This window comes from Theobroma cacao, chromosome 1 (assembly GCF_000208745.1).
Source record: "Theobroma cacao cultivar B97-61/B2 chromosome 1, Criollo_cocoa_genome_V2, whole genome shotgun sequence".
Lineage (NCBI taxonomy): Eukaryota > Viridiplantae > Streptophyta > Magnoliopsida > Malvales > Malvaceae > Theobroma > Theobroma cacao.
In genome coordinates, this window is record NC_030850.1 from 10,595,152 (window position 1) to 10,659,910 (window position 64,759).

General features: G+C 33.6%; 6 protein-coding genes across 11 annotated transcripts; 3 read left to right on the plus strand and 3 right to left on the minus strand.

Annotated features, from left to right (window-relative positions):
* LOC18612232 (putative methyltransferase NSUN6) lies at positions 8,562-22,506 on the minus strand. Of its 4 annotated transcripts, none has more exons than XM_007048911.2 (13): positions 22,331-22,506; positions 22,109-22,236; positions 21,247-21,598; positions 20,816-20,963; positions 19,071-19,208; positions 18,888-18,950; positions 17,492-17,613; positions 14,177-14,414; positions 11,954-12,165; positions 10,955-11,055; positions 10,114-10,195; positions 9,760-9,821; positions 8,562-8,980 (listed from the first exon to the last, which is right to left on the minus strand). In XM_007048911.2, exons 1-13 carry the CDS (start codon positions 22,406-22,408, stop codon positions 8,866-8,868), a joined length of 1,839 nt encoding a protein of 612 aa, XP_007048973.2. In that variant the 5' UTR covers positions 22,409-22,506; the 3' UTR covers positions 8,562-8,865. The 4 variants fall into 4 exon arrangements, with proteins under 4 accessions (XP_007048973.2, XP_017983330.1, XP_017983334.1 ...); XM_018127841.1 differs by having other exon boundaries at positions 11,954-12,113; positions 14,173-14,414; XM_018127845.1 differs by lacking the exons at positions 8,562-8,980; positions 9,760-9,821; positions 10,114-10,195 and adding an exon at positions 11,277-11,305 and having other exon boundaries at positions 10,966-11,055.
* Positions 22,928-27,327, plus strand: LOC18612233 (persulfide dioxygenase ETHE1 homolog, mitochondrial). Of its 3 annotated transcripts, XM_018127848.1 has the most exons (9): positions 22,930-23,342; positions 23,456-23,584; positions 23,688-23,795; positions 25,212-25,340; positions 25,507-25,548; positions 25,641-25,700; positions 25,781-25,834; positions 26,873-26,897; positions 26,986-27,327. In XM_018127848.1, exons 1-9 carry the CDS (start codon positions 23,055-23,057, stop codon positions 27,090-27,092), a joined length of 942 nt encoding a protein of 313 aa, XP_017983337.1. In that variant the 5' UTR covers positions 22,930-23,054; the 3' UTR covers positions 27,093-27,327. The 3 variants fall into 3 exon arrangements, with proteins under 3 accessions (XP_007048976.1, XP_007048978.1, XP_017983337.1); XM_007048914.2 differs by lacking the exon at positions 26,873-26,897 and having other exon boundaries at positions 22,928-23,342; positions 26,929-27,327; XM_007048916.2 differs by lacking the exon at positions 23,688-23,795 and having other exon boundaries at positions 22,929-23,342.
* On the plus strand, positions 36,728-39,553 carry LOC18612234 (aspartyl protease family protein 2). The gene is made up of 2 exons (XM_018128805.1): positions 36,728-37,026; positions 37,569-39,553. The coding sequence occupies exons 1-2, from the start codon at positions 36,965-36,967 to the stop codon at positions 39,298-39,300; spliced, it is 1,794 nt and encodes a 597-aa protein (XP_017984294.1). The 5' UTR covers positions 36,728-36,964; the 3' UTR covers positions 39,301-39,553.
* LOC18612235 (60S ribosomal protein L18a) lies at positions 42,143-44,429 on the plus strand. The gene is made up of 4 exons (XM_007048921.2): positions 42,143-42,256; positions 42,377-42,492; positions 42,571-42,634; positions 43,882-44,429. The coding sequence occupies exons 1-4, from the start codon at positions 42,242-42,244 to the stop codon at positions 44,221-44,223; spliced, it is 537 nt and encodes a 178-aa protein (XP_007048983.1). The 5' UTR covers positions 42,143-42,241; the 3' UTR covers positions 44,224-44,429.
* On the minus strand, positions 45,710-48,111 carry LOC18612236 (plant-specific TFIIB-related protein PTF2). Its single transcript, XM_007048922.2, has one exon. The coding sequence runs from the start codon at positions 47,505-47,507 to the stop codon at positions 45,930-45,932; it is 1,578 nt and encodes a 525-aa protein (XP_007048984.2). The 5' UTR covers positions 47,508-48,111; the 3' UTR covers positions 45,710-45,929.
* Positions 48,193-59,872, minus strand: LOC18612237 (protein VACUOLELESS1). The gene is made up of 15 exons (XM_007048924.2): positions 58,909-59,872; positions 57,796-58,089; positions 57,272-57,411; positions 55,615-55,720; positions 55,439-55,531; positions 53,699-53,788; positions 53,503-53,616; positions 53,321-53,428; positions 52,988-53,061; positions 52,445-52,499; positions 51,327-51,508; positions 50,268-50,397; positions 49,998-50,100; positions 48,786-48,883; positions 48,193-48,605 (listed from the first exon to the last, which is right to left on the minus strand). The coding sequence occupies exons 1-15, from the start codon at positions 59,689-59,691 to the stop codon at positions 48,441-48,443; spliced, it is 2,535 nt and encodes an 844-aa protein (XP_007048986.2). The 5' UTR covers positions 59,692-59,872; the 3' UTR covers positions 48,193-48,440.

The window sequence follows — 64,759 nt, forward strand, 5'->3', positions numbered from 1 at the left end:
TTACATTTTCAAATAAAATAGGTACAAAGTGATTGCTAAAACTATTGATACGGATTTAGTTGTAAATGAATTTAAAAGTATGAAAACATGTCGAGCACAGCTTACGATTAATTTTTTCTTCTTAATTTATGTCTATTTATATTGATAAATTTGAAAATTTATATTTAAATTGTTAATAAAATTTTATATCATAATTTAATTTATTTAAAAAATAATTAATTTTTTACACCGAATTAAATCATTGACTCGATCCATGACCTTGTATGAATGCTCTTTAGCCACCTATCATACAAAATCCTAAATCCACAACTGGATATATATAACGGTGCACCATAAAATTAAAAAACACATTTTAAAGAATTTAATTATTAGAAATAAGTCATTATATGTTTAGTTTTGTGCCATGCATATTAAAGGTAGATCTCGGGGCTAAGTCAAGGTGGGTAAGTACAACTGTTGCCTCTCAATTTTTAAATTTTTTTATTATTATATATAAAACTTGATAAACATAATATTATTATTTTTATAATTATCATTTAATCTCTTTTCATATAAATTTCTGAATTCGTCATTGCTTAGATTAAGCTAATTATGTATTAATTAAATTATTATGTCTCACACACCAATTTTTTTTGGGGTTTGTAATTGACATGACATGAATCACATTATTTTTGTTGCAAAAAGTTATAAAGTTAGGTTTATTTATCTTTCCATATCATCCGCCTTAGCCGAATTGTTAGATTGTATTTAATTTGCACCTAAGTCAGCAGATCAATTTATTCCGAACTTGCATATTTGTACGGGTACTATTAAACTATTGGGCCAAGGTTATTTATATCTATTTTTTTTCCTTTCATAAATTTCATTATCTCCTTTTCAATATATAAATTTTAATTCGGTTAAGATATTGAATTATCTCAAACAATTTAAGATATAGTTCGTCAAGAAAATCTTATGTAGAAACTCTTATATTATATACATGCTCTAGCTAAAAGTTTTGATGGAATGTCTCCTTTAACCTCCTTGTTCAAGTTTTGGTTTTGCTAATTTGATTTCAATTTAATTTCAACCTCTGAGATTGCCTCTTAATTTTGATTTTCAAGCACAATAGACTTGGGGTATATGTAGAAATGTTAAAATCAAGTGCTTGTAAACTTATAATTGTAATATAAAAATCAATTAATATATCAGTGAATCAGTCATCCATACCCTTGAATTTTGAATATAGGGCATAAGAATAATAGATTTTCTTCACCCTCTTTTATACGGCAACGACTAGGGTAAAGCCGATCTTATTGTTACTGTAAAATTCACCTCTTTTTACATATATACTTATTATATTCCTTTCGAGGGTGTCATACTCTTTTTTTTATTAAAAAAAATACAGTGATTGTAGCCTAAACATTTATCCAAACCTTGAGTTAAAAATCAGGATAAATATATAGAAAAGAAAAGTGTCAGCATCTCAATTTTTGTCGGTTCACATGGGCAAGGCCAAAAAGCGAGGTACCAGAAGCTTCACTTTATTGCCTTTATAGGTAATAGATGTGGTCCATTCCTTGTATCATCAATCGTGAACCAACAAAGGATGCCGTCTCACACTAGCTAAAGTATCTAATCCATTTCCAAAAGCCAAAAACCATAAAGTGAGGCATCTCTTCATATCGTTCAATCACAACCGTCCAACTACAAAATGAACATGAAAATTTCGTACGTAAAACCCCCTTCATATCACATTCCAACGGTTCAGATTGACTCTTGATCCAGAAAAAAATCAGTCCCTAATCTTCTTTTTTCGAATTTTTATAAAGTAAATCCTTACCTGAACTTTCATGGCCCCTACACGTGTTTTGTACTATTTTAGGCAATTTTAGGTATATGTAATTGTCAATTATGATGGTGACATGTGTCCAGTTATATATCCATTTAAAATTGGAGAAAAAATTAAATTTTGCTACTTCAAAAGCCTATCTATCATCCTTTCTTCACCCCATTATTTAAGTCCCAACGCTTTTGCATGCCCATCCACCTCACCAACACTTTTTTTTCTTCTTTATCGAAATCTATTTCTCCTTATCATCAAAATGGGCTCAGCTTCATCTGAAATATTGGAAGTTACTGACATGGAAGAAGTAGAAGTTACAGAAGCTGATGCCGCACTTCTCAGGGAACTACTAGAGGATGAGTCAGAGGGCGAGGAGTTGGGAAACGATAGGGTAAAGCAGGTAGTTCATGCCCTAGAAATGGAGTTGAATGGTAATTCAGATGACGATAAATTACAGCATGATAGTTTGGAACCAACTGATGAAGAAATCAAAGGGGAGTACTGTTGGGCTGAGATGATGGCACCTAATTCGCCGCCCGTCGATGAAACAATGGCATGGTACGTAGATGAAATGATTGGGAGGGCCGAGTTTGATTTTAACATTGACTTTTCACAGTTGTACAGCAGAGCTTTCTTCGAGGAGGAGACAGCTTATGGTTGTTTATGGCAGCATTAGCACAAAATCTGAAATGCCTTTTCTATATGTATACTATAAACTAATTAATTAATAGTTTTAGGAATGCCCAAAGTTGTCAACTTTCCAAGTTTTTTTCATTAATGGACGTGTGTAGTGCTTTGGTACATTTGGATAAATAAATTCAAAAGGAAAAAGGAGAATTTTTAAGTTTCAGCTTAATTTCCTCCTCTAAACAATATTAAATTGTTACCGGCAAACAAAGGTAGCTTTTGGACATCAAATGGACACAAGATTATTGGCCATTGAATTCTGATTAGTCAATATCACCATTTTATTATGGTCAATATCATTATTTTTTTTCTATATTATGATTTAATATTAAATTTTGGAACTATATTGCAATCATATTGAAACTTTTTTAAAAGGATTTATATTTGATGCACTAACAATGTATCACGAATTTCACATCAAATGAAGTGGGTCTTAGATATATAGATATGAGTCTTCTACCAACTATCGAATATGTCTTTTGGGTTGAGAATATAAATTCGCAATTTATAGGCTTATTTAAGCTTTATTTTCAAAGTTTAAGGTCGCACGAGGCTGGGCTTAAGTTTCAACCCATGACATTTGGTATCATAGCAGACTTGGATCTTCATTGATGTGGACTCCCATGAGAGATACAAGGATCGAGGTAAACCCCGAACTAATGTAAAAGTCCCTCTTCCCAATGCAATGTCCCTGTTGCACAATTAGATAGAGTAGAATATCACGAATCCCACATCAGTAAGAGATAGGGTGGGTCTTGAGTATATAAACATGGATCTTCCACCATTTATCAAATATGTATTTTGGTTGGGAATGTGAGTCCGTGATTTATAAGCTTACTTAAGCTCTCTTTAAATCCATCGTCAACCAATCTCTTCTTCTTCTCCCGTTATAATTTCAAAACTCTAAATTCTTAATTTTGATTATAAACATGGGTTTTTCACCACTTATCAGACGTATCCTTGTTAACTAATCTTTTCATCTTCTCTCGTTATAATTTCAAAACTCTAAATTCTTAATTTTGATTATAATTTCAAAACTCTAAAATCTTGATTTTGATTATAAACATGGGTTTTTCACCACTTATCAAACATGTCTTTCTCAACCAATCTCTTCTTCTTCTCCCGTTATAATTTCAAAACTCTAAATTTTTAATTTTGATAATAAACATGGGTTTTTCACTACTTATCAGACATGTCTTTTGGTTGAAAACATGAGCCCATGATTTATAAGCTTACTTAAGCTCTCTCCAACTCCATCTCAACCAATCTCTTCTTATTCTCATATTTTCTTCTCCCGTTGTAATTTTAAAACTCTAAATTCTTAATTTTGATTCTTAAAGATAATATTTATTTCAATCTTCTTCTTAGTTTACCATTTTCTATATATTGTGATTGTTTATTTATCACTTTTATTTGATTAACAAAAGAGACTTTTCAAACACCTTCGAAACTCACATGGTGAAGACATCATTCTAAAGTTTTAACGTGATAATCCTATGGGGCTCATGATGTAAACAAGAAAATGGATTAATTTTGATTCTTAAAAATAATATTTATTTCAATATTCTTCTTAGTTTACCATTTTCTCTGTAGATTGTTTATTTATCACTTTTATTTGATTAACAAAAGAGAGTTTTCAAACACCTTTAAAACTCACATGGTGAAGAAGTCATTCTGTAGTTTCAACATGATAATCTTGTAGGACTCACGTTGTAAACAAGAAAAACGGATTTTTGTTTACAAATTTTTGTTTAAGGCTATTGTTTGGGTTCATCTGTTCATAGATCTAAAAGGAGGTTGTTGTGAGACCTTGACCCCTATAAGCCCATAACTAGGTGTAGACTCGATAACCCAAGCTAGGGGTAATTTCGTCATTTCCTTAGTGAGCCCCTAGAAGTATGCTTTCAAATAATATTAAGGCCTAAGTAGGCTTAAGGCATAAATGAATAATGAAAATAAGGGTAAATGACGAAGAAAATAAAAATAATGATGATTTTCAAGGTAGGGGTAAAATCGTCATTTTTTATCTCGAGTCAAAATTTTTAAGTTTTCGTGAACTCGAGTATTTCTAGACTATTATGGACCTTTTCCTCGAGTCAAAAGAGTAACAAGATAGCACAAAGGATTAGAGGAGAACAAGCTAACTTGTTAAGGGCATTTTCGTAATTTAAATGGAGTTGGATAAGCTTGAACTATAAATATCATCTTCCAGCAGCTTCTTCTCACATTTTCAGCAGCTTCTTCTTCTTCTTCTTTCTTCCCTCTCACGTTTCTTCATCTTCCATGGGAGTTCTCTTCAAGCTTCCATAACTTTCTCAAGCTAGCTCCATTTTTCATGCTTTTATGTACCCTTTCATAGAACCTTTGTGCTCTTTCACTCTCTCACTTTAAAACCCTTGAAAAGTCTTACTTCCATATTCTCTCTCACTAGCTAGGTGTTTTAGAGAGAGAAAGAGGGAGTTTGTATAATAGTTTGAAAATTATTGGAAAAAATTTCAAATTTACAAAGCTACCAAGGTGAGTAGTAAATTAAAATTTATTTTTTTAGTCGTTGATAATGTCTAGTAATTTGATTTGTGAGTATTATTGTTAAGATTGTTTAATCATTTTTAGTGTGACTAGAGTAGTGTAAATAATAGCCATTTAATGGTAGTTGGAAGCTAGTAGGAATGATTAGTAGAACTCAATTTAGAAAATAGCTTTGGAATAGTATTAATGCCAAGTTGGGTTGATGGTGATGATGCTAATGTGATGATAGGTTCCAACGAAGCCCCACCACCCCATTTGGACCATTAGAAGAAGTTAGAGTTGAGTAAAGATTTAACGAATACCGTTGAGTGAACTTACATTTCAAAATTTCTTTAGGAAATGTAAATGTATTTGGGGTGAAACATTTGAATGATTTTTATCCAACTTTTCTTTAAAATGTACCTGGGGAACAAGCCTTTGGTGAAATGTTTTTATCTTGTGAAAATGTGCCATATAAATGGTTCATGTGTTATCACAATATGTTAATATGTATAATATCCATTGGATGTTCCTTTTTGTGTAATGATGATGACCCAACTATGTGCGTGTGGGAGTGCACATGAGCTGATGATGACCCAGCTATGTGTGAGTGGGGAGTGCACATGGGCTGTGATGGTGGGGTGGTATGCATGATGATGTATATTTATATATATAAATATGTGTGTTATAGAAAGTTCATGAGTATGGTATAAGTTGTAATACATGTGAATCTTGCATGTTAAACCTTGGAAATTTCTAAATATGTTCAAGTTGATTTTGTCCTTGTAGCTAAATGGCCTTTTCTTGAGAGAATGAAAATTTGTTGTTGGTGTCCTGTTTCTCATTGCAGCGAAAAACTCTTAGGTTGGAGGGTTACATTGGCTTGATTCTCGCTGCAGCGAGAAAGTTGCTGACGCTCTTCTCTGTAGCGAGATTTATTCTCGCTATAGTGAGAAACTTTCTGTTTTACCGCCTGAATATCGCTGCAACGAGAATTCACTTTCTGTCCAACATGCTATCTTGTTGGTTGCTGCCCTATTTTCCATTTCATTAACACCACAGTTGATCATGGACTTCCAACGTTAAGGGATTTATTTAATTAAGTTTGAAAGGAACGATTTTAGAAAGAAACCCTCGTCCAACTGATAATTTGAGCCCAAATTTAGTTGTAATGGAAAGGCATTCTCGCTGCAGTGTAGCTGCAGCTAGAATGCCTTTTTGCTGCAGCGAGGACCCGTCGTTTCATTTGACTTGTTTGAATATTACTAAAGCTTTCAATCTTCAAATTCTTTGTTATGTATGGATCTTTCATCATCAAGGGATTAACTCATTAACGGTTTAATGAGGGGTTTTAGTAAGAACCAAACTAAATTGTATTATTTTTTAAATAAGTGCATCATGATTTCTTTAAATGTTCCTTATCGTTGGTTTGTTTCCTTCCTTTGTTCACTCACTGGGTTTATACTCACCGTTTTCAACTTCATGTTTTCAGATCAAGAGGCAGCCGGTAACTAGGTCGAGGTGTCCTTGTAGATTCGTTCCTTGGTAGGTATCTCGGTATTCAATAGTTGAACTTTCGTCGAGTCTCTCCGCTGGAACTCGAGTATCCCTTTTTGTTGTGTATAGACAAACCCGATATAAATTATTAAGATATATGTTTTAGACAATGTATGTATATTTAATCGAAAATGCCACTACAAGATGGCAATGGTTAGCATTATTTTGAATTGAAATTATGAAATGTGACTTTAAAAACTTATGATGGAATGATAAACAGGTTATATAAATAGGCTTGTTTAGGTTTAGTGGGCTACGTCCATTGGGCCCATGCGTCGATCGTGCCCCGAAATTTGGGTTGTGACAGTTGTGCTCAATAGACTTTTGTTTCATCCTGTTTAATCTCCAACGAACTTGGAATAAGTGGACTTGTTGGGTATTGAAGAAAGCCTGCTCTAGATTTTTGTGTGCTACACGTAGCTATGAATTATTTTTCTTTTTGGCTGATTTTTACTTTCCACCTTTTCCAATTGCTTTATTTATTTCATTCAACTAGCAAGTCAATCATTGCTAAACAAATCAAAGAATTTAGGGTAAAATACTTGACACTTCTCAAAGTTTTAACCAAAATTCCACATAAGTCCATTAGTATGAAAAATGGATAGTTTGTCTCAAAAATTATTTAACGTTAGACACATAAGTCCAGCCGTTAAGGTTCCGTTCATATTTTTATTAATTTGTTGATGTGTTAATATTTTTCGAACAATTTTATCCTTCATTAATTTTAAAAATGACATAATATATAAATTATAATTTTTATTTTTAAAATTTTTTTCCTATTAAAAAAATTTTCTCCCTTATTTTTTTTTTTCAAACAACCGCTTAGCGACGCTCCCATCACTAGCCAACCACCTTTCGACCGAATCTGGTCATGCATGACCAAATCCGACTAGATCTTTGGCCTGGGGAGCGCCGTCAAGTGCTCCCTTGGTCAGGAAAGCCAAGTGCTCCCCAAGCCAATCTGGTACTCCTTTGGGACATCTATCGGATCTTCGATCGTGGAATGGTTAGTCAGTGTCCATCGACAACTTGAGAGAAAGGGAAAAAGAGAAAAAAAAAAATATTTTAAATATTTTATATTTAGATATTAACGCCATTTAAATGTTTGGGGCAAAGACCAGCGTATGATTAAAAGTTAAAAATGTGAGTATTTTACTCAAGATTTTACCTCATTATCTAATACCATTTTTTGAAAGTAATTTCAAACAAAAGACTGAAATAAATATTAAAAATTAAATTAAGAAGAAGAGTAATATAAATATTATTTTGAAAAATCAAAATTAAGAATTTAGGATTTTACTTTTCAAAAAAACCTTAAGATTTTGAATATTGTTGTTTAGGGCAGAAGAGGAAAAGATTAACTAAGAGAGAGTTAGAAAAAATTGTTTTTTTTTAATGTTTTAAAAAATAGTAGTATTTATTTTTAAGTTCTTTAAAATTTTGAATTTATTTTTTAATAAAGTGGTATGATTTTATATCTTGACAGTATATAAAAATTATACACTGTCAATACATCAAATATAAACTTTTTTTAAAAATATTTTATATATGCCATTTGAAAAAATTTTAAGAAAAGCAAGAATTATAATGTGACACTACGGATATTGCCACGTAGGAAAACAGTTTTATGTATTCAAAAGTTCATAATTTCTTGTTACTTTTATCATTTGCCTTGTACTTTTGGAAGCTAAATAGTTAAAAAGATATAAGGATAAAAAAAACAAATATAATATTTTTGAAAGATTATGAATAAAATGCGTAATTTCTTAATACAATTAAATAAGTAAATTATATTACTATGTATTTATGTAAGCGGGATGTGTTATTGTGCGTCATTAATCTAAGCCGATAATAACTTAAAATTAAAGCCTCAAATTGCACCATTAATTTAATTGCAAACAATGGAGAAAATTGCTTTATATGAGAGATGTCCAAGGACAGGACAAGTTGCTAGTCAAGCTAAGAGTTGAAACACGATGCCACATTGTCAATAAACCTCTTTCCTTGTGCTTGAGTCAAAACAGGAAATTCCCTGGATTTTGATAGTTTGCTTCATGAAAAATAAATTCATCCCATCATTTCTACACAGCAAACAGAACTGATACAATAATTTGAACCACATATCTAATTTGGTAAACAGAGTGCTCGGACCATGCTTTTCTTCATCTCTCGACAGCAAATTGCTCTCTGCACAGAAGAATACTACAACACCAATAAAATAAAAGCCACAGAACACTATAATTCGTTCAATGGTCTTACACCTAAGCTCCAAGTTGCAAACTGGCAAGTCAGGTTTCTTTGGGGCCTACAACAAACTTGGCTATGAAGAACCCTATTGTATCAAGTGGAGACGAGGGATCAAACCTCTGAACCAACTCCTCCTCTCCAGGTCTTAGCCACTCTCTGTTAACGTCAGCACCACCAAAGTAATTGTTGATTAGGAAAAAGGACAATCAACAAAAAAACAAAAAGGATGATACAACAAAAGATTCCTCATTATGCTTGTGAAACAAGCAGGAAATAGAATATCAAGTATACCCTCCTAAATCCTATTCTAGATTCAGTGACAATAAAAGGGTTGGTAGATGAATTTCTACACCCAATCACAACCAGATGCCACATTCCTGACCATCTTTGATACATTCCTGATCTTCATTTCTAGCCTACAATATTCATGCTTAATCCAAAATTAGACCACAAGATACATGAGCTGCCTATTTCTCTCTTATGCAGGAAATAAATGGAAAATCACAAGGATAGATTTAGAAACTCAAGCACCAACCAGGAAACAGACCATTCAAGGGACCATCAGCAAAGACAATGAAGACAGGCACCCGAGCATTTAACTCATTGGTTGGTGCATGATCTCTCTCTCAAAAAGAATAGGGTTCAAATCCTCCACCTCCAAAATATATATATATAAAAAGACAATGAAGACAGATAAAATGCTGCAAGTCTAAAATCAAATTCAGCAACAGCATCTTCCATAAACAAAATTAAATGACTGTTTATCAGAAGAAACTTTAACAAGAAATTCAGACACTTCGCAGAAGCACTCTGATCAATGATCCAATGTTTCCACAAGGCAGCCACTTATAATGGACTTTATATATGGACAAATATATCAGTTCAATTGTTGGAGAGGGGTACAAAATGGCAAGCAATTGGATTGAAATACTTACTCAATATATCCATCTGGAAATTGGCAACTACCAACAAGACCAGGTCCTCCAATTCTTGGGTGCTGGAAAGTATAATAAGAAAGCTAAATTAAAACCTTTAATCAAACAGATTATTACCAATTTCATTAGCAACTGGCACTCCCACATAAAAAAATAAAATAAAACCATGATTTATACCAAATTTTTTATAATATGATTGTTGTAATGCAATTGTAAATCTTTTAAACACAATTCAAATGTAACTCAAGCATCTCTGGAGTTTTCCCAGCTAATGATAAATCAATGTAAAAGTAAAACATAAAATTAATGTGCATGTGTTTGTACGTTTGTAAGGTTAAACTTATAGCATCTAACCTGTGGTGCTAAAGAGAGGAACTTATACGTATCCAACGCATATCTGACCAATGCTTCATTCTCACCAGGATTAATTGTACATCTAACAATATGTGAAAGAATCAAGGTAGGAAAACATGAAAAGATTAGCTTAACCATTGTCATTACTTACACAATAAACAAAAAATAAACAAAATATAATGGCACTTTGATTTGACAATTCTAATTATATCATTTACATCCTAGATCACAGTGATCAAAAGGCATAAAGCACATAAAGGCACTAGGATTTCGGAAGGCAGTCATTATCATAATTAACTAAAGTCAACATTAAACCCTATTACTTAATTTCTTTAGCTTGCATCCGCAACAAAAATATTTAAATGGATAATACTAAACCTTCTTAAGTCTCGTAAAAACACATGTATCACTCTTTTCTCTTTCAGACTGAATAGTTCAATTTTTTAAAGAAATGAAGAAATAAAATTCAAAGTGACTTACCTAAGGCATGCATTCCACATTTGCACGCATATACAAAAAAGAAGAGCACATCAGGCACAAAAGGTACAAATCTCAATAAAAGCACCTAAACTTAGCAGTTATGTACTCAACTTGACCATCCATATCCTAGATAATATTCAGGAACCAGTAAAAGCAGATTACCTCAAAAATTTAAACTTACTACAAATATTGTCAGCATTCTGCAAAATGTTCTAATGCATGTACACACACACACACACACACAAAACCCAATCAGAAATGTATTATGTGGCACACCAGGCATGAGTACCAACTATGAGAAGAATACAGATTAATAATCTATACAAATGAGTATAAAATTGAGAAAAGAAAGCAAACTAACGTTGAGTACACAAGGACCCCACCAGGGCGTACTAACTGAACAGCCTGATCAAACATTCTCCTTTGATATTTCCCATGATTTCTTAACGTCTCTATCGTTTCCTGTATACAAAAAAAAACACACACAAAACGATTTAGGAAAAGTTTTTCTTTTCTTTCTATAAAATTAAAATAAATTAAACAGACTATTTTAATTAAACAGACAAAGTAGAAAACTTAAAACATGCAAAATCATTGAACTTGCTCTTTAACTTTCTCTCATGGATTACACTTCATTGCATTATCTGCTACCATCATCTCCCTTTTTAACTTGCATATCTCACCTTGAGGGTTGCTTGTATGTTTATTTATCCTAAATCACCCCCAAAAAATAAATTAATAAAAATACAAACAGGGGCAACATGTAGCAACAACAAATCAGAAGCCAAAAATCTTTGTATAAGGATGAAACAAGTGCCATAGACTTAATTTATCAAACTGAAGAAACTAATGTTTACTAGTTATTTTCTGCAGGAAAATAATTTTGGAGTAAAGTTCATCTGTATGAATATCTTGGGTTAAAACTAGGCAATATGAATATAATAGCAATCTGCTTTAAAGGTTAAAAGATAAATTGAAAGATGCAAAATATTTAAATGGCATGCTCCATAACTTGAAAACAGAAGAAATGGAAGAAAGTTCCTACGCCTAAGAACAAACTAACTCCAACATGCCAATCCTAACATAGTTCACATTAATCAATCCCCTAGAAGGGAAACAACTGTATCCATATATAACTTGTATGTTTCATGTTGTGTGTGTGTTTTGCAACAGCTGTCTTGTCAATGGTCCAGGCCACCTAAAACAAGGATAAATCATTTCTTCAGTTCAGAAAGGACATAGATTTCATCACTCTCTACAGATATTATGCATACAAATAGACAAAATTTACAAGCAGCAATATAACCAGGAACAAGAACAAAGTGTCCATTTGTGACCAGCATTAACAAAATTGTCCTACCTCTCCAGCAAAAAGTCTAGGTCTCAAACCAAGAGCCGAACAAGGAGCATCAAGAAGAACCCGATCAAAGCTGTTAGGAAGGAAGCCTTTTGAATTCTCAACCCTACCACCTAGGCTTTGATTTCTCCCAGGACCATTCCTCATTCTTCGCATGTTCTTCCTGATGTCAGCTTTGCTAATGTAAGTTCTCTCATTCGCTTTTTCATTGCTAACTAAAATATTGAGAATGAGAGACAAATATGTAACTCTAGGCATTTTACTCATGCAAAACGAAAATGTTTGAGGAAGCATTAAATAATGAGGATGTCAGATTCAGAACATAAAATGATATAAAAAAAACTCTAGTTCATGATTTAGTACCAAGAGAGAAGTCTTGCATGTTTGATTTCATTATCTTTTCGAACAATTTCTAGGGATGTCAACGGGTACCCTATTAGAGGGTACTCGCGAGTACCCGACCTGGTTACACCGAGTTAGGGTACTCCATAAACGGTTTTGGGTAGGGTTCGGATAGTGATTTCACTATCCGAATCGAGTTCGGGTACCCCTTGGGTACCCGTTACCCAAACCCGATTACTATTTATAAATATTTTATTATTATTTTAATAATTAAATTAAAAATTTACAATTTTTACCAACTTCACAAGCAATTTTTTTTGTTAAAAACTAACAAATATTGAAAAGTATGGTTACTTTAATTATTAATATGATGACATTAATATATTTAAATTAAAAATTATTAGATTGTTAATTATATTTCAATAATTTGAATATTATATCATATTATAAAGAAATATAATTACTATTATATATATATGTATACTTTTAATATAAATATATTTACTTTCTATTTTGTATTAACATTACAAAAATTATAACTTATAAAATTATTAATTATAATATATATATATATACCATTATTTATATAATCTTATAATATATATACTTAAAGAAACCTTTTGAGATTAGAATGATTTTGGAACCTAAATGTTTGTTTTAATTTCATGAAATTAAGAACAAATCCTTATAATTAATTAAATTAATTCATGAAACTATTATTATTAATTAACTTGTAATGTCTTTTAATATATATAGTTTATATATTGTGTTAATTTATAAGGAATATAATTACTATTTTATTATATTAAAATAATTTTTTACGTTATGCGTGTGTGTGTATATATATATATATATATACTTTAAATATAAATATATTTACTTTTTATTTTGTATTAACATTGCTAAAATTATAACTCATAAAATTATTAATTACAGTATATATATCTTTGTTTATATAAACTTATAACATATAAATCTAAATGAATGTTATGAGATTAGAAAAGTTAATTGAGTAATTAGGTACCCATGAAGAAGATTTTAATAATTTTTTTATTTAATCGGGTATTTATACGGGTTAAGGTAATTATAGGATAATGGAAATGTATTAAGATTAGGATTAGGGTAATAATTTTTAAATAATTCGGATAGTTAATAGGGTTCGGGTATTTAATTTTTAATAGGGTTAGGATTCGAGTACCTCGAAATTAACGGGTACCCTACCCTTTGACATTCCTAACAATTTCATACAATCATAAATGTAAGAATGCAATGCATGTGAAGGCAAATATTGCAATCACATTCCACATTGATGCAAAAAAATCTTGAGTTGAAAATTTACTATTTGTTTACTATAGAAAACTTGAAATTATAATAATACCAGAGTCATCAATACTTGGGCAACTAACGACTATTGCTAATAAAGGATTTATTGCCACAAACTTCATTTCTAGATCTCAAACATTAAATTCATTGCACTCAAAATATCAGTAACGTGGTGCAGAGATTGACATGGAGAACTGAAAATCATAATTATTAAGAATCAAACAGAAAAGAAAGCAACAATCAGATAAGATAATCAAATAAGTGGTTTAGTTTTTGACCTGGATCACAGGCAAAGAAGAGAATCGCCTCATGCACAAACCCCAAGACTTGTACAGCCTTTTATATAATAAGAGGATAAATAAAAAGTGTTAACATGGATAGGAAATACTAGATGAATTGACTTAAATTGAGCTCAGCAGTCCTTAACTGAAACTGATTATCTCAAGAATACTCTATTCTTTAAAAATTATATTTAGAAAATACATATCATTTCCCCCACCTACCCCCACCAAAAAAATGCAAACAAACATGTTCTCATGTGCATTGACAGAATTTACCTACCATTCTCCTTGCAATTTGTATCAGCATTCAATCCTACAGTGGTAGTAGATGAACCCCCATTCTCAAGAGGCCTCAAGTCAGAACTTTGAATCACTACATCATTGTTATCCTTGTTACCGCACAAAGTGGTCATGTCACTTGACCCATTTCTTTTACAAACAGCTTTGAGAGCATCTAGTTTGTAAGTTGTAATACAAGTCAAACCCATCTCAGCAGCCAATTTCTGAATATCCATAACCTATTAAAAAGGAAATTGGAGTTCTCAAAATAAAGAAACCATAAATTCCAGAATCAAATATAACTGACATCATCCTGACAGTATATTAAAGTTGAAAATTTTTCACAGCAATCAACAAATAAGAAATAGAGAAGCTGTGCATTTTGTCTGTAGTGTAATTTATACTTCCTAAGCCAAATATTCTCATATGAGAATTGTCAATTATTAGGAATATGGAAACTCAGTATATCATATGCTTAAGTGAAATTAAAAAAAGGACCATTCAAAGGACCCTTATTATCTGTGTTTATAATTTTCTCTTGAGGGGATTGAAAGTCAAATGGCAGGTGAGTTGACTGGCTGGCTCTTGGAAGACAACCACCAGAATGAAGGCCAATGTTTGTTTGACAGGGTGTCACAGTCCTAGCATGGAATCACATGAAGCTCACATCGAAAAGATATGCTCCCAGCGGGTAAAGCCATAAATCCCACATCGAAGAGAAGCTCCTTGAGGGGCGCCAAAGGAGGATGTCATGGTCCTAGAGGGAAGCCATGAATTCTACATCGGCTGTGTAGTAGAATGATACTAGGCATTTAAGGGTTCACACCACCTTCAACCTGTGAGGCACCTTTTATGGGACAATCATAAGGCAATGGGCCAAAACAGACAATTCCTCACAGGGGTTGGTGTGAACCGTGACAGTTGGTATCAAAATAGACTCTAGGGTTACTAATAATGTGCCACTAAAGATAGTGGGCCTTGTTGAAGTGAGGGAATATGTCACAGTTCAAGCATGGAACCATGTGAATCCCACGCCGAAGAGATATGCTCCTAGCAAGTAAAGACATATAACATCGAAGAGAAGTTCCTATAGGGGAGCCAAGGGAGGAAGTCATGGTTTAAAAGGAGAGCCATGAATCCCACATCGGCTGTATACTAGAGTGATATTAGAGATTTAAGGGTTCATGTCACCTTCAACCTGTGAGATGCTTTTTGTGGGACAAAATTGTGAGGCCAGCAGGCCAAAGCAGATTATACCTCACAGAGGTTGATGTGAAACATGACACAAGACCTCCAATGGTTAATTCAATAAGTGTAGAGAGAAGTGAAAGCTTATCTCTAAAAAGAAAGAAGTATTATGCAGAATCTGTGCTTAGTGAAAAGAAAAGAACAGTACCTTATTTATAGCTAAGGGTTGGAGCCCCCTTGATGCACAAAGGACACAAATAAGGTTCAAGGGACCTGTCTTATGTTAGAAAGTACTGGTTCAAGTACATAAATGTTGGTTTGATGTGACAGTGTGGAAAATAATTCCCCTTCAATTACAGGTCTTGTGCTTGGCCGCAAGGTCCATTCTATGGCCGGTTCGAAGGTTTATGGGTCAAGTACTATGGCAGTAGAATATAATAGCCATATAGTGCGGGGTCAAGCCCAATATTGAGCCCCTCGATTCACATGGCCTTGACGGACCATTGAACTGGCCACAGTAAGTAGAGCTGTATACATCTTGATTTCTAAACAAAAATTTCAATTAACTTGCGATATTCTGGTTTTCCAGATTCCAAACTGAATACACCAAAAACCTAAACTGACTTAGATTCAATTCCTTGTTTTGAAATTTAAATTTATTTAGTAAAATCTAGAAATAAAATAATATTTTTGTTTTACCAAAAATAAAGAGAAATGTAAAAATTAATAAAAAATGCAATTTAATTCGATTGTTATTATTTTTTATTTTCACCTAATGAATTGAAAACCGAACCCAATCGAATAGTTATGCTTAGAATTTGAACCGAATATAATAAACACCTGATTCCAACCAAATTGAACACTACGGTTCAAATCAATTTTATGTTTTCTCAATTGTTTGGACAACCCTAATAGTACAGACCTTGTGGGCCAAGCACAACACCCGTTAACAAAAGGGAATTATCTAACACATTTTTCACATCAAAGCAGCCTTTATGTACGTTAACCAGCACTCTCTGACATAAGATAGGTCTCTTACGCCTACTTTGAGTCCCCATCAACCAAGGAGGCACCATCCTCAACTATAAATAAGGTACCTTTTTCTCTCTTTACCAAACGTATATTTTGCACAAAACTCCTTTTTTTCTAAGAAAGATAAGCTCTCACTTCTCTCTATAATTACTGACATAACCATGTGAGGACGCCACGCTAGACCAACGCGGACCATCCATTAGTGTCTATCATGTCTTCCAGGAGCTAAGTGGTCCATTCACCTAATATGACTTTCAAGCCCCTCAATAAAAAGCATAAACAATTAAGGATAGCAACGAGGTGACCTCAGGTTATGATTTTGATACCCAACCACGATTTGAGAAAAGTATGTCATCTGCACCTAACCTGACCTTAAACAAAATTCATTTTTATAATTTTATCTTAGTAATATTTCATGAAATAATTTATTTTTTAATACAAAATAATATCTTGATTACATTTTATTATTGAATTAATGTCTCCAATTAGTGTCAAATAATAAATTATTGAAATAATACACATTTCTGAATATAATACTAAACAAAAAATATAAAACACATTATTTTTATATGCCACGCTACAACTTTTCAAATGTAAAACCCAACCCAACCCCTGATTTTCAAACAAAAAATCCCACCTGTATCGGGCTGAAATGGGACAAAAACCATCGGATGCAGGGTTTTTGGCACCCCTATAAACAATATGCATTTTGAAAATTAAGAGCTGCAACACCAAGCAAAAAAATTAAGCCATTCCTCAAAAAACAATGGCTTTTTACCTTGATGATTGATTCTTAGCTTTAAGTTTCAGAAAGGCAAGCACAAGGTAACATGATTAGGTGATATAAGTAATGCAATGATGTTAATAGCATAGGTACTCAAGCTATTGTGCAGAAGGTGTATTAACTATTGTTTTACACTAATGAAACCCAACAGAAGCATAAAGTTTCTGCAACAACTTCCTTTTGCAAAAAAACCAGCCTCAGTCAAGTGTTTACAACATCAACAGCAAATTAATGAAGCAAACCTGGAAAATATACAAGTCACATGTAAAAGTCGATGTTAACCTACTATTTCATTTAGCTTTAAATGTGTACCTTATTATGAGATCTATCTGCAGCAATGACCTCCCCTTCATCCTTCATAAGGATAGCAATTGCAGTTGTCTTCCCTCCTGGAGCTGCACACATGTCTAGTATTCGCTCACCTTTCCGAGGATCTAAAACAATAAAAAAAAAGCACATACACAAGGACCACATCATGCATGGATTTCACAATTTAAAGCATACATGCACAGAAAACTAAAAGCAAAAGAATATGAGAGACAAAAAAAGATAAACACTCAAATCTTTTTCTGGACAGAAAAGAGAGAAAAGAAAGAGACAGATCTTCCATTTTTCAAGTAATAATCTACCACCTTTAACAACCACATTTTAGCAAAAAAAAAGGCAACTAACACTTAAAATGAAGCAAGAATAGCTATGGTAGCAGCTGTCAACAATCACCATTGAAGAGTCAAAAACAGTAATGAGGTGTGACTCCCTTCAATATCTACACTTTTATCTTTCAAATATTTTATGTCATAATAGCTGGTCAGACAAGCACCAAAATTCAAATGCTATCCTCGCATAACAACCTATCAATCTACGCATAATATTTAGGTTACTTCATGAACTCCTCATTGCAAAATCTAGGACCCAATAAGGAAGCCATCTTTAGAGTATATGTTATCAATAGTCCTTTCTTGTCCATCCAAGTAGCATAAACTTTTGCTTTTCCAATCAGAAAAATTCCACTGTCTTCTTGATCTATGATATGAGTAAAGCAGTATCATTTTGGGAAGACTTGAAACCTTCAGTAGTCTTAGTTTATGGACAAATAAATCAGGAAAAAATTTATGATACTAGATATAAAAAATAAACAAAATAAAGATGCTCAAATCCAATAAAGACAATTTAAATTTCAAGACACTTGAAACAATTTTTTTAACAAAAGATGTTCCTGCAGTGGCCAGTTCAAACAAAATAAGTTCAGCTGGTAACGAGTCAATTTCCACATTAATACTTCCATTCCAAGCATAGGAATGTGGCTCCCTCACCCAATATAGCCCACCAGAATTGGTACACACTAATTTGTTAAAGCCATGGTTCCAAGGCCAAGGTCAGAAATTCAAACCTCTACAATAGCTTGGCATGCTCACGAACAACAAAGACAAGAGTCCCCCTCCCTCCCCCTCAACTCATAGCTTTCAATTCAACTTCATTATCACTATAACATCCATCATAATACTCATCAATGATTAATTTCCAAGTTCCAGATCATGTACAAAGTGCTCCATAATAGTTCTCTATTGAAGAGATTTTACACCTTAAAAGAATTGAGAAACTTAAAAGAAACTACCTTTTACTTACATAGCAGGGCATAGCTTAAAGACAAAAAATCGTAAATGAAAAATTGTAAATAAGCAAACTAAAAATGGTATAGGATAGATACCAAGAGCATGAGCAGCGACAATGCTTGGCAGGTTTTGAAGAAATATTTCCCCCTCAAGCACATCTGTAAAAACAAAAGAAAAGTACTTAGAGCAATTCAAACTTTCAGAAAACAGCATCCAGAACTTAAACCATAAATCAATTGCAAAATTTCTACATGTTCAAGATAACGCATGACTTATACCATGAAAGGAAGGCAACTTAAATACTTGATTATTCATATCAACAGCAATTCCTAGAGAAGCACGAAAGATCCGAGCTCTTGACAACATTGTTGTTCCTTGACCAATGTATAATCCATTTCGTTCAAAGTAATAAGGATCTACAATGTAAAATAATCTATTAAATCCAAGAATTTTTAACAATGTTGCAGCAGCAGAAAATATGAGCATCAAACACAAACAATGAATACAAGAACTGTAATATAAGGTGACAGTCATGTTTAAACAGAGTAATTGGTCTTCAGATTCAATATAACTATCAAAATAAAGGGAATAAGTTTTGTTTCTGAACACATAAAACTACTACTCCTATTCAGAAAACAAATGTGTGTTTTATTACAATTAGGGAAAGTGAAAATGTCATTCTTCTTAAAGTATAGACATAGAATACTAGTTACAAGCAACTCATAAATGTATACAATAATAAAGCCACTGATTGAGTTTGGTGCCACAAGTCAATTGAAACCAACACAGTTGGTGAAATTAAAGGCTGAAATAAAGTAACAATAACAAGCCGGTACGATAATTATTCCTTGCAACCAGTTTTAAAGTCTAAATCTCTTTGTTTTTCCTACAACACCTGAAATTTGTGGCATCAACATGTTGACCTTCTTTTGAGTTACATCAAATACAGTGGAGTTTTAACTGAATATATAACATAGTTCATTTGAAATTTATATACATTCCATTCTAATCTATGTTACATGGACTTGGCCATGAGTATCCAATATGGGTATTTGGCCATGTATGAGACTAGTCTTTTGTTAAAATGTTCGAAATCGCAGATTCAGCTAAACAGTGTTCAAAAATAAGACATGGATACGGGATCCTTCTATAAATTTGTATTGAATATAGCAATGCTACTTGTATAATTTAGAAATTTTGAAAAATCAATTTGACTCAAAACAACCTTGTGTTTATAGGGACCTAGTATGAGAAAAGTAAAAGCAAATTGGGCCTATCTTGCCCCAAAATCAATGTAAAGCTGATATTCTTTTGTTCTTTCATTTTTTAAATGGGCTTATGATGACATAATAACAATGATATATGGGCTTGAATTGTGTTTTTTACCCTTTTAACAAAAACCTAAAAACCAATTAAAAGGCAAAAGCCACAAAAGCCAACCATGTGCACTCATCTGTCATATATCTATCTAGAATCTTCTTCTTGTCTCTTAATCTTCCTTCTCTTCTTTATAACAATTTCATTTCCTTATTACTGTTCTTTTCTTCCTCTTTTTCTTGATCCTCTTTCTCTCACTCTCTCTCTCTTCCCAGAATAATTCCTCTTATACCTCCTCTCATGCTATCTGTCACTATGCCTTCTGGTTATCCTTTTCTTGGTCAATTTGTGGATTAAGTTCTTTTATTTTCTGCTTATACAAAAGCGCTGAGTGTGAATAACCACTGCCATATCAGATGCGTATTCTGCACATGAATCCGTATCATTTTATGTCAACACAGCTATGGTGACCAAGAATGCCGAATCCATGTAACACAAACACTAATAGATGCTTAATTAATCTTTCTAATAAGAAAGGCTATAAATTTTCATGACAAAACTTAAATCAGAAAATAAGTTGCTAATCATAGTTTGTAAATCCTAAATCTATGTACCCCCAAATCAATAAAGACCAAATGATCAAAATGGTAAAGCATTAATATTAAAGAATGATGACTTACAAATGAGCAACGCATATACTACTTACCTGTCTGCAGTCCCTGCAGAACAGTCCCACGTGTTATACCAAGTCCCCATCCACCATCAGGAGCAGGCTGCTCCACAGCAACTGAAACTGCAACTGCATCCCCTTCCTCAACATGAGCACTGCAGGCCATTACACCAGGAACATATACCTAAAGATAAACCAGCATCAGAAAACAGAGGATGAATTTCAAGTCAACAAAGAGCACTAACAACACAATCTTTTATAAAGGCCTCTGGAATCGTTAAGAAATATTGTTCATAACTTATACAGGGAAAAGATAAACCTCAAATTTAACTAATATATAAAGAAGCAATTGCAGGATCTTCATACATGATACAAAGAAACACATCATTTCAAAATTTAAGTGACACGTAAAATCAATAAAAAATGAACTGCTATTAAATTATGCATATAGAAGAAACATGCTGTACCTGAGCACCTCGAAGAACTGCTTCAGCACATTTCCTACTAACAAGTACCTCCTTCGGAGGTTTATCAGGCGCATAACCATAGTCAATTGTATGTGGTCCAGAACCCTTGACAAATACAACATATTCTAAGCCTGGTATCTGACACTTAGAGACAGACCCATTTTGCAAGCACGATTGCTTCTCAGCCATATCCAAATCAATACTTTTATTTGCTTTAATTTCTTCGAAATTTATGTCTTCAACATCATTATCAGACCCTGACTTTCTCATGATTTCCTGAAGTTTCTCAATGACAGCATCACTTGTCGTCTTGAGAGTATTCACTCGAATACAAGAGTAGCAAGATGGACGCCTAATCAAACACGAATAATGGCATAAAAGAATGAATGAAGATACCATGATAAACATGGACTCTGCTTTTGTCGCGTTTACTACTTAGTTTTTGCCATAAGATTTTGCCATTCAAAACCAGTTAAAAAGAGCAAAAGCAAATAGCAAGAGGCAAAAGCAATAGGTATCTTGATTAGAAATGTGCAGATTACTAAGATTCCGTTTGGTTGATGCTTTTGCTATTTAGTTTTTGCTTTTTCTGAAAAAATGAATAGAAAGCAAAATAACAAAGATTAAGAAGTGAATAGCAAACACAAAGCCAATAGGCAAATGCAAATAGCAAAATTATCAATCAAACGGGACCAAAACTATAAACCATAGATAAAAAGGTAAAATTATGCATTATGCTATTTTTAATTTGCTTTTCTTTCAAAAGCCCAAAAGAAAGAAGGAGACTAGCTTAAGCTAAAATGAAAGAAGCCAAATACAAAGTAAGCTGCTTAAAGCTTTTGTCGATGAGAAAGAATCATACGTTAAAGCTTTGGAGATTTGAGCAAAATGAAGAGACCCATAGGCTTTGATGAAGTAATCTTCCACCTGAGGATTCCAACGCAATATGGGGTTGTAACAGTAACGCTCTGATGATGCATCCATCTTTATCTACAAATTAAAACAGAAAAAAATGAAAAAAAAAATCAGATTACGCGTGTAAAAATGCATTGATTTAAGGTGGTAAAAGGGTAAGAGAGAGTGCCTGGCGGGGAGTAGGGTTCTGGAGAGTGAGGAAGGTTTTGCGGAAGGCTTCAAGTAAATCCCTCCCTTTCTTCTTCATTCAAAAGGGGCCGATCCAAATCAACGCTTTGCATCGCATATGACCATCTTAATAACATATAGGCCGCATTTGGTACAAGGAATGTTGGTATTAAAGGCACCATACGCCACCATACAAGAAATACTAACTCGGAGTCCAAGTGTAGTTGAGCTGGGCTCCTTTTATCTACTTGCCTATGTCTGCCAATCCAGCAGAGCAAGAGCTGGTATTATCCGAGACTCTTATCCACATGGATATGCTGGTTTCGTAATGGAGAGGCCCATATTCTTTGATGGAGTACTAATTGGGTCATCTTTAAGTACTTTAGCACGCCCAGGCTCCCGCTTCACCCCCGCTCCAGAAATCAAAGGTCTTGGGTTTCCACCGTCTTTAAGTCTTTAGGTTTCGTTTTCTTGATGAAATCGGTCATGATATTATGATCAAAGGAAATATCCTAGATTACTGTAATCCACTGTTACGATTGTCATCAACCACTAGTGCACTAGCTTATTAATTTCATACGGATCATAATTCGATGACCCACTAATAAAGGGGGAGTACCCAATGATCGTAGGACTAGGTGTGTATATGCCTCATTGACAGCATTTATAAAATAGACGTTTGCCGTTGTGACAGAGGTCAGAGGAACAGAGAGAGCTCCAGAAACATGCTACGAATCAATACGCTTATATTATGGCTCGTCAAGTCATCGCCTTTAAATGGGTGGAATTTGTCTCCGCAAACCCTCACTAAAACCACACTCTCCTTCCCGAAACCTGGAATCAAATTCCAAACCCATGTATTCAGCAGTGCATCCAAGACTTGCTCTTACACCACGTTGTGCGATTCATCGATGACAAGGAGGGGGCTTTTGTTTCGTCAGCTATTCGAGAAGGAGTCCTCTACCTACACTTACTTGCTCGCCGATGTATCTCACCCTCGCAAGCCTGCTGTCGTTAGTTACTTCTTCTCTCTCATTTTTTTTTTAAAAACTCAAAACAAAAACACTACTGTAAGTTAGTATTATGTCATGAATACCCAAAATAAAACATCCCAAAATTTTGGCAGTTGATCGACCCTGTTGACAAGACAGTGGAGAGGGACCTACACCTTGTTAAAGAGCTGGGATTGAAACTAATTTATGCCATGAACACGCATGTTCATGCTGACCATGTAACAGGAACGGGACTCCTTAAGGTTTGGAACATTTTTTCAACATAACTTGCTGATTTTATGCTATATTATTTAGATGTGAATTTTCTGATTTCTTGTTTACGTGCGTGAATCAATGTTGTATTAGACTAAGGTACCTGGTATGAAATCTATCATTTCAAAAGCAAGCAATTCAAAAGCTGATATTTTGGTTGAAGCTGGTGATAAAATCTACTTTGGTGATCTGTTTCTGGAGGTATGCTGCTATTAGATATTAATTAAATGTATTGTTATAATCACTGGCAGATTGGAACAGGAATATTATTAGTGAATTTCTCATTGTAAACTATTTAATATAAATGCTTTTGCTATTCTTAATAAATATATAGATATATCTTATTTCTTTAGGTAAGAAGGATAAAAAGGGATAACAATGGAAAAAGATAATTCTTTTGATTTGGGGAAAATGGTTCGAACCTAACTTTTTAATGGCGGATACACACATTTATTATTGAGTCAAATACTTAGGTGTTCTTTAAAATAAATTCTACTTTATAGACAAGGTACTTGTGAACTGCAATATTAAATTGACCTTTTCTTTGGGAAGTTCCTTCCCTGACTCTTCAACCTTTTCTTTTTATGTTGAAACTACAATTGAGGTATATATGCTGTGAGCTATTGGTAATTTTTTTTGTTAAAGTTAAATAGTACTAGTAATTTAGGTTTATGAAATGAATAGGATTGGGAAGAATGTCAATGGTAGTGACTTTGTACAACACAAAAAGATAATATACAGCAGATGAGATTCTAACTATTCCAGATTTTTTTAACTAAGTAGAAAAAAATTCCATTTTGGCCCCTCCAAAAATTTATAACATGCCCACCCCTTCACAAATCTCACCTTTTGTACTTTGAGTTCTAAATCTAATTACTAATTCGATTTTCGTTCACTTTCTTCTTATATATGTATTACTTTTATATCACAGTACTGCAATTACTCTAAAATTTTATAAAATAAAAGTCAACAACTAGTTAAACTTGATTTTTAAGACCTTAAATTATGAATTTACCTTGTCAATTAATAAATTAATAATTGACTATATATTTCTAAGAAAACACATTAATTCAGGAAATTTTAGTTGCTTTATATCTTGAATACCAAATCAATTCTAGATGCAACTTTCCTTTTCTTTTTTCTTCTTTTATCTCTCATGACCCTGTTAGTGTTTTAAAAATTTTGCAATTATGTTATATTTTTAAACAAAATTATTAGTTAGACTTTAATTCTTTATATGCTATATGAATTATAATGTTTAAAAAAAATTAGATGTTTTTTTTACTTATCAAAAGAAATTTACACTTTTTTTATGCAATTTCCTTACTTTTTTTAATTTGAATTTGACATTTACTTTTGTATATTTATATGAAGAAGGTTTATTTTTTACTCATCTTTTAATTATGTCAAATATATATTATTTTTATTTCGTTCGTCCAAAGTTGAAATCCTAGCTTCACCCATGACATACAGGCAGCACAAAGGCCACACGCTACTTGCTGCAGTGGGTTTCATTTCCTAATCTTCTAGTAGGACAGGAAATGAGCAATGGGTATAACAAGTTCATCATGTATTGACTTCAAACTGTTCATATATATTTGCCACTTTTTTTGGCAGGTCCGGGCTACTCCTGGCCATACATTGGGTTGTGTTACTTATGTTACAGGCTCTGATCAACCCCAACCAAGGATGGCATTCACTGGGGATGCCTTATTGATACGTGGATGTGGGAGAACTGATTTCCAGGTCTAGCATCCTAGCATTTTCCAATTTTATTGTCATTATTGTTGTTGTTTCTTTGTCAAGTTTTGTTTCATAATAAAAGAACCATGAAAAGCTTTTGTTTCATAATACAAGATTAGCTCACCATTTTACCAAGGATTTTTTCTTGATCTCATTAATGTACTTGCAGGGTGGAAGTTCGCGTCAACTATATGAGTCAGTGCATTCACAGGCAAGGATGTCAAATTAAAGAACTGAGAATTATGCTTTTGATGCATAATAAACAGCTTGGATGCTGATGCTTATTCTTTTTCCTTTCTCCAGATTTTTACATTGCCAGAGGATACATTAGTCTATCCTGCTCATGATTACAAGGGATTCACTGTATGAACCATTGTTAGTTCTTTTTTTTAGTCTATGTTCTTTATTGAAACAGCACTTATGTCAGATTTTGTTTTATCCAGGTTAGTACTGTGGGAGAGGAGAAGCTCTATAATCCAAGACTCACAAGGGATGAGGTGATTCTTTTGGCCACACATGCCATAATCCTTTCTGCTTTTAGTTATAAAGTTAAATTATCTCCTGAGATTTTGATTTTACCAGTAAATGTATGTGATTGACATGTCATTAGACAAGTGTGTGTCAACTGTCAAAATGAAGCAAATGAGCATGTATCCATTGAACTCTACCAAATAGAAACAAATATCCCCAATTTCTTGGGACAAATTCCATAAAGACATATTTGAAAAGGAAAAATAAAAGGACATGAAGTAGTTTTTTCTTTTGGGAAAAAGAGGGAGGGGGGGAAAAGCACGAAGAACAACATATATGCTGCTTGTTGCGATAGCAATGGCCATGCAACTCTAATAATTTCAGCACTTTGCTTTGAACCTCTTGAGCAACTAGAAGGCTTTGCCTTTTTGTTAAATCATTCCAGTTCATCAGAGTACCTCGTAAATTTAATTACCTTATTGCAACAACCTTCCTTACTATGTTTTACCCTTTTACAGCTCAACATTAGTTTTTTTTCCCTTTCCCTGAACTGTCCAACATTTCTCAATGCCATTGTAAAAATATCCTTCTGATAAAAATCAATGAAGTAACTCCTTTTTTCTTTGATGAAATTGAGGCATGTTATCAGTATGATATAAAAAATGGACATTCTTTATAGGTACTTCTATGTAAGAAATTATATGTATGATATATGATTTGTTTAAAGAAGAATTATAATCTTTGGGTGTATGTGCGTGCATTCTTAAGTTTTGAGGATGATCTTGTCTGGTACTTAAATCTCCAATGGCACTGGACAGTCAAACTGTCTCTACAGGACAAAGCTGCTTGTTAGTCGTAGTTTAATGCAGCTCATTTACGGTATTGGAATGGCTGATTCTTGTGTTGGCAGCATGTTTGGGATCTGAATTTTCTTTGTCCTTTTTCTTTTTTAATTATCGATTATATCGTTTATGCATATCTTTTCCATTTACACTTTACACATAATTTTGTCATTATTTCATACCCTTTATCTCTAACTGTTTCAATTTCTAACTATTCTGTAGGAAACATTTGAGAAAATCATGGAAAGTAAGCAAACCTTCGTTTTACTTTTTTGTAGGCCGCTTTTTTCTTTGTACAGCTATCGTTGCGTCATGTAACTGTATATGTTTTACAGATTTGAATCTTCCATATCCAAAAATGATTGATGTAGCTGTTCCTGCAAACATGGTTTGTGGTTTACAAGATACTGCAGAGCCAGTTCAGGCTGCATCATCGAACTAGATATAATCAGGTATGGTTGTACAGCACCACCAGATGAAAGGATGGCTATTTGCAATGAATTTTGAGCATCATGATCTATGAATAAAATGTATGGATAATTTAAATGTTCTACTTGTATTAGATCATGTACCAAAGAAACATTTTTAACATGAAATGTACTTTTATAGAGGCAAAATTAGAATTGAGGAAGCTATTTTCTACTTCTATAAAGAGCTCTGCTTCTGTTGAATTAAAACACCCCTATTAAATTATATCAAGGTGCCTCTGCCAAAGGTGTAGAGGCAAGTTGGTTGATTTGTGCTTACCTTAGTGCCTGAGCGCACTCCTTGAAAACACTGCTTTTGATAGACCCAGAGATTAGTTCTGTTAAAATCAATTTATCTAATTGCTTATTTCTTTATGCTATACATTTTGAAACACAAAATATGTGGCATTTGTATGAGCACAAGATGTCTCACTGCTGCTGCAAATTTTATTTATAAGGATTTCTGTACACATGCTCTGTCATCTGAAATCTGAATGAGCTTGAAGTGTATCTTAATTGCTTGATTTTTGCTTCGGTTAACTTTTTATAGCTTTAAGTGTGCTTTATCTGCGTCACTGAGTCTGGGTATTTTAGTATTTAGCCACAGTGATAGTCGTAGACTGCCAGCGGCATGCTGCTTTACTGTAACCAATGACTTATTGATATAGATGATTTTTTAGTATTTAGGTTTCAGTTGGAATCTTCTAATAGCCATATTTCTTATATGGAGATGAGGAATAGGACCTAGTCATTATTAATCGCCTAACAGAACATTAGATCCCTTAGGAGAACTGCCTCTTTACTAGTATGACTGTCCACAAAATAATTATATTGACTTAAAAGCCCTTCTTTGCCGCAGTCTGTTAAGGAGACAAGGTAGGTTTGTACTTGGGTGATGGAATGAAGAATAGAGGGCTGAGAATGGAGGTATAGGCAATCTTAGTCTATGAACCAAATGGTGCACATGAGGAAAATTAAAGAGGGTGTGTCGGAGACTTGGGGTGTGAGCAAGCCTAGCAAAGTTATTCTAATGGAAAGGTTGAGCTTGGTTTGACTACAAATGAAGATCAAAGCTCAGCCCGAACTCTATCAAGCTTTCTTTTTCACTTAAATTTGGCTCGTTGAGTTTGTGATTTGAACTCAACTCGATTTGATTTAATTATCATCAACTTGAGCAACAAGTTCAAACATGACCAAGCTCGAGCAATGAGTTGGAGTTTGAAATGCAAATTAAAACTGTAAATTATAAATTTACATAGGTAGAATAAATTGGTAAATATGTGAATAATGTGATATTTTATTTGTATATATGTAATTAATAAAATTTAAAAGCTCAATTAAGCTCACACATCAAGGCCAGTCAAGCTAAGGTAGCATTTGGTATGAGGGAAGTACGAGCACATTCCCTACAATGTGTTCAATTAAATTACATTACAATATTTGTCTTACAACAAATCATTGTAATGTAATATTGCAATGCAATTATATATGTAATATGATTGTAGTTCAAAATTAATGTAATTATATTACATTACACTTTGCAATATTTTTAAAGATATTTTTACTCTTCAATTTTATTATTTTGTTAAATGCATTTTGTAATGTTATAATTAAAATAAAATATATAATATAAGAAATTATATTAAAAAAATGAAAATAAAATATATAAGATTACAATAAAAAATAAAAATAAATTATATGACATTAAAAATATATTTAAGAGATGATATTATATAAAAATTAATAATAAAAAAATATAAGTATATTAAATTTATATTTTAATAAATAAAGATAATTTTACAAATTAACATTATATTTTCAGCAAAGTACATGTAAATAAAATGTTGCAATGTTATCTTCGCCATATTTTAATCATTACTTTACTTGTATATCAAATATTGTAATATTATTTTTCCTCCAATCATATTGCTTGCAATCACATTACATGCAATCATATTGCATTGTAAAATATCAAATATCACCCAAGTATTAAGATATTCGAACCCTTCTTTACTTGCTACTCAACCTTGAGATTGGCTTGACAGTTAGTGAGCCAAATTCAAGTCGTTGGTAAGTCATGTCTGAATGGTTCAGGATTAGATGGACTTGCTTATACGTTTACAGAACTTACTGGTTGCAGCGGGAGCTCCCAGTTAGTAAGGAAGGTAGTAGAGAGAAGTTTATTGAAGGAAGAAAGGAGGCAAAACAGAAAGCTGGAATCAAGATAAGAATCTATATACAAACATGATAGTGGAGGGTTGTCTTGTCTTTTTCATATCGTGCATGAAAGCCCGTTTCTCCTCATTAAGATTAACAGAATTAGAGGCGTCCATGGACCAGACTGGATTTTTGAGTAATAATTGTAATAAAAGTCTTTGCCCAAACTTGGCTCCACCCGAAGAAAACTAGTAGTAGAAGCCGATTCATGGCATGGAATTCAAAACCCAGGGCTGCTTGAAAGGCTGGAATTTATGTATTTAATTTCTCTAAATGATATAAAAATACATAAAATGTATGACAAATATATTTTCCTACCATTACTTCCTTTTCACGAAAGTTAAAACAAAGATGGAAGACCGAACTTCTTGACTGGAATTTTACGTATAGATATACCGTCCATTTCTGGTTGAGCTATTTCTGTCTTTCTCATGTGTTTACTTACTATTACTACCATAGAAATTGTTAGATTGACTGCAAGTAATATTTTCAGTCTAAATTTGGTTTAAGCACGCTTTTGTTTGTCAAGAATGGCTGTGCAGGGATCGTATGTTCTTCTTCCTTGCATCAGAAAATTGTTTGTCTTCTTCAAGTTATGCTCATCTTAAAAAACATGTTGCTTGACTTTGAACGTATAGAATAGATAATCCAAGTCAGACTCTTTATTCTCCTATGAATTCTTCACTTTGATGGCATGTGTTGATCAGTCAATACGCCAGAATTGCCTTCACCCTTCTCTCTTCGGACCCAATTTTTCATGGTCATTTTTATATGAACACGCTGTATTGGACAGTCCTCGTCCTCCTCAATCGTCAGTTTTCTACTATGAACTGTGAAGACAGACGAAGAAAAACCCATATTTCTTTCGTGTCGTATTGAACTTTGAATAGAAACAGGGTTGAAAACGATGTAAAGAATAATCATGTTATCTTAGAATTCAGAAAGTCAATGCATCGATTCTATGTTGACATTATAAACAGACAAAAATGAGGGGAAAACCTAAAGGGTTGCCTTGTATGCTCATATCCAAACACAAGAGGACAACTTTTGTAACGGCGAAATTCCGCCTTTCAAAATCGTTTGCTTTTTCCTAGAAACAAACAAACAAGCACTCCTTGTTGCCTTCCAACTAGTTAAATCCTACTTCTTGAGGTTGAGGCAAACCTAACGTGATTGCGTGTTGGGAATGCCAAAGCAAACCCTCGTCCACACTTTTCAACTCCTTTTTAGAAAACAACTCTTTATTTTTTTTTTATAATTAAATAAATTAATACATTTATCATAATAATATACTTATTTACCATTAAATCAAATGTTCAAGTGTGTAACTTTTTTTAATTGATTTAGAATTTAGAATGTGTGCATTCTATTACAATGACTATCCAACAAATTTTAAGATTCAGTATTCATTAGTTAGTATCGGAGATTCTACGTTTTTTATATTTTAAGGTTCAATTTCAAAATTATAAATTAATAATTTTAATACTTTTTTGAATAGAAATTTTAATATTTTATTAATGTAAGAATTTATGAAATATTAATATTTCATTTCTTAAATAAGTTATAGCTAATCAAATTAATCAATAAATATGATATATATATATTATATATATATGTTTGATAAACTAACTCTCAACCTTTTTACATTAGATGAAAAATCTTTGATAGAAAAATGAAAATAATTTATCAAAATAATAATGAATTTGTTACCAAAACAAAAAGTATATTCGTAACCAAAAAAAAATGGAGAAAAATATGTGATACCCTTTGAGTCGATTACAAAAAGATTTTTCAAAGAAATAAACTTGTAATGTGAATATTATTTTTATTTTTTAGAAGGAGCCAGTACTTTTTTTTTTCACACATAACAAGGATAAAAATATCCAGAATCGATTTTACGAAACACTCCGTCTTGGTGTAAAATGTTGTTTACTCTTCTTTTAAACGTAAAATAGATTATCCCTAGGTACAAATACCTAATCACTTTTGATGATTTTAAGATCAGTGCCATGTAAGATCATTAAATTTCTACCAAAACACAATTATGACAATATATATGTGAGGGGATCATCCATATTGACCACCATTTGAACTCCTCCACGTTTTGTAATTCTATAGTTTTTTACGATTACCTATTTTATTTCTGACGTGATTCCAGAATATGATTATCTATCACATATTAAGTTAATTATCTACTATTAATCTAAGCTTTTGGCAATAAAATTCAACAATTTGAATGCATAATAGTTGCATTTAACAGGGCATTTAGATCAACTATAGTTGTGGATAATTTTGTTTCTTTGGAAGGGCAAAAAAGGAGCTATAAGAAATAAATGTTTACGGGCTTCATGATCCTACTGGACTGCTGCTTCATTTCTTTGGATGCTTAATTTAACAAAATAAGCATTATATAATTTGATATTTTGATTTTAACAAAGACATATGAAATATCATAAATTAAAATTAATTTGATAAAAAAAAGGTGAAAGAGAAAACAATAGACAAGAATCATAGAGATGTACATGGATCCAAGCCAATCCCACCAATCCTTTTTTTTTTCAAAAAGTCAAATCCAAATTCTACTCAACTTGTCCTTTTTAACTAATTATTTTATTATTTAAAATAATAATTTATTTTTTATATAAAATTAATAAATCTATAATATTTTGCTAATTAAATAAGTTAGACGAGCCCTGCCTATATCCAAAGTCGCCTGATGATGAAAACCGGACCCACGAAACTAAAAGGATAACCCGGTATGTGAACACCTCTAGGACAAAAACTAAGCACGATAGCCCACAAGGCGAGAACATTAATATAGCAGTCCCCAGTATGAAAGCATTGTCATGTGCTTATTGGGGGAAACGGTAAGGGCCGTCACTCCAACAATCGCCTTCCAAAACTCGAGGCCATAAGAAGCGACGTAACCTCTCTTTTTCCAACGCAAAACCAGCCACCTGATGTTTAGGTGAACATGAAAGATGGCTTTCGGCTTGATCTCAAAGGCTTCTTTAGATAAAAATGCCCTTCATCCATTTATTTTTTTATAAAATATTTTTTATATTAAAAATAATATAATATTTAAATAAAATTTTAAATTATTTATAAAAATTTAAATAAATTTTTATTTTTTTATTATATTTAATTAAATCTTTATATTATTATTTTAGATCAAACAAATATAAATAATTAACTAATTATCATTAATCAAATCATATAACGTTGAAATAATGTTAATGTGGAAGATAAAAAAAGTCATATGATTATATTATTATATCAAATTAGTATATCATGTTATCATTAATTATGATATGTTTGTATGTCAAGTCAACTACACGTGACATAAAACGATAAATAATATTTTAATTAAATTAATCATAATATTTATTTGATTTAAAATAAAAATATAATAACTTTTTAAACTTACAATAAAAATATAAAAATTTAATTACACGTAGTAAAAATATAAAAATTTATTTAAATTTTTTAAAATAATTTAAAGATTTTTTTAGATATTATACCGTTTAAAATTGTGCAACAAAGGAATAGAAGAGGTATGATATATAAAAAAATACCTCACCAAAATCTGGTCTTGTTATTTTTGTCTCTTAAAATCATAAGTATATTTTAATATTGTTATTTAGTCAAATAATCAATAAACATACAATAACTTTATTTGAAGATTTTTATATTATCAAAGGTAGCACATATGCATCTATATAAATGAATAGATAGATGGATAAATAATCACGTTTAAATAATAATTGTATAAATATAACAAAAATAGAAGTAAAAAAAATAAAAGTCTTTCTTATTGTTGCTTACTTTCTTTCATTATTTATTATTTATTTTTTTGATTTTTCAAAAAATACTTTGACATCAAAGAGACGTGTAAAAATAAAACTGAAAATTAATTAAAATAGTTAAATAATTAGAACGCACATCATTGTATAATGTAAGTAATTAATATCAGTAGAATCATAATATTATCAGCTCAATAAATATTAAATTATTTTTCCAAATGTACTTTTTATTTTTTTAGCAAAAAATGATAAAAAAACCAAGAAGCACCACCAAAGCCAACTATTTTCCTCTTTGTTGCCACGTGGAGTTTGGGCTATCATGTGTTTGAGAAGTCAAATCCCACAAGTAATAAATTTTCATTATATTATCAGGTCACACGTGAAGTCAGGCAACTTGTGGCAACAAGTCGAAGATTGGTGACGTGGCTTCTTAGGTGATGGTGGTAGCGAGTGCCCCCTCACATTCCCCCGTGCTTATTTCAATCATATTATAGTCTTTGCCTGCGGTCACCAACCCAAACCAACCAATGCCCAAAGCCATTTTGGCAATTTAAAAAACCATTTTCATCAAAATTTATGGCAAATGGCATTTACGCCCCTAGATATTTGTGTTCATATTTCTATCTTCATAAGGTTTTGGCTTTGGGTCTTTCAACATTCCACAAAGAAATTAATGAGAGACATTCATCCACCATTTTTTTTTGTTAAATTGGTGAGAATTGAGAAATTAGAGTCCATGAACAAATTGCCCTTTTTGATCTCTTTGGATTTAACCGCTAAACTTAAGTTTATGCAATTAAGTCCTTCTTCGTCCCGCTCACGACATTAATTGTCGAAATTGATATGAAATAATTCTTCTATCATTAGATTATTATTATTATTATTATTATTATTATTATTATAAATAAATTGGATCCATTTTAGTCTCACACTTTTAAATTTTTAGGTTTTATGGATGTTGATATTGCTTAATAATGTATTTATTTTTTTTTTGCCTTTATCAATATCATCAATTTCAAACCCAACCAAACAAGCTTTGATCTTAAAGGGAACAAATCATGGTCCAATGGAACATCCATCCAGACGAATGTTGTCCGAACTTAGTCAAAATTGACTTTTGCTTACCCAAAAGGTCATGTTTTTAACATTCTTTTAATTTATACACACTACCATTTTCTTTTAATATTTCAATCAAACGAGCATTTACTATGATAGTCAAGTGAATTTAAATTGGATCGGATCGATGATCCTTTCATTAAAAGAGAGAAAGTAAAAAAGTTTTTTCTTAATTACGAAATTTTTAATTTTTTAATATTTATTCTTATTTTTTACTGTCTCAACAATTAAATTAATAACAAGACATCGAAATTTGAATAACTTTATTAAAGTAAATGTGCGTATGTTATCGCCATCAATTATTTATTTTTTATATTCTACTTGCTATATTAAATTATTCCCTATCTCACAATTAGTTATTGCATTTTCTAAAGACCCAAGTTGAATAATTTTTCAATACTCAGAGATTATTCAAAGTTTTTGATAATGTGAATGTTAGGATTGCACTCCAAGTGCAATACATTGTTTAGGTAATAGATTTTTACTCTTTTAAAAACTCCATTTCCAAAAGTCACGTCACAAAGTCAATCAATCTAAATATTCTAGGAAAATACAAAGACTTTCTCCAAGTTTGATAAACAAATGCGCTCACCTCTCGAATAAGTAATTTTATTAATTATTAAAGTTAATTTTAAATAGACAAACATGGTACAAGTTGAATGATGTGGCAAAATACGATATAAATAATTGACGTATAAATGATGTTACAAGAACGTATAGTGACGGACGTGTCATTGTGTCAAATAAATTGCAATAACAAAAAAGGTTAATACATGAACAACTAATCAAGTGACTCCAATACCATGTTAGAAAAAGAAAAATTTTTGTATAACAAAAAACTGTATAAGTTATATAGAATGTATTGAGAAAATCTAAATTACATATATATAATCTTATTCATATTCTAGTTCTAAGTAATAGTGTTACACTATAACTCTAATAACATTATTATAGTTTAACCAAATAATAATATTGTATAATAATTTTCCCTAAATAATTTATATAATTATCCTAACAATATAAAGTGAACAAATAAATAACAAAGCAATATACCTATATTTTCATTTAAAATTAATTTAATAATTAACACTATTATTTTTTTTCAAGAGAGTAAACGTATGTTCAACCAAATCTCAAAAGATATGTATTTTCAATCGAACTTAAGAAGGGTCTTTTTATTCTATCCCAATGGTTTGTTTTAGCTTGTTTTAATGTTTAATTAATTAATAATTAGTGACTCTTTTGGTCACTGTACTAATATATATGTATATATATTTGTTGGTTAGAAAATGGTCCAACTATTGAATAAATTAATCAAACTTTGTATAAATACAACCTAAAATAAAATGAAAAAGGGCATGGAAAAGAACTTATTAAAAGACGAAAATAAAGGAACGAAAAAGTTTAAACTGTAAAATAAATAAATAAATGAATTCCCATCTTTGAATTCTCCCTATTGCCAAAGGAATAATAGAGTTGCCCATGAGCACGTACCCATTGTCAATTGAAAAATTAAATTGAGAAGAAAAACAAACAAACATAATTTCACATTTCAAATATTTGATTTAACAACAATGATAACTACATAAATTTTTAACTTAAAAATTAATATTCGAATAAGCATTCTTTTTTTTTTTTGTTTTAACCACCAAGCATATTGAGAAGCCAATTTTCCCATGCATGGATTTGATTGCATCTTGCTCTAACTATCTTCATGTTGGTTTTCATATTTTTAAATATATATTTAGGTGACGGTGCGAATTGAGTGGATTAAGTTAAGTTTAAGTGGATTATTTTGAATTAAATTATCTAAAATTCATATCATTATAGCTTCGGATTACTCTCTTATATGTCATTTCAAATATAAATCTTTTTAAAATTCAGGTCCATGATGCTTTGGGTTTCAATTTAGAGAATTAATTGAATTTGAGTCAATTCAAGTCATATTTGTTAATTATTTCTACTATATTTATTATTTTCTAATCAAATTAAAAGTTCGAACTGAGAAAAGATTAAATTTTTTTTACACAATTTAAATTTTAGGTTATTTCACATATAAAATTAATCCAAATTTAAATTATTTTAGATTTTGATCATATTAAGTTGAGCTTTCATTATTTTTTTTTTCTGAATTTGGATTGTTGACTTTTTAAAAGTTTTTGGAAAGAGAGTAATGGATTGTTGATGTTTAATTTGCCGAACTTGTATATTTATTAAGTTCTAAACAAAAAACCTATATATTTTACATGTAGACAAAAAAAAAAAATTAAACTCCTCGAATAAGATTAGAATGTAATAATATGTTTATTAAATATATTAGCGACTGAAAAAATGGCCTCCTACTTTTTCAACTTGCGAGTAATTTTTTCATCGCCTTTGGAGTCTGGAGATGTGCGTAAAACTGAAGCTCCACGCGGTTTTGTATTCTCCTTTGTTTGTTTAGTCAGAATGAAAAGATTTGCGCTTTAAAAAATAGAGTATACCCATGGCGTAATATCAAACCTTTACCTGAAGAAGAAAAGAAAAAAGAAAACTGTGGTGATGAGAGTTTTACCAAGTAAAAACCCCAAGGCCAAGACCCAAGAGCGAGGAAATATAGAAACGAGTGAGGCATTTGCTTTGACTTGGCCATGGTTGAAATGTTTTGAGAAAGCTGTAAATGTGAACTGGCTTTCGTGAAAGGACAGGTATTTTTAGTAGTTAAAAGCCAAATGAAGTTTAAACTAATGGAGCAGGAAACAGAGAGGAAGAAACCCATCAACGAGAAGACCAGGTAAAATCACATTTTTTTTCTTTCTCTAAAGTATATATTAATTAGTTGGTAATTTTCGGTGCATTTATTTTTTCCATATGAAACCGCGTTTTTGGAAAGTAGACTTTTCCTTTTCTTTTTCTTTTGTTTTGATTCAAAGTCTTTAACACTGATTCTAAGCAGACCACCACCAGCCAAAAAAGCCTCCATTTTTCTTCTTTACCTGAAGGCTTCTCCCTTTGCCTTTGCCTTCTTATTTGCTTAGGTTTCCATTTCCTCTGCCATCATTTTTTTTTTATCCCAGAAATTTTGTTTCTCTTCTCTAAAAAAAGCCTCAACAATTTAAAGTATTTTTTTCTTTCTGGGTTTTGGTTTTCTTGAGTCTTGCCTTTTGTTTCTCATTTGTTTTTCTTTGTTTTGGTGTCCTGTTTCTGCGTTTTTGTGCTTATACTCTTCTTTGTTATTGAATCGGAAGAAAGATTCCTGATTTTCCTCTCACCAGCTAGGCCTTAAATTTTGAGACTTTTTTCAGCTTTTGGGGTCTTGTTTTTCATTTCATGTAGGATTTTCTTTGTGACCAAACAAGAGAAGATCAGTGCAATGTTGGTGAAAGTTTCTCTAAGTCTTCTTCTTCTTCTTCTTTCAATTTCCTCTGGTGCTTTTGAAGCAATTGCTAGAGTGCATCATGATCACATCAAAAATGGAAATTCCAACATCTCCACGCTTACTGGCATCGAACTCCCTGACCACATGAGCTTCAATGCAGTTTCTTCTTCAACAAGCAACAGTGGTTGCAGCCTATCAAAACAGAAGAAAGCAAAACCATCGCAAAAGATAGCTTCCCAAGAAGTAAGTTCTTATCTTGACGATGAGGATGAGGAAGATGAACAACAAAAACCAAAGAAGTCAGTGAAGCTGCACTTGAAGCATAGGCAGATAGATGGGAAGGCTGAGCCTAAAAATTCTGTTTTGGAGTCAACGATGAGGGATTTGACCAGAATTCGCACATTTCGTACAAGGGTCATTGAGAAGAAGAACCAAAATGTCATTTCAAGGCTAAACAATGATAGGAAGCAATCAAAGCAGCATTTGAAGCCTGTGGTTGAAAAAGCAGCAGCGCCAGAACCCTATACAAGTGGGGTTCCTGGCCAGCTTGTGGCAACTTTGGAGTCTGGTGTGAGTCTTGGCTCAGGAGAGTATTTTATTGATGTGTTTGTTGGTACTCCTCCCAAACACTTCTCTTTGATACTTGATACTGGTAGTGACCTTAATTGGATTCAATGTGTTCCTTGTTATGATTGTTTCGAGCAAAATGGGCCTCATTATGATCCTAGGGAGTCAAGTTCCTTTAGGAATATAAGTTGCCACGATCCTAGGTGTCAGTTGGTTTCATCACCTGATCCTCCTCAGCCTTGCAAAGCTGAGAATCAAACGTGTCCTTACTATTATTGGTATGGGGATAGTTCCAATACGACTGGTGATTTTGCAGTTGAGACATTTACTGTCAATCTCACATCGCCTAGTGGGAAATCAGAATTTAGACAGGTGGAGAATGTGATGTTTGGTTGTGGCCATTGGAATAGAGGCCTCTTCCATGGTGCTGCAGGGTTGTTGGGGCTTGGGAGAGGACCTCTCTCGTTTGCCTCTCAGCTGCAATCACTATACGGTCATTCTTTTTCTTATTGTCTTGTTGATCGAAACAGTGATGCCAATGTCAGCAGCAAGTTGATTTTTGGGGAAGACAAAGATCTTCTGAGCCACCCGAACTTGAATTTCACAGCATTGGTTGCTGGCAAGGAAAATTCTGTTGATACATTTTACTATGTCCAGATAAAATCAGTCATTGTTGGAGGAGAGGTGTTGAATATACCAGAGGAGACATGGCAGCTGTCAGCTGATGGTGCTGGTGGTACAATCATTGATTCGGGTACTACTCTAAGTTATTTTGCAGACCCTACTTATCAGATTATTAAGGACGCATTTGTGAAGAAAACAAAAGGATATCCAGTTTTGAAAGATTTTCCAGTCTTGGATCCTTGTTACAATGTGTCTGGAGTTGAAAATGTGGAGCTGCCTGATTTTGGGATTCAGTTTGTTGATGGAGCCGTATGGAATTTCCCAGTTGAGAACTACTTCATCTGGCTTGAAGAGGATGTTGTTTGTTTGGCAATTTTGGGGACTCCACGATCAGCCCTTTCAATTATTGGAAACTATCAGCAGCAGAATTTCCATATCTTGTATGACACAAAGAAGTCTAGACTGGGATATGCACCAATGAAGTGTGCAGATGTTTGAAATCTTGTTTAGAGTTAAGGTGGTAGGATAGAAACTGCAAACATGGAGTTTCTGGAGGGGGATATTCTTTTTAGTTTTCCTTTCAAAAATAGAGGTAACATACGAAAACTTAGATTCATTATATTTCTTTTTGTAAGGTTCAGATGATAAAATTGACTACAGGTCAGTTACACATAAATGTACAATGCATTCTTGAATTGTTGTATAATCAAAGCAGTTACTGGTAAATGCCTTCATACGTTAGATTTCACTACCTTGAATGCAGGAATATTATCATACAATTGTTCTATGGAATCTCTACTTGCCTGTAAGTGCTTTACTGTAACTGGTTTTGGACTCGCTGTCTGGGACTTGTGTCTTCTTCTGATTGCTCCAACTTTCTCTAGTATAAATATATAATTTCAGCTCCTGTTAGGTTGTAATTTATTCTTACAAGGAATGGTAGAATGTTATTTTGCTTAATTTCCCAATATTTTATATATTGTTGATACGGATAAAGAACGGGTCAACTGTTAGGGGTGTGTAACTGTATTACAGTCATATTATTTAAGACTGGTCAACAGTTAGGTGTGCACCATACTTTCTTTATTCCTATCTCATTTCATTTTCCCTTTTCTCTGTATCCTTTTTTTTTTTCTTTGGTGGTGGGGGCATCACCATCAGAGCAATTCGCTGTTCCTGCTGACCTCCTAACACCCAGAAACTTTAATGTTTTTTTGGACTCATTTGTTGTGATGCTAATTTTGTTTGCTCCATTAACTAAGCCCAATTCAAGTTAGAACTTTCAGACATGTGGTCGGATTACCTTGTGTATGAATGGTGAGATAGTCTTATCATGTCTGCTGTTCAACTTTTTGAAAAAAACATGTTGCTGCTTGTCATGGTGTTCATGGGAGAAGCTATTCTCTTGTACTTTGCATGGATTACTTGAAATGCTGGGAACCTTCCCTTCTAAATTTCCTTTCAAAAGTTGTTCCAGTTCACAACCAAAGCTGCTTTATGCTAGTCAAGGGCTATACTTTTGGCTTTACATTTTACAAACTTTGCGGCTCCAAAAACGATGTTCATTGTCCATCTCTTCATTCTTTGGATGTGAGATAAGGACTCCCAGCTCCCAGCTTGATTAAGAAAAATGATTGCACTAATCTCAAATTTGACTCTATTAGACTCAATTATGGATTGAATAAGATGTAGCACGGAATCAACTACTCATTGAATTATTTGCATACTATGTCATACTAATAAATTGTGAAAAAAAAATAAAATAAAACTCTTATTAGATTCATGAGTCATTTAAACTAACCATTAAAATATTCAAACATGGCTGCACTGATTGGAGGGTATTATCAAAGTCTTCATAATATTCCCTTAGTCCCTCTGATCTGAGTTCATGATTTACTTGCACTTCTAATATGAAAGAGTTCGATGCTTTAATTTATGATTGGAATATCTAGTGACATGGTCCAAATTTAAACAGTAATCTTTGTATGACTCAATCTGATTAATTCATATTTGTTAACGAGACATCTTAATGATTAAAATTTGAAATTTTCATATTCGAATCTTGATTCATAAAACGAAAATAACGTTGAATTTGTGCAATCCAAAGGTAGATGTTGAAGCTGTGGAATGTGGTTTTGAGAAAAGCACGAGGTGTGGTTGGAGGCAGAGAGAATGTGTAATTGTAAATGATGTGATCAAGAGAGAATTCAACAAAGACAGTTTTCAAAGCGTGGATGGCGAGCGCTTACTTGCAATCGTCATCCCATCAAAACCAATAGCCGCATTAGGTATCCATCCATCCACCCCTCCAATCCCATCCTGGTCAAGGGATGGATGCTTAAGCAGATTCCATATTTCCACCCAAGATTGGACTATCTTCTATCTCCACGCATATTGAAAATTAAGTCATTACGTATGATTTAGGAACTTTCTAAGAATAGCCCCCCCCCCCCCCCCCTTCTGTTTTTTGGGTGTGTGTGTGGATTTTTAACTGCTGGATATTTCCCCCTAATACAAACCTCCTACAACTTGCCTATTGTCTTAATCACTTGTTACGTCATGTTGATGCTAGAAGCAAATGCTTATGAATAATTTTTCAAGTAACATATCATTACAAACCCAACCCTTAACACTTAATAGTTCCACCACTCTATCACACGTAACAACACAAATATAAAAAATTTCAGTAATATGTATGCAATATTCCAGTAATTTAGATTACTAAAATCAAATATGAAGTTACTGAAAATGTATCTAAATGGTTATTAAAAATTTTAGTAGTTTATATATATATATATATATAAATCTTAGTATTTTGAGAGTAACATTTTGAATGCATTAGGGCAACACGAGGAGTAAGTCTTTAAAATTATCCAAAAAACAAAAAACCCAAACAAAACATGAAAAGAAAAACAAGAAAAAACAGTGGAATCTTTTGGGCTTAACAATCTTTTAGGGTATTTAATATCTAAGGGCTGGGCCTTACCAGATAATTTGAGCCCAAGAAGATTTGTGATTTAGGCAAATTAAATAATTAATATTATTTTTTGAAAACCAATTCTTCGCATTATTCTTTTTTCCTTTTTTATTTATAAAAAGAATGGGAGCCTTTTGATATTGCCATTTGACCTGCATTTGATTAATCACTACATTTTCTTGGAAGCATGAACCCAAAAATAAAATAAAATAAATTGCAATGCCAAACTGGGCTGAGAGAGTTGGCAGTAGGCATGTATTTTTGGGCTTTCTATCACAAAAAAGAAGCAACTGAAGGGAGTGTGAGCTTGGGTCATCCTGTGGCCCATGTACGCCCACCCTAGTTTACAAGAAGGAAAGTAGGGTTTTTAATCCGACCGCTGCCAGGGAGAAGCAGAGGGAGAAACCATAAGAAAGTAAGCAGCGAGCGGCAGCTTCTCTTCTTCTCTTCAGTGCTCCAAAAATGGTTTCCTTCAGGGTGAGTTAACAGTCAATTTTCATATTATTTTGTGTCTTTTTGGTGATGAAATGGTGTTGGGATTTTGGGTTCTGATTTTCTTTTCCTTTTTCTTATATTAAAAAAAAAAAACAAAAACAGTATCACCAGTACCAGGTAGTGGGGAGAGGTCTCCCAACAGAAGCAGATGAGCATCCCAAGATTTACCGTATGAAGCTTTGGGCCACTAACGAAGTCCGTGCCAAATCCAAGTTTTGGTCTGTAAACTAAATTTTACATATTCTATTTGGCTTTTTTGTTGGTTTGTTTCTTGATGTCTTTGTCTTTTACTTTAGGTATTTCTTGAGGAAGCTGAAGAAAGTGAAGAAAAGCAATGGACAAGTTTTGGCTATCAATGAGGTATTAACCCTTTCCTGCCCTTTACATCTCTTTTGAAATTATGAACCCCACAATAGCTTATATTTATTGCAATGCATTTCAATATGTAGGCTACGTTACTCTATCTTATGTTTATTGTGTTCAATAAACTTTTCCTACTGTATTTAGAAGTCTGGATAAATGATCCAAATTTTCAGCTAAATGCTTGACTTATATTGTTCATTCATAATTTGAAGTTAAGAGTGACTTGCAGTTAGGTGTTGAACACAGTTTTAATCACATTACTGTAAGTTAAGAGGTTATCTCATGCATATATTTTAGGAGGAAAAACACCTTAAAAGCCTTTCCCCCATGTGTTCATTATTTTATTTTAAAAAAGAAAGAGATCTTGGACTTCTTAGGCATTACGTTCCTTTCCAATTTGGTTGCTTTCTTTGCCATATACTGGATGTAGAGTTGCCAGTGCTGAAAGAAGTAGGTCTATCTTATATCTTTGGGTTTAGTTCAGCCGAGTCTCTCTTCCTATGAGGGAATGATTTCCATATGGTTGGAGTTAGACCTTTTGAGCTGCTTGAGTTAGTTTGTGTGCTTTATTTGGTGTGGCATTTTGGACAAGGAATTGTGTTTTAAAGAAATCTGCCATGTTCTGCTCTGACTTGAAGTTCGAATCATTTTAAGCTCAAAATTCTCCGGGCCAGTTAAATTTGGTTTGATTTAAAAGAAGCTTTGTGCTAAATGATTAATTTCATTTCTAAATGTTGGTGCTAGTTAATTATTCATCTGAGCCTGGTTTCTTGGGACATTTGATGGGCCAGAGTAAATTACCAGTGCTAGTGAAGGTAAAACTTTTTGTTAGATTGTGAGGAAAGAACAAACTCTTTTGTGTTTGGGAGTTTGGACCTATTGGGAGGCAGGCGAGAGCTGAGTAGAGGAGACAACATGCACTCATATTTACCCATGTACACAGTGGATAATAAAAGTAAGAAAATAATTATTTATACCCTAATTTACCTTCAAACCTTGTTCCAATGCACTTGTGCTTTAGTAGCAGTGCAGTTGTGTTCTATTTATACTGACATTTGTTGTTGTAAAGGTGGCTGCTGTATCTAGTTTGTTGCTGGGTATAAACTTGATTGGGGAGTTTTTACGTTAGTATTTTATTTTCCCCTGTTGGTGAAATAGGTTTGTGCTGTACTGCTATAGTTCTAATTACATCTAGTAATGAACAGAAATCAATATTTTCTCATGATGTATACATGTGATCTCAGATATTTGAGAAAAACCCAACCAAAATCAAGAACTATGGTATTTGGCTGCGATATCAAAGTCGGACTGGGTATCACAATATGTACAAGGAGTACCGAGACACAACTCTCAATGGTGCCGTAGAGCAGATGTACAATGAGATGGCATCTCGTCACAGGGTGAGGTTTCCATGCATTCAAATCATCAAGACAGCTACCATCCCAGCAAAACTTTGCAAGAGGGACAGCACCAAGCAGTTCCACAACTCCAAAATCAAATTCCCACTCGTGTTCAAGAAGGTTAGGCCACCTACCAGGAAGCTTAAGACAACTTACAAGGCATCAAGACCCAACTTGTTTATGTAGTTGTCTTTATAGTTAGTTGTGGGTAGGCTAAGCCTTCTAGGCTGATTACTTCCCTTCTTAGATTGAGAGGACAGATCAATTTTTGAGCATTTTACGTTCACTTTCTATCCCTTCATGTTTTGAAGATTTTGTGGTTTGATAAGTTTACTTTTAATTTGATGAATATGGTCAATTACAATTTATAATATTTGCTATGTTTATTAAAATTGGAGAGTGTGCTGTTTGTGTTAATACTCCGTACTAGCTAAGAGATGATATTTAATATTATAGTTACAGTTTCACCTCCTTAAATCATATTTGAAGTGTGTCTGCAACTTTGTATGGTTCTGGTAAAGATCTTCAATGGACGTAGGAGTCGACAAATTTGTTAACCACTTGGTTGCTATTTCCCTTTAGTTGCCGTCCCTTAATGCCCTGCATGGTGCAACTGGTATTTGATAAGTTGCCTCGTAAAGCATCTGCATCTGAAGTTTCCAAGTTCTAGGACCTAAACCAAAGTTCATTTTCTGAACGAGTTCACATTGGCTGATTATTTTTAAAGCATTCAACGAGCAATCCACAGGCTCAAGGGCCATTGCATTTTGTTTCATGATAAGAAGGGTGAGGGAGGAAAACATTTTTAAAAGGCCCTTTTAAGTCATTTGATTCATGAACATATGGTAACAATACCTTGTGGTAAAGAGAAAAATCTCAAACATATTCTTCACCACCAATAGTTTCTCCTAAAAGATTTGGAGACTGAATGGGTGCAAACATGTGCAGGCAAAAGCAATGCTACTACCAGTTCTACATTGAGCATTGATACTTCCTTCATAGCCATATTCGTGACAGTTTCAACTTTCAAGTATAAATATTTAAGTCAAAAAGTGAAAAGCACCAAACTTTAAGGCCATGTCTGGTCACTGAAATGTTGGCAACGAAACAATCTGTAATGGCAAATCTCAATCTTTAGTCAACTGAGAGAATACAAATGCAAATACAGCAGCAACTCTTGTCAAAACACACGGTATGTTTTGACACATTATTTGACCACAAAGCAGAACATAGCTGGAGGAATCTAGAAAATTATGGTCACTTTATTCACCATGTACAGACTCTTGTAAAAGATTAATTTTAGGATGTTAACAACCAATGAACCCGGTTCTAGTGGGAAGATGGCCAACGCCGGGTTGGAACAAAAGTCCTTATCTAAGCTTATTAACAACTGAAACAGGGTTCAAAGTCAACTAGTATTTTACCAAATAGCATCAAAATTTCCCATCCTTCTGCCTACAGAACAGTGTATAAAACATAGCTTTTGGAATAAGATGGTATGCAATCAGAAGAACAAAAATGCACAAGTTAAACGAGAAAACACAATAAAAAATCTAAATACCAAAATTTCTTATATTAGAGATAGAATCTAGAAACAAGTTACGGAAGAATAATAAAAATGAAAATAAGAGATTCAATTTCTTCTTTGGTATAAGTGTTTAAACACAAGATATGCTCCAAAATCTGATTATGTCATTATAAGGATTTACAAAAGAGAGAGAGAGAGAGAGAGAGAGTTCAAAATTCCCTTTCTCTGTTTGTCATCAATAGTATCAAAAAGTTTTCTGTTGCTGTCAAAGCTCAAACAAAGAATTGGACAAAACGCTCTATAGAAAAATTCAGTCAGTCAAGGATGCAAGTTACTCAAAAACATGCTTCTGCACTGAAAGCTCTCACTTCATCCCAGAGTTGAAGACATGCAAACCCAGCAACGCTTTATAATGCCCTTTCTCAATATCTTCCTCTTTCACCTGATGCAGGAGGAGGGTTTCAATAACAAAATCTTCCCAATCAATTTCACTGGCTTGTCTTCTCTTTCTCTTTTTCCCAGCACAAACAACTTCTGAAGAGCAAAAATTGCCACTACCATCTGAACCAGAATTGGATGGATCAATGATCTTATTGATCCGCACCTTAGCAGCATTTATCTTTTTCCTTCTCCTCTCATTTGCCTTGCAACCAGCAATAAAAGATGGTGGCATCGCATCCAAACCTATTTCTTTCTCCATAATTTGCTTAAGAAGAAGCTTTTTACTTAATTCCGATTTTCCACTCCACCAATCCTTACATGCATGAAGTTCAAGCCCTCTACTTTTTCTCCCATGAACCTTTCCACTTTGTCCTTCCAACCTATCATCATCAACTTCGTTCAAAAAATTTGTATAAATCATGGACAAGCATTCATGTGAAAGCTTAAGGTTACCTATATTATTGTCATTATATATCCTAGGAAACTCACTTCTATCCCTTCCGTCAAAATATTGGGAATCACCTTCAATATAATCCTTGTCATCCCCATATTCAGCAACTTTTCGCAAACACTCACTAACCACATCATCCAAATCAAAATTCTCACCCCTTTCCACTGCTCCAGGTTCTTCCATGGACTTCATCTCCATATATCGAATCACAAATGGTGCATACTTGACCACATTTTTCACTGTCACATCTTTCCCCCATGGCAATACTTGTGCAACCTTGACAAGTGCCTCCAAAAGCTCCTTATATCTCAACTTACAAGTAGCCACCGTGGCATGAACCTCCTTCGCTACATCCTCAATCTTCAAACCCTCCACCCCATTCAACTCTGCCACAAACGCCATCACCGCCGCCACTATGGGCAGTGGTCTCCTCCCTGTGGTCAAAAACCACTTGACTGAACAGTTGACCAAAAAAATCCCTTGTTTCCTCATCCTCTCTTTCTTCTCCCCATCCACATTTGCCAACCTCATCGAATTATTCAACTCTCTTTCAAACAAACCCGCGATACTAACCTCAGGCAAAGTCAAATTCAAAAATTTAACCACACGAGCAATCATCCTACCTAATTCATAAACATCACAACCAACAACCTCCGCGACCTCCGCAGCGGGCAAAAACCTATTATCTCTCCTCATAACAACATAACAAGAAGCACCGATTAAAACATTAAACCAATCACCTCCACCGAATTGCCCTTCAGTAATCTCATTGATCATAGAAGTAACGTCGGATTCGGAATAAGACATGTTAAGATTTAAGGTGTATTCGTGGATTAAGGTTTTGGCTTGAAAGATTTTCTTGTCTTTGTAACTGAAGAGAGAACCGGTACCTGCGTAGCCGATGTGGATGTTGGTGCCTTGGGGACCGTTGATGCCGCCGATTTGGGCGTCGTAGTTGTCGAAATCGAGGACGGTGTAGCATTCGGAGCAGACGAGGTTGCCGGTCACGTCATCGCGGAAGGTCGAACGGCTTCCACATTTGCACGACATTCCGGTTTTGGGCTTTCCAAGGATGGTGTTTGGATGCTGGGAAAAACTGTGTCGAAAATTGCAACATATACTCTACGGATTCAAAAGGGATTTTGGAAAGCTTTTAAGGGTTTTTTCGTCTAACTCTGAACTTTAATATTTTATTTGGATATGTTTTTGACATTTTAACGCGAAGAATCGGTCACCGACTGAAAGAGGGATGGGAGGGCAATGGGCAGAGGCAGGCAAGAGGGATTTAAACTATTTCTTAAAAGTTAAAGGAAAGCTCCTGTCCTGCTGGAATCAACAAGATGAAAACTCTCTCTCTCTCTCTCTCTCTACTTCATGTCCCTTCCTATGGCGCTTAGACGAGTAGAAACAATATAAGCTAAACACGGAGATCTGCTCCCGAACAAGGATGAAACCTATAAAACAAGCTGCTGGACTTTATCTGCATTTTCCCCTTTAAGTTCGCGACAGTCAAATCTCAATTGCTTGCTTGTCTACTGAATTTTCTGATGTTCATAACCATTCAGCTCTTAAACTATAATTTTTCCTTTCATGGCCTACATTTCTATCTTCTTTCAATCTGAATCTGCATAGCCTGATTTTAATCTTCTCATCGTATTCATGAATGAACTGAGGAAGGCCAGAGCTAGGCCAGCAGCTTGTTGAGCAATTTATTGTAATCTTTGATAGCTTAATGGAAGTCCACCAACAATTCTGTAAATTGAAGCAATCTCATTGGAAAAATGATACTTACAAAGGAAACTCATTGTCCTATACGCTCAATCTACAATCACTAATTCTTTTATAAACATCCGCACAACCACTTGCTTTTTCTTTGGATAAATAAGGACAGGAATATATACACACAACGTAGCTGAAACTTCAAAAATAACAATGGCATTAACAAAGGATAACACCACCAATAATAAGATAAGGGATACACGACTAGGAAACGCCTTGGAAAGACAATCGATCCCGAAGAGTATCAAAAAGTGATGAAGCTGCTGCATTCTGTGCAAATGTCAATTTCAATCTTCCCAGCAATTCACCATCTTTGGCTTGAGAAGCAGCATCAGCAGCTTCTTTGGCCATGCCAATCCGAGCATAAGCCTGCCATAACCATACACAGATCTTGAGGCAAAGGAATAAAAGAAAAAACTTATTACATCTATTCTAACGAGAAAAGGTATCAATTGCATCTACTAGATTAGCAATCACACAGAAAAGTAGATACTACATGCCCATGAAAGCCGGAGAAATCAAACACAAATATTGGACATAAATTGTTACCTCAGCCCTTTCTCGAGGATCAGCAAGCTTGGGGATATATTTTAGAGCTTCACCTTTCTCATCAGCATCAACGCATGCCTCAACAAATGGCCTATAACCTATTTGATGCACAGAAAATAGATAAAAAAAAAAAACTGTAAACAAACTAACATGCCTCGTAATTACAAAGAAAGTGAAGAACAAACACTCATTGTAGTGAAAATGGTATTTAATTGATGTATTCATCGAACAAAACCCAAAACCAGTACCTTTACTATTTTATCCCTCCCCTTCTCCCCACTCTCTTTCACCCTTTAACTTCCAAATTCAATGCAAACTATGTTAATGCTAGTTGCAATTCCATTACATAACAAGGGAAATTCACACAAAAACAACAACAAAAATCAGACTAGAACACCCTCTCCAGTCCCCACCCACACTCCATTCCTCTTCCCCGTTTACCAATAAATGGAAAGAAAAAAGGTGCCAAATGAAACAGCAATATGATCCTTTGATGAGATCTACCAATCAAATTTGCATATTTAAGGCAGGATCGATATAAACATACATGCTCTTTTAAAACCAAAATTAACGGAGCAACCTAAGACAATACAAATACTAACATTTTTTCATGTATGTATGAACTGATACACAAATATTTTAGGCTAATAGGCTGATTAAACTAAACCTTTTACATTTGTGCAATGAAAGCCCCATAATTTTATTGTGTCCCTAGAAATCCCTCAACATGGGTCAATTAAAAAAATAATGATTTAAAATATTTATTGCAAAATCAAGATAATTAAAACCTAAATAACCTTTCAAACAGCATTGACCTTAATTAAACCTCCTTTAGAAACGACTAATTGAACTCCATCTTTCTAAAAGATCAGTAGGTTATAATTTAAATGTAAACAAATATCTTTACTTTTTCCATTTTCTTTATTTTTTTTCTTTGCCTATAATTCTTCTTTTATTCCATCTAGTGCCACAATAAGGATATAAAAATTGGGCGGGATGGAAAACCTGTATTACGAAAACCCATCCCACATCACTTCATCTTATGATGTTAATTTACAATACATGCCTTCACAATATCAGGTAACCGCTGGCAAACAAAGCAATAATTATATCTTTCATAATAGTAGGCAGTGGAGTTCACTTGCAGACAATGCATGATTATGTCTTATCTATCTAGCTCTCCAAAATTGAACAAGAATGTTCATAGCTTACCAATTGGTGGTCTCTTCTCCTTTGAAAACTTCTCAAGAGCATCCCAATCTCTAATTGTAGCCAAAGCAAAAACTTTAAGCCAATACCACCTCTTCTCAGAAACCTGAGACAAGTAAGCAATAAAACAACAAATATGATTCCATGGGTAGTAAGGGCAATTTAAATGAAAGATGCGTAAACTGTCAAAGAAGCTATATAATGAATGCCATATCTTGTGCCAAAAAGAGAAACTTCTTTCAGCAAGAGAGAATATAGGGGCAGTTTAAGAACCTTGAATTCAGTCTTCACTTTCATTGCAGCCCGGTGATTCCCCAGAACAATACATGTTCGAATAGTATCACTGATACTTGAATCGACAAATATGGCCTGCTTTGTACTTACTTCTAATTCGTGTTGTATTCTGTATAATTTGGAAGTGTTCGGAAAAGTAGATAAATTGGTATATTAGTAGGCAACTCATTTATAAGAAAGGAAAGAAAGAAAACTAAATATTGGCTGATGATGACTGAAAACCAGGATGGACACACTGAGAAGCTATAATACTCCAATCATGAGTATGGATCATGAGACAAAATTTCCTGTTACACTATATTTAAATCTTGCTATATGAAGGAGCATGAGGAACTCCAATCCCTAGCTTCTTTTAGCCTCCTATATTTTCCCCATTCGATACTGGAGGGAGGCTATAGTCAGTGCTATTATAGATAATGAATACATCTAATAAACATTTCTGAGTATTTTGCATTTCAACCAAATAAAGAATGTGGTTTCTTTAGAATCTTCAAGATTTCTAAAATTAAGCCTTCTCTATTTCCTGCCTTACAAACAAATACACAAATTACAGTCCCGACCTAAAATAACCTAGGAACGGCAACAGACCTGGTAATTTTGAGGTACTTGTACCTGAACTCAATTATAAAATCTAATACCAATACCCTATCTGAACCCAATTAACAATACCCTATTAAAACACAAACCCGTTTATTTAGTTAAAAATGATGTGAGCACCTGCTACAAAACAATTGAGAAGAACACACCCATCAAATGGACTACAAAACAAGGCAACAAACAATCTGAAGTTTAATATCATATTAACCAACATAAAACCAAATTAGCAAACAAGTAGAGATGCCCACATGAATAGAACTTAGCACTCCCCCTAAGGGTTGGCTTTAGACATCAATATTATTATGTAGTTTTATGCCTCACATCAATTGCGTTTGGCATTTGCAGTTATTTCTACCTAGATTTTACCTCTCCAATTGCAACTTAGTTTGAGGTTTGATGCCTTAACAAACACAAAACACTAAAGTAATTAATATCCCTCACCTCAACAACTTTGCATGCTCTTCAGCAGCCTTGGACTCAAAGGTGTGTTCCTTGGTTTCTGAGAAAAGATGCTGGGCCTTTTCAATTAGTTTTATCCGTGGACCATGGAGTGGAGATCCTTTGGTTGCCATTGGATTTTTTCCCAGTTCCCATGATTCCTTCCACAAAAGAAATGCAACTTCCTACAAATCAAACAAACTGCACGTTAAACATTCATCACATAATCAAATATGGAAGTCACTTAGTAGGTCCTTGATGCAAATTTAAGCGTTGACCAGCAGAAGCTTAAAGGTAAAATACTCAACTTAGAATAGGATGAAGGATTGAATGAGCAAGAAAGAGAGAGGGATCTGTTCTTTTCTTTTCCTGGTCAGTTCCCAATTTACCATAACCCTTTATCTTTTCCCTTCTCTGTACTGTTCTAGTTGCAAGACAGGCATAGGACATCTTCATTGCTTAGTGTTAGATATTCAATTATTCATGCAACATAGAACATGAACATTTCACACACTGCAAAGGAAGGCACCAGGTATCATGCCTAAAATTTTATACCTACTTATCTCCATTGACTAATTTCCAGAAGGTGCCTCCCACGACCCATTACCTTGGAAAACTAAGATTGTAGGGTTGTTATCGAATATCAATAAACATCTTTGATCCCATAAGGAGAGCGTAAACCACTAAACATCTTTGATCCATGGAAGGGTTAGCTGACAAACTGTAGTGATTTCTATGATCCAGCCATAGCTGAAAATTTAAAAGTCATAAAACTGATAACTGATGCAAATAATCTGCAAGGGTCTTTAACAATCAGTAAGCGTTGTATATTATATCATCTGAAAAGATTTAACATACTCAACAGTCTTATGATCAGAATACCAATCAATTCTGAGATTTCAATGATCTCATATCTGAATACCATTAGGATATCAGATATCATACAAAAGCAAACTAATAATTTCCTTTTTGGCAGTTGAATCGTTTCTAATGAACAACAATAAGAACAGCAAGAATAGTAATAATAATAATGGTAAAAATACCAATAACACCAACAAAAAATTCTAAGAATAATTTAATAGTAGTAAGAGCAACAAAAGCACCCAAGCATTGAAACTTACTTGAAGTTGTCCAGTAGAAAGGAAGAAATCTTTCAAAAATTCATGCTTATAGCACCTGAAACACAAAATATCATGAATAATCAATACAAACATTGACACATGTAGTGTAAAAAATTGAAAATACAAAATCCTTGAGGATAAAAGCTTCATTTCCACCATTTATCAAATAAATGACCAGAAACAACTCAACACAACCACAACGAATGCAAACACCTATTCTAAAGGCAAAAGTAAAAATCAAGGTACAAAGCATACTTCCTAAAATAATATATTTATCACTTTATAATTTTATGATTACTCAATACTATTCACTACCTAATATCAATGTATCACAACCACCTAAGAGCGCACCATGTCTTGCACCTTATATTAGCTCTTCAGCCTCTAAGAGACTTTTAACATATCATGTTACCTGGACCACGTTTACATGTAGCCTTCAATAATTTTAATTTCCACAGTTATTTGCAAGGTCATGCTTACAAAAGATTAAAAATATGATATTGAAGAAAAATAGTAATAATATTCCTTTAATTGTGAACCTACCATGCATAAGATATAAATAAATCACGTGGCAGGGGTCTGGCCTGAATCATTCCAAAGAATTCCAAAGGTGGCCTCTGCATGAACAGAAGAATGGAATCAGTTCAAGAAACTTTATTGGCACTTCCATTTCAAGTATCAGCAGGCAGCCAATGATAGGTATTATTAACAAGACATTCAATGAGAAAAATCAAACTTTAAGGCAACCTTTCAAATAGATGGTGAAACCCTACCAATTAAGCCCACCTCTCCATCCTTCACACATATTAGTTCCATTTTATGGTTTGTGCGATAAAACAAATGTAAACAAAGCTTCTTGTTCTGTCAAAGCAATACCTTCTGCCAGATATGAAAGAGAACAAGATAAACCAGGTCAGTGTCACCACTTTCCGTTGCCTTCATTAAAGCAGTATCTTCCTCTCCTATGCTTAACAAAAGTGGCACCTAAAGAGGAAAGATCATGATCAATATACACAATATCGTAAGATTCCAACAAATATAATGATCAGGAATTTAACCTGTTTAGAGGAACGTGGTTCATGCTCCACAAGCATAGCAGCTAACTTTCGCCGGCCATTCTTATCTGCATGAGCAGCAACTGCTGCATATGATATGCCTTTGCATAACCTTAGCTGAAACTCAAAAAGCATATATATTTAGATAATGTATTTACATAAAATCAAATGCAGAAATATACCAAAAATCTTGGGCTACCTTATCAAGTAGAATTTCTAGGAGAGTGGCATCTGGAATTGCTAATGAAGCTGTTATCTTTAAGCATGCCCAATGCATTATCACCACCTCCTACATGAAGCCAATCAGTAGAAGATGAACGCTTAATAAAATGCAGCAACAAAATCAAGACAAGAAAATACAATATTTAATGAAGGAGCATAACCCTATGTTGCAATCCAAATGCTAGTAGTGCAGATTATGGACAAATATGCAACTTAGACTCCCGAATATTCACAAATTGTCATTTCCAGGATACCGATCAGATCACATTTTAAAGCAGGTAAAAATAATGCAAAACAAAGCAAACTAATTGGTTCAGTTATGTGAGGCAGAAACTGACATTGATCTCAGTCCATAGATTTCACATGGCATGATTATCAAGAATCTCAATCACCACTAAAGTTTCAACAACATGTCATGCAGGTGCAAAATATTGCTGCTAAAGAGGATATATGAAGCTTTTCTAACACAAAAATTCCAACTAAATGTCATGTTTCCAACTTAGCATGTCTTGTCCTTCTAGCTCCCCCCAAAGCCAGAATACACAAGTCCACTTCCCTCCATGTTTGGAGTTTCCAGCTCTACTCTAAAAGCCATCATCATTCAGCAATGTGATCTATGTTACATTGTGACCAGCTGCTCACCAGGAATACAATCCCCAGTGATGCCGTATCTCCACAAGGCAATATTAACTCATGGTATCAAGCAATCTTACTGCAATTTGGCAGAGGAAGAAAAGAGGGCATAGGGGGAAGGAGGGGCAAAAGAAAAGGAAAAAGATGGGAAAAATGAGGGGGGAGGGGTAGAAAGAGCAGAAAGAACTGTTGATGTTCAAAATTCTGTTACATTTTTTTTGAACACTTGTCAGAATTTTATTATAAACATATAAAAAGCTAGAAACTCCCATGGTCAATAAGTATGGAAAGCCCATTACAAAGAAATCAGCCATTAGAAAGAGCATCAGAAAGAACTGGACTCAATCAGCCCAATTTATTACAGTAAAATAAAGCTATTGGTCTATTCCTTGTAATATTCCATTTACCAAAGCCTAGGAAGAGGAATAGAATACCTGTTTCCAATTCTAATTATTTCCACAAACAAAAACAACGAGGAGCAATACTCATTTCCATTCCAATAGAATAGTTTAATCCATTTCCACCATTTCTTTTCTACAAACCAAATGCACTAAAATATCTTGTGCTCTGCTAAGCATTTGCCTCCATCACTTTTGCATATTTTATACTAGAATTTTTATTCAAGTGACACAATACTGTTCAGATTCAAACTGTCATTTCTCCAACATGTTTCTACAATTTTTCCCCAAGAAAAGACCTGCTGCACATGCCCCAAGTGTTCCGTTTGATATTCAAAAAGGGTGAGAAGGGGGGAAAGCAACAATAAAGTGATTTCATCAAGAAAACCGAAATGAAAGAAATATCAAGCCACATTTTTTACACGATACAAGAGTAAAATTAGAAAACTCAGCACAAACACAAGACTTGGACCCAGTAGTCAATACTAATATGCATGGGCATTGCACTCTGTAAATTTATTCAAGTGCAACTGAATTCCCATCAAACAAATGAAGTTTGGGTGCAGTGTTGAGGTTTAATTTTTCATTACTTTTGTTATAGGACATGCAAAGTTGTGAAAATTTAATATGGGACATAAACCTAAAATAACATTGACATATTGAGAAATAAGTACATTGGAACCTACTTGATTCATTCCAAGATACTCTGATATCCGCAGTGCAAGAAGGTGACGATGAGCATTAATCAAACGAGCAATCAGCACAGATGGTGTAAGCAACTGAGAGAAGCACACTAATCAGTCCGGGAAAGGTAATTTCAGCATCAAAAAATTGAAATGGTAAATCATTAAGCCTTTAAGACCTTATATTGATTAATACTGAGAGGGATGCCAATCTCAGGATCACGCACAGCATTTAAGACCCGCAAAGTTTTACACATCTCTTGAATACGGTCACGTTGAAAATTGCTGCCAAAGCCAACTGGATATCATTATCAACAGCATAAATCAGAAGAAAAAAAATCCTCATGCTTAAAGAAAATAGCTAATACTACAAATAAAATCCAGTAGAAGGCAGCTAGCAAATTATCACACTGATAATTAGAAAAACATCCATTACAGCTGAAGAGCAAGCATGAGTATGGGAAAAGAGGAAATTGCAGCAGTGCATATAAAAACTTCAAATCTCAACTATAGATGTAGTAGATTTTGCCAGGTTCTTAATAACTGTTTTGACTTTTTTCGCAAATCCAACCATACAAGGTGTAGTTGGCTCACCACATGCCTTCTGAAATTTGGAAGGACATTGCAGAAATGGCATGGTTAAAGAGGTATGTGGACAATTTTAGAGCTTTCCTAACCAGACTAAGAATAAAAATGCAAGGCCAATAGGTTGATGGTCTTTCAAATAAAAAATTCCAAATTATAATAAAATCAGAAGAGCACTTTTTCTGACAGGTGTTGTTCAATAAAAACATAAGTTGTTTTAAAATACAGACTTAAATTGAGCAAGTTTCAATCTCTTTTGATTACAGATATAAACCACTAAAGTGATGATCTTAAATGAAAGAGAAAGAAAAGATTAAGACTCTCAGCAAAGAGAACCTTCTCATTGCTGAATGCAGAACACATCCACGAGAAACGATTTTTGGAACTTGGTTTCATAGATCATATTATATTTCGTACAGTTCAATACTCCTAACTATGTTTCTATCATCTGTCATACTACCTATTTTAAATTTTATGTGCAATTTGAAAGTTACAAAGATAGGTTGGAATAGGTATTCAAAATTCAACATTTGCAGTTCCCAAACAATTTAATTAAGTTCAGTTTTTCACTATTAGACACATAATGTGTAGATTTGTTGATGTGAATTCAATCTTAAGAGCATTGAAAACTAATAATAATTCAGAATTCAAATATTAAATGCTAAAATTTACTTTTATAATACAGCACATAAGTACAAAAGACAATTGGTGTTTTATAGGTAAATTTTGCATTTTCATAGGTTGCAATTCAAGAATCAAAAGTATTGCTTGCAAATTTATGTCAACGTATGATATTTGGATATATAACGAACAAAAAAGAGTGAACTGAGTAGTTGCAAACAGGTTGAAAACCTTGATCAGAATTCTGTACTAGTACAAAATTATGTAACCAGGGTTTCAGTTTCATCTGCTTCTAGATTCATCTAATCTGAACCTCCTTTCTCTGCATTTATAGATAGAGTAGTTACACTTTGCAGAAAAAGTTGATTCCTAAAAGTATTTTTCCGATACATATCCCAGCACTTCAACAACAGCCTATGTCATTCCATTTAAAAGCACTAGATCCCAGATTTTATACAATTGACTCAAACTTACATCTAGAGATTAGATTCAAAAAAGGTGACAACCATCTAGTTTAGTGCCAAACATACAAGCAATGAAACTCAAATCAAATTTCAAAATGTTTTTCGTTTTCCAAACAAGCAGCTTGTTCGAGCATCAAATGCCACACTAAAAGGAATTACGACTGACCTGCAAAAGGCCTGTCCATAGCTTGCAGCTCTTAATAGAGTTCTTTGACGTGAAACATCAAATTCATGACCAGCAGCATCAATGCAGGCTTCAACAGCCTCAGGCAAGGATGAGCGTATCAATCTCAAATTTTCATCTGCCTGGTAACAAATAGTTTACCAAAACATCTTTAAGAAATCACACCCACAACAAGAAAAAGAATCATGCCATCTCAACAAAAAACTCATTTATTTATCATTTCTTCACTGTCCTGTGGTTATTTTAGAGGAGAATGAAAGGGGAAAAAGATACCATGAATATTAGGATACTAAGGATAAGAAGTCCACAAAAAAAAAAATTAAAATATGAAGTGTGCTTATGCACTTATAGACTTTATCAAATTAATAAGCAATATTCAAACATAAACCAAGCAGCAAAACAACTAACTCCATCTTTGCAGCAAAAGATATCAGAGAAATTGACAAAATTTACCATAACGAACTTGAAATCAACTATTTCTCTATGTGAAAGAAAGCATTGGCTACCTTGGCACTTCGCCTGTCAAAATGATCCAAGGCATCATACAGCAACGCAGCAGGTGATGTGCTTCCAATTTTGAAGATAGATACAGTGGAATCTGGAACCCGTTGCAGAGATTCCATACTTGTATTTGATAAAATTCTCACTCCGTCACACTCTGGGATCAATACCAGCGGCTCATCATAAAAGTAATGCACTGGATCTCCCCGAGGGCCCACCATCAATAATGGTGTATCATCCCAATAAAGAAGTACACTATCCAATCCACACCAAGCTAGCTGCTCTGGAGGAAGAGCTGACTATTTATGCAAAAGTAATTTATAACACAGTCAAACATTTACTGACAGAGATCAAAATTCTAAACAAATGAAATAGTCAGTAGCATTCAGACACCCCAACAGAATTAGAATGAATTCACCATATTTTCATCAAGGCTGTTGAAGTTTTCACACAGCAATTACAAAAGCATCTCGATTAATATTGTCATCATTCTCCACATATCAAAATATGAATTTCATTAGCCAACTGCTTTTGTTCTTGCTTTTCATCTCTTTAAAAGTTGATTTAAAGAAAAAGCAATTAGCAGAAAGCAAGCAATTAATTGAAAATGAACAAATGACTAAAGCGTAATATCAAATTCTAACAAAATTGTTCCATACAAAAATAAAATCATATATTTTATTCTCCAAAAAGAAGAGTATCTTTACTTTTTAAGTCAGTCAAAAAATATTGTCTACTTTTCTATCCAACATATTTTTTTTTTTTTTACTTCTGGAGAGAAAACATAGAAGAAGCAAGTAGGCAAAGTAACAACAAATGAGTACCTAACCAAATAAAATTAATCAATAGCATTTAGACGGCCCTATAGAATTATAATGAATTCACAAACATTTTTTATCAAGGCTATCCAAGTTTTCTGCAACAAAAACAAAACCATCTTGAACATTACTATTTTCATCATTTCAATATATCAAAAATATATTTCATCAAAACTATAAATTTCCACTTAATTGCATATTAATAAATTCATTTTCACAAATAAAATAATAAACATGCATTCATATAATAACCAAATTAATCAATTAATAAAAAAAAGGAAAGGAAAATATCCAACTAACCTCACAATTATACTCCAACAAAACTCCCTTAAAATTAATATCCGTAACTAAAATCCGCCCATCATGCGTGAAAATGGCCAAATATTTGCCATCCCAAGAAACAACCATTTTTTGAACCGGACCCTGAACCGCTTCCCCTTCCACTCTCTGTACTCCATCTTCATCCACAATCAAAATCCCGTCCCCAACCCCAACCAACACCTCCACGTTCCCAGAAACAGTATATTTCGGCTCGATAACCGCCATGCAATTCGGCAAATCCTCCGCCCCCGTCTCCGCCAGCTGGCACGGACTCATCACCTTAAAATCTGGGATGCCAAACAACAACCCGCCTTCCGTCAAGCAAACGACGCCGTTGCCCCAGAACATACATTCCACCACGTTCTGCTCGAAACACTCTTTTCCAAGCGAAACGTTGGGTTCGATCAGCTCGGCGTGGACGTTGTAGCGGTAGACGGTGCCGTCTTGGACGATGCAGATTAGGGTTTGGTCTTCGGTCCACGACATGCCGATCAGGCGTCCGCCGGGGTGTTTCCATACGGTTTCGGAGATGAGAGCGCCGGAGGAAGTGAAGATGCGGAGTTTGCGGAGGGCCGATTCGGAATAGAGTTGGACGATCTTGGAATCGTCGCGGATCACGGCAATTGGACCGCCGAAGGGCGCGCAGGCGACTTTGTTGCGGGATAAATCCATGTGTTTCCATCTCATTGGGTAGAGTTCGGGTTTACGGTAGTAGCGGTTGTAGAGTAGCTGCCATTCTGCAGCAACGGAAACGTTGGCCATTTTTTTTTTGGTTCTTTCTCTTCACGGATTTTCTTTTTTGTGAATTGAGAAAGATTTAAGAGGTGGAAAAGTGAAAATGGAAAGAGAAAGTTGAGAGAATTATTGGACAGAGAGAAGGCATGATGTGAGATGTGCAGTGCCGAGTCGAGACTTGAGCAACTGGAACAGAAACAAAGTTGTATCTTTGCGAAACGAAGAGCAGCTTCCCATATAGACTTGTTGACGACCAAATCAAGCCCAGCATTGGAAATTGGAGTCTTTCTTATGGGTTTAGAAGCCCAAAGCTTCTTTTTAACTCCTATAAGAGAATTGGACGCCAGATGGATGCTAAACACTTGGGCTTTGCTTCTTGGGCTAAGAAGCCTCACCATAAGAACAGACCATTTTAGTTAGACTTTGGCAAAGGACTGGAAAATCTAACTCCCGCCGCTCTCAGCTCGTTCATATAATCGCAGGGGTGAGTAGAACTTGATTAAAATGGAATTAATCGAAATTTTTGTTAAAATGATTTGATTAGTTTGGTTAATTCAGTTTAAGAGGTTTATCTAAAATGATTAAATCAGTTCGGTTTGACTATGAAAATTTATTTGCAATTAAGGAACAAACTTTTAATTATGTTTAATTAATCAAAATTTCAAGATGCTCTTCCTATAAATAAAATTAACCCTTAACTACAAGTAACTATTGTACTATATTATATTTATCTTGTAATTCGAATATTTGATAAATATTTTTTGCTTAAGTATATTGAAAATAATTTTAAAAAGTTATAGCTTTAGTGTTTATTTAGTCTAGCTTTGTTTTCAATGTATGTATCTCTTAAAAGCAGAAACTGAGTTAAATAGTATCTTGAAAAGCTCTTAAAAAAATTAACTTTCTTTAAAGAACAAAATCTAAAAAAAAAAAAATTATATTAACTCCAAAGATGAACTTTCTCTTTTTTTTTCTTTTAAAAACATATCAACTTTTTAAGAAAATTTTCTTTTGTTTTAAAAAATCCTCATCTATTAAAGATAATGCAACATTATCCTTTCAAAAAATATCCCCACTCTCAATCCATCTCCTCTCCTCTCTCTTTTTATGCAAATCATTCTTCTCCAACGCAAATTGCGATCTCCCTCCGTTTACCTTTCTCTTTGTAAAGACTATTAAAAAAAAAATCAGACAAGCTTTTTTTGGTTATTACGAAGATTAAGAAAAAAGAAGATTCAAAATTCAAAACTATATTTAAGTACTATTTCTTCTTTTTCTTCTTGTTTTGTTTTTCATTTTCTTTATGGGCTTTGGGATCTCTCTTTATTTCTCAATTCAATTATCTTTTAATTTTGAAATATGTATTTGAGTTATTATTAAATGGCTTAAAGAATCAAAGTTATCGCTTTTGGTTCCTGGTAAAGATCCTAAACCCATTAAATTGTTGAAAGATTTTGATTAAGGGGTCTTTTATTTTAGGTTTACATCACCATATGGTTGATGAACTAGTATAGGTAGCTCTACATCCCAGTAATTTTATTTATTTATTTTAATAATTGAGAAATAGAGATTCAAACTTTGCTCTTTAAGTAGGAGATCATGTACCAACCAATGAGCCAAATACTCGGGTGCAGTAATTTTATTTAGTTGCTTTTGTTTTAGTAATGTTTTTTTTTTCTATCCCCAAGAGTAGGTAAATATATTGAGGTTTAATCTGTATCGAATTTTATTAAAGTTGCTGATTAAAAATGTATCCAAATAACTAACTATCACTTTCCTAGAAACTATTATCTTTTTGTGAATATGACTCACAATAATTTGCTTATTTCGAGGTTTGCTGGAAGTGTCCTTGAATGTTATGCAAGATTTGGAGTCATGTGGAGTGATTTGTGAGTGACATATACTTGTGTGAATTTTGAGCATCTTCTATCTTTTTATGCATCTTGGATTAATTGTATTTGATGCAATGCATATGTGGTTATAACGGGCCATCTTGCCTGAATGATCAGTTTTTGGATAGTGATGACACAATATTTATTGATTTATATGTTTTGTTGTAGTTTATGGCTTGTCAAGAAATGCTTCCACCTAATTCAGAAATTTCAGAAAAACCAAAATATAATGCAAAATGGGATTTTGCAACTACCAAAATCTTATTTCAAGTTTATACAGATGAGATTCGTAAGTGTGGAAAACCAAAAATTTTGTTTAGAATTAAAAGATGAGAAATTGTAGTAGAGGAATTTAATACTCGTGCTAATAAACACTATACCCAAAAGCAATTAAAAAATAGACTGGATAGTCTAAAGAATGAATGGACTTTATGAAAACAATTGAAGGGCAAAGAAACCAGTTTGGGGAACCACGAGTCAGGAACCATTGAAACCGATGTTACATGGTGGGAAGCTAAAATAAAAGTAAGTATTTTAAATTTTATATGTTTCAGTTACTGTAAATTATTTTACATATGCACATTATTTAAAAGGTTCTTTTCTTTTTTATGTTTATGTAGGCCAATTCAAAATATGTCAAATTTCAGTATCACGGGCTGGAACATGCTAATGAATTGAAATTTATATTTGGAGAAACAATAGCCATCAATCAAAATATATGGACATCAGCCATGGGTGTACCAATTGAAGATACTGCCAAATCTACAAATCTAACTCCATTACAAGATAGTGTTGAGTTTGATGTTGAAGAAATCAATTGTGATGAAGATGACGGCCTTATGGTAAACACCCAAATCAAGAGGAAAAGAATGGTGCCAAAAGAAATGGAAAAAAAAGTAACAAAAGGTAAGGTAAAAACTGAGACTGCAACAAGCTTACAAAGAACATTGGAACGATTGTGTGAGGTAGTAGAAAGTCATAATGCAACTAAAAGTGTTGAAATTTCAGTGTCATCACAAGCCACAGGAGAATATAATATTCCAGAGTGTGTTAGAGCATTGAAATTTCTACAAAATGAGAGGAGATTGAGTGCAAATGAATTCAATTTTGCATTACAATTGATTAAAAAGGAAGAAAATAGACTCATTTTTATTTCTTTACTAGATTTAAGTGATAAGCTAAACTGGATTCTATATGAGCATAATTTATCAAATAACTGTGGTGGGAATAGTTGATTAGTTTAGGATTTGATTTGTTTATTTTAGGTTTATGTTGAACTTTAAATTATTTGTTCTTTGTATTTGTGTTACTTATTGTTTTTGGTAAATATTATGTAGTGGATGTTGGTTATCTTAATATAGAAAGGCATCTAATACCCTATAAAGATGAAGACATCACATTCCTGATTTTAGAGGTAGTAGTTAATTAAAAAGTGTAGAATAAACATTTAACCATTCACATTCTTCATTAAGAAATGTCATTGAAGGAATAATTGGAGTTTGGAAAAACAACTGGCATATTTTATATGATATAAAGCCATTTCTATTGATAAAATAGGAAAAAAATTATTATTGCAATAACGACACTTTATAACTATATTCGATAGTGTGGTGATAGATGTAATTGTAATCTCAATTATATTCTTGAGAGTCAAGAAGAAAGAAATAATGATGAAGAAATGGGTTCATATACTTATAAAAAAGTAGTAGATAATAGTTACTGTAGACACTAAAATTGTAATAAAATTAGAAACAAAAAAAATGAATTAAAAAAAAAGAAAGAGAAAGGGGAGAGGGGTATGACTGGCAGGGTGCGGACGCACCCTGCCAGACACCTCCCTCACCTTGTCAGACGCGAAAAATCCGTGTCTGGCAGGGTAATGGAGGCACTACACTCGGTCAAAAGCCGAGTGTATAAAGCACTGTAGCAACCGGGGGATCGGGAGCCACAACTTGGAGCAAAAAAAAAAATCAAAAACAACCTGCAAAAATTCCTAAATTTCCTAGCAATCGAAAAACCACAACCAAAATGAAAAAAGAGAGACCAAAAAAACAAAAAGGGGTAGAGAGCCTTGGGGTTTTCTTTATCCCGTCGATTTTAGGGGAAAGGTTTGGGGTTTTTGGGTTACTGGTGGGCATAGAAGAGGGCTGTTTAGGGGAGATCTGAACGGTCGCCGATCTTAGGAAAAGAGAGAGAGTCGACCGATTGGCGATTAAGAGAGATCTGGAGATCAGACCGAGCGACGTTAAAGAGGGAAAAAGAGAGAGATGATCGGCGATTTGGAGGGATCCGGAGCTTTGGGTGGTCAGCTGTAGAAGGAAGAGAACTGTTTGGGAGAGAGCCGATCATTAACTGGCGACGCCGGCACAAGGAAGAGAAGGAGTTGCCGACGTAGGAAAGAGAGGAGAGAGAGTGGCCGACGGCTTGGGTAGAGAGAAGGGAGAAAGATCCGACGGGTAGAGAGAGAAAGTAAGAGGGGAAAATGAAAAGGGAGAAAGAAAAGAAGTTTAAATAACTAGGGCTGAAGCACTAAACGGCGTCGTTTTGGGCAGCAGGAGGCTGTTGGGCAGGAGACAAACACAGTGCGTTTTGGGAAGCAGGATCCGCGGGCTTCTAGTAGTGGGTTGGCCATTTGGGCCTTTTTTAGGCCACCAAGGTAAATCCCTAACCCTTTTGTGGATTTATTTTTTGGCCCATTTTGTATGATTTCCATTTTAAAGAATATTAGGTAGAATTAATCCTAAATTATTATAGTATAAAATTTTAATCTTTTTTATGATATTTTAAGACTTAGGAGATTAATGCAAATGGAAGAATATAGAAACAATGAAGTATAAAAAAATAATAATAATAAGAAATATTTTTAAAGAATGTTTAGTTATACAAATAATTGAAGCTTAGGAAAATATTTACTAATAATAAATAAAATAATAATAAATAAAATAAATAAAATAAATAATAAATACAAAAATACCATGATATTAACCACAAGCATAATCTACCAATGATGGGATGATCGGTCGAGACGCGAGAAGTCGTAATCTTGGGCTCATGTTCCCTAGGTTTGGAATCCGAATCAAGGCTCCACCAGTACGATGGGAGGGCCTCGATTTCAAGATCCTGAAATTCTTAATAAATAAAGAATTTGATTATACAAAGTTATTCAATAAAAATAATAAATAAATAACAATAGATAAAAAAAG

Excerpts from the sequence above, each read along its gene's own strand:
- LOC18612235 (XM_007048921.2), top strand. Across the intron at positions 42,493-42,570 it reads CGTGCCAAATCCAAGTTTTG|GTATTTCTTGAGGAAGCTGA; the intron begins GTCTGTAAACTA and ends CTTTTACTTTAG. Across the intron at positions 42,635-43,881 it reads AAGTTTTGGCTATCAATGAG|ATATTTGAGAAAAACCCAAC; the intron begins GTATTAACCCTT and ends ATGTGATCTCAG.
- LOC18612236 (XM_007048922.2), bottom strand. The coding sequence starts at position 47,507 with ATGTCGTGCAAATGTGGAAGCCGTTCGACCTTCCGCGATGACGTGACC.
- LOC18612233 (XM_018127848.1), top strand. The coding sequence starts at position 23,055 with ATGCTACGAATCAATACGCTTATATTATGGCTCGTCAAGTCATCGCCT. Across the intron at positions 23,585-23,687 it reads CAGGAACGGGACTCCTTAAG|ACTAAGGTACCTGGTATGAA; the intron begins GTTTGGAACATT and ends ATGTTGTATTAG. Across the intron at positions 25,835-26,872 it reads CAAGACTCACAAGGGATGAG|GAAACATTTGAGAAAATCAT; the intron begins GTGATTCTTTTG and ends ACTATTCTGTAG.
- LOC18612237 (XM_007048924.2), bottom strand. The coding sequence starts at position 59,691 with ATGGCCAACGTTTCCGTTGCTGCAGAATGGCAGCTACTCTACAACCGC. Across the intron at positions 51,509-52,444 it reads TTTCTACTGGACAACTTCAA|GAAGTTGCATTTCTTTTGTG; the intron begins GTAAGTTTCAAT and ends TTTGATTTGTAG. Across the intron at positions 48,884-49,997 it reads GGAGAAGAGACCACCAATTG|GTTATAGGCCATTTGTTGAG; the intron begins GTAAGCTATGAA and ends TGCATCAAATAG.
- LOC18612234 (XM_018128805.1), top strand. The coding sequence starts at position 36,965 with ATGAAGTTTAAACTAATGGAGCAGGAAACAGAGAGGAAGAAACCCATC. Across the intron at positions 37,027-37,568 it reads CCCATCAACGAGAAGACCAG|GATTTTCTTTGTGACCAAAC; the intron begins GTAAAATCACAT and ends CATTTCATGTAG.
- LOC18612232 (XM_007048911.2), bottom strand. The coding sequence starts at position 22,408 with ATGAAGAAGAAAGGGAGGGATTTACTTGAAGCCTTCCGCAAAACCTTC. Across the intron at positions 18,951-19,070 it reads TAAGTTGCCTTCCTTTCATG|ATGTGCTTGAGGGGGAAATA; the intron begins GTATAAGTCATG and ends TTGTTTTTACAG. Across the intron at positions 12,166-14,176 it reads TACAAATTGCAAGGAGAATG|TTAGCAATGAAAAAGCGAAT; the intron begins GTAGGTAAATTC and ends TCAATATTTTAG.